The sequence below is a fragment of the Glycine max genome, chromosome 1 (assembly GCF_000004515.6).
Source record: "Glycine max cultivar Williams 82 chromosome 1, Glycine_max_v4.0, whole genome shotgun sequence".
In the NCBI taxonomy this organism is placed as follows: Eukaryota; Viridiplantae; Streptophyta; class Magnoliopsida; order Fabales; family Fabaceae; genus Glycine; species Glycine max.
This window is the reverse complement of record NC_016088.4, coordinates 16,617,788-16,678,735: the sequence shown is the minus strand read 5'-3', so window position 1 is coordinate 16,678,735 and position 60,948 is coordinate 16,617,788. Positions and strand designations below refer to the sequence as shown.

Sequence of the window (60,948 nt, the reverse complement as noted above, 5' to 3'; positions counted from 1 at the left end):
CATTTTCATTTAACTTAATCTAAATTTGGACAAAAAACGCTCATTGAATATGAAAATAAGCACTAGTTATTACTCAAATTCCAGTCCAAATATAGGTATTTTTCTAAACGTAAATTTGGGGACAAATACTTCAATAGCCCATCCAACTAACTGCCATTTTATTTCAATCATAGTTGAAGGTTGCTATTTTAAAATTGGTATTTCATTCTTTATCATTAAGGCTTCTCAATATTTCATTTCATAACGAGGTTTTTACTTCAATAGAAAAGTAAAGAAGTAATATTGGGAAATTTAATAGAAAAGTTGAAGGTAACCAGTAACCATTCTAAAACTAAAACAGTTTCATCCCGAATCATAGGGGAGAAAAAAAAAATACAAAAATAGCCTGTTCATTCAAATGAAAATCTTCTAGGTGTATCTCCCCATTTTGAAAATATCAAGACATCCAGATTCCTGAACCTGTCAGTTCACGATCTGAAGCAGAACCTGGGTTAGCTAGCTTCTGAATACGGGAAGAAAATTCTTCGGCCTGAAGTGGATTGATCAAAGTCAGAACTTGCACAAGAAAGCAATAATCCAATTGAATGAAGTATGCAATATGCAGACTTTTATAGGATGTCCCCATACACTTTGCAGACTTTAAATATTAAACCTACATACAACACTTTCACAACAACTAATTTCTTTTACCCCTCTTCCCCTCTGAACAGCTATTTCAGTTCACCTAAGTAATAAACGGGAAAACCAGGTCATTAAGTATGGAAGTGAATGAAGAAATTCTACAATTCATATCCCTGAATAATTAGTATTCTCGCCCCTCCCATCTCATGGGGAAAACCTCCAGCAGCAAGGAATAGGACTGTTCAATTCGAACCAAACTGTGTTGAACTGTTCCAAACTGCAAATGCAGTTTGCCTGAACCGAACTGTCAAGCAATTCAGGTAAACTGAACCAAATTGTTTTAAAGGTGCATTGAACTGGACTTAACTGGTTCGAACTGAACTTTTGGGAACTCTTCCGAAGTGCACCAAACTATTTTTAAGGGGCCTTTTTATTGTAGAAAAATATATTTTATTATTTATTTTTGTTTTAGTTTGGCTTCTCATTTTTACATTGATTTGTGTTTGAATAAATAAGTAATGATTTTTTAGATGCTTGTGATTTTTCAAATTGCTATGAACAAAATATTAAAGATAAGTTCGAGCAGTTTTAAATTTAAGATCAACATATTTGAAAATTGCTTATGGAGGCCACACGTTACATTATTTGCTTTTAAGTGTTGCATCTTATTTGGCCAACTAATTGTCATATTTAGGTTGATCTACACGAGCCTAATATATATAAAAAAGGATGAAGAAACAAATGTGTGGCACGATTTCATTCTCCTAATTGGTGTGATCCTTGCTTTTCTCCGTGTAATGGGAAGGTACTGGGGAATATTGTATGTTGGAGTGGAGCGGGAGTTACTAACATGAGTGGAGCGGGATTTATTTTTCCAACTCTGATGAGTATCAGTCTGGAAGTTCACTGAATTGTTTTTTTTTTAGCAGTTCAGTTTTTTAAAACTGAGGGCGAGCCCTGGTGCAGCGGTAAAGTTGTGCCTTGGTGACTTGTTGGTCATGGGTTTGAATCCAGAAACAGCCTCTTTGCATATGCAAGGGTAAGGCTGCGTACAATATCCCTCCCTCATACCTTCGCATAGCGAAGAGCCTCTGGGCAATGGGGTACGAAGTTTTTCAGTTTTTTAAAACTGAACTGAAAAGATGGTTCAGTTCAATTTTATTTAAACAGTTCAGTTTTTTTTTTCAGTTTATTTTTGGTTCAGTTAACTATAGTTCAGTGCTGTTCAGTTTGTTTTGCCCACCCCGAGCAAGGAACAACATTTCCAGAGAACCACAATAACTTTGAAACACAAACACCCTTTTTCAATACCTCAAAAGAGTGCAAATTCTACAAACCGAGACTAAGCTCTAATATACTTGAAGCAAGTTAATCTTGATCCAATTTCTATGTAACATTCAGAAAATAGCTAAAATATTCCAATATACAAAAAATAGCACAATGAAAAATACAAACCTACCTTTTCATCTATCCACATCAAAGAAGTTAGTTGATTATTTAGAATTCGAACAACTGCATCTAATGGAGTCATTCCATCAAGGGTATCATGCTCTCCACCCTGAACAAAAACACCATTGTAAGAAAAATTTCTTGTTCTTTTATTAGAATGAAAAGGCAACTAACAACCAGTACCTGGTTCGAATTAAGGGATTGGATAATTGATTTGATTTGTTCAGTCATCTGCTCAAGTTCCCTTTCAATCAATTCAGATTGTTCATACCTGCAAATTAAGGTATTAGGAAAAAAAATGACAGAAAGCATCAGCAATTAAAGTGGGAAAAGGAGTTGAAATATAAACTCTAAATCTGATGATTTTCATACACGTGTAAAGTGGAAAACTTGAATTCATACGTAAATTCTTTAATTTTAGTATACAAAATTTAGTGTGATACAAATCTCTCTCCATTTCAAGGTCAGGGTAAACCACCAACCTCACTGAAGATTTGCAATGAAATTACAGATTACAGATAATCTATGAATAAGAATTCCAACATGCATGTTGAAGATATGATTTGATTAGGGAATTATCATTAGCTGATAATTAGGGATTATTGTCATTAATAGTCTTTATTATGCTTCCCTAAATTGTACTGTTATTCAATTATAAATAAGAGTATACATGTGTGATACAACACACAATTACGGTAAACCCTTCCTATATGGCATCAATAGATTTCTAGGTTTTTCGATCCCTTTCTCTTTTTTTCTTCCCTTCAGCCGCAGCCCCCCTTTTTTTGTCCCTTTAACAGTAACTGCGACCGCTGCGAGCTCTGCTGTGCCACCACCAAGCTGCCATTTCGCTAGTGTGAACCATCGATTGGAAGTGTCACCCTCCAGCGAACCCAATGCTGCCAGACTCCGGCGCATGAAGCCCACGCACCACTTGTTTCAGCATGTGATGCGTTTTTCCAGCGACCCTCCTGCCGTTCTTCTCCACCTCCGACAACCCAGTTTGGGTGCCGTTTGGCTACTGTTTGGTTGTTTCCACTGCTGTTTGGCATTGTTCTCATGGCTACCAAATCAGCATTGAGTTCCGTTGTGACATTTACCGCTGTTCCACTGATCCCGTGTGAAAAAATCACTAGGATAGCCAACTACAGCACCTGGGCAGCAGCCGTTTAGTTATGGTTCCAAGGCCAAGGCCATGCCGATCACTTGACAACAAAAAGTGATGGATGCTCCAACTACCAACCAAGCTCACTCGAAGCAAATTAATTCCTCTTTATGCAGCATCCTTTGGTTCTCTCTTGCCCCTAACCTCCAACCACAGTATCAGGCACCTATTATGATGTGTGGACCAAAGCTAAGAAAGTTTATTCTAATGATGTGCATCGCTTCTACAATGCACTCACCAGCCTAATGAACATTATGCTAGAGAAGATGGACATGTAGACAAACCTTGGTAGGCTTGATCGTTTAATTGTTGAATATTCCACTCCTAAGCCCTTTACTACTAATGCAGAGAACTTTTACAAACAATGCGAGCAGTTCTTCATGGTGGTTGCTCTTGTTGGACTCACATCAGACCTTGAGGCAGTTCGTAACCAGATTTTATCGAGTCCCACAGTTCCTACCTATGACTTAGTTCAGGAACAGTTGTTGCATCTCTCCATTTCACATACCTTTGGACCCTCTTCCACTTCTACCAAAGATTCCTCTGCCCTTATCTCCCACTCCTCTCATCGTGGAGAACATGGTATTCATTACCACTACTGCAAGAATAGGGGTCATGTTGAAGCAGACCGTCGCATCAAAGCTAGGAAATTATCTCAGTCAGTAATGTAGCCCAAGTCACCACTTCTACCTCGGATATTACTATCTCCGCTGCTAAATATAATGAACTTCTCCAACTTCGAGCAACCATCGAACTTGCATCACTTGTTACCGTTGTGGCTTAGTCTGGTAATCCTATAGCCTTTGTTTTTCAGTCTTCCTTTCTTGGACCTTGAATTTTTTTATTTCGGTGCCTTTGATCTTATGATTGACAACCAATCTCTTTTCTCTACCTTGACTTTTTCGGACACCTTGCCTTCTGTTACTCTTGCAGATGGCTCTCAGTTTAAAGTCTGAGGCATCAGATAAACACACCCTCTTCATCAACTTTCACTAAATTGTCTTATTTGTTTCTAGATATCCTTTTAATTTAATCTCTATTAGAAAACTTACCTGCACTCTTGATTTTTCTGTTCTATTTGTAATAATTTTGTTCTTGTACAAGATCGACGCACTGGATGAACAATTGGAGCAGGACATGAGTCTGGAGGATTATATCAGCTTATGCCTCCAGTTAATCTTGTGTCTCATGTATCTCCAGCTCTCACACATCAACACCTTGGGAACTCGAGTCTGGAAAAATTGCGTCTATTAGTTCCCAGTCTTTCTAATGTTAAGTCCTTTCGGTGCAAGTCATGTCAACTAGGTAAACATACTCGTATCAGTTATGGTTCTCGTGTCAACAAGTGTGTTGCGTTTGTCTTAGTTCACTTCGATATTTGGGGTCCCAGTCGAGCTTGTTCCACATTAGGATATTTTTATTTTGTCACATTTATAGACAATTTCTCTCATGTACTTGGGTTTTTCTAATGAATAATCGGCCTGATGTTTTTTCCACATTTATAGACAATTTCCCATCACAATTGGTTTGCATCAAGGGTCAACCCTTAGCCCCTACCTTTTTACCTTAATTCTGGATGTCCTCACGGAGCAAATCCAAGAGATAGCGCCGAGATGCATGTTTTTTGCAGATGACATAGTCCTCCTTGGAGAGTCGAGGGAGGAGTTGAATGAGAGGTTGAAAACTTGGAGACGAGCTCTAGAAACACATAGCTTTCGCCTAAGCAGAAGCAAATCGGAGTATATGGAATGTAAGTTCAACAAAAGTAGGAGGGTATCTAACTCAGAGGTGAAAATAGGAGACCATATTATCCCTCAAGTCACACGGTTTAAATATCTTGGGTCTGTAATACAGGATGATGGAGAAATTGAAGGGGATGTGAATCATCGCATTCAAGCAGGATGGATGAAATGGAGAAAAGCATCGGGGGTGTTATGTGATGCAAAGGTACCGATCAAGCTAAAGGGAAAGTTTTATCGGACTGCGGTAAGATCGGCGATTTTGTACGGAACAGAATGTTGGGCAGTCAAGAGCCAACATGAGACTAAAGTAGGTGTAGCGGAGATGAGGATGTTGCGGTGGATGTGTAGTAAGACTCGACAGGATAAAATTAGAAACGGAGCTATTAGAGAGAGGGTTGGAGTAGCGCCTATTGTAGAGAAGATGGTGGAAAATAGACTTAGGTGGTTTGGGCATGTAGAGAGAAGACCGGTAGACTCTGTAGTGAGGAGAGTAGACCAGATGGAGAGAAGGCAAACAATTCGAGGCAGAGGAAGACCCAAAAAGACTATAAGAGAGGTTATCAAGAAGGATCTCGAACTTAATGATTTGGATAGAAGTATGGTACTTGATAGAACATTATGGCGGAAGTTGATCCATGTAGCCGACCCCACCTAGTGGGATAAGACGTTGTTGTTGTTGTTGATAATGCAAAAGAATTTTGTCGTCCCAATTTAGTCCTTTTTAAACTCGCCGGGGATTCTTCATCAAACATCGTGTGCCCACACACAACAAAATGGTGTTGCAGAACGCAAAAACCATCACTTGGTGGAAATAGCTTGCACCCTTCTTCTTCACTATAATGTCCCACTTTGTTTTTGGGGAGATGCTCTTTTTACTGCTTGTCATCTGATTAACCGGATGCCTTCATCGATTCTAAATAATCAGATTCCTTATTGCATCTTAAATTCTATACAGGACCCTCATTCTGTTCACCTCCGTGTCTTCGGAAGTACATGTTTTGTCCATGATCACACTCCAAATAGAAATAAACTCTTTTCCAAGTCTCTAAACTGTATTTTTCTAGGTTACTCCCGCCTCTAGAAGAGTTATCGATGCTTCTCTCAACTTCAACAATATCTGGTCTCTGCTGATGTTACATTCTTTGAGACTTCCTTTCTTTTCTTCCACCGTTAAAGATGTCTCCCTCGAGGTTCCACATGTTGTTCCAGCACCTCCACGACTTACATACCATTGATGGACACAGGCACTACCAACAACGCCACCTATTGATCCTCCAGCATCATCTCCTGCTCCAAACATTAGTCCACCATCGTCGCCTGCACCTCAATTTCCCATTATCCTACACAAAGGTGTTTGGTCCACTCGTAATCCCAATCATTTATATGATTTTACTCTGACCGTTTATCTCCCTCCTATTAGTCTTTTATCTCTGCTTTGGATTATGTGACTACTCCAAAGTCTACAGGTGAAGCCATGGCTGACCACAATTGGCAACAGGGGATGCTAGCAGAAATGGCTGTGCTGGATGCCAATAACACATGGGAGCTGGTTCCCTTGCCTCCCTACAAATCCATTGGCTGACCACCTTCTTGCATGGTCAGTTGCAAGAAGAGGTGTACATGGATCAGCCACCCAGTTTTACAGCCTCTGGTGACTCCCGCCTTGTCTATAAGCTTCGGGGCTCACTCTGTGGCTTAAAGTAATCTCCCCGTGCCTAGTTTGGTCATTTCAGCTCCGCTCTGCTTGAGTTTGGTATGACTCGCTGTGAAACTGATCACTTAGTATTTTTCCTTCATTCTAAGTCTGGACTGTGTCTCTATCACATTGTATATGTTGATGACATCGTCATCATTGGCGATGACACTGTGGGGATCCTCTACCTCAAGTCTCACCTTCATAGTCAGTTTCAAACTAAGGACTTAGGCCCCCTTAGGTACTCCCTTGGCATCAAAGTTGCTCAATCCTCATCTGGCATTGTCATTTTCCAGTAGAAGTATGCCTTAGACATTTTGATCGAGATTAGTATGATTGATTGTCGCCTAAGCGATACTCCCATGGATCCTAATATGAAGCTTCTTCTGGGTCAGCAGGAGCCATTGAAAGACCCTAGAAGATATTGTCATCTAGTAGGCAGGCTTAATTACCTCATTGTCACTAGACCAGATATCACATTTGTAGTCAATGTGGTTAGCCAATTCATGAAGGAACCATGTGATAGTCATTGGAATGCTATGATATGTATCCTTCAATACTTCAAAAATGCACCAGGTTGCAGATTAATATATGGAGATAAAGGTAATGACAAAATTGTCTGCTATTCTGATGCTGACTGGGCAGGATCACCATCAAATAGGAGGTCCATTTCTGGATATTGTGTTATCATTGGAGGAAACTTGATCTCTTGGAGGAGCAAGAAGCAGTTAACAGTTGCTAGATCCAGTGCTGGCCAAGTATGGTGCTATGGCAGCAACTGCATCCGAGATTATGTGGCTTAGGCAACTTCAACAGCTAAAATTTGGAGACACTCAAGATACTAGACTGCTATGTGACAATCAAGTTACTCTCCACAATGCATCAAATCCGGTGTTCCATGAGCAGAATAAACACAGAAATTGACTATCGCTTTAGGAGAGAGAAGGTGCTATCAGGAGAAATCATCATTGGCTTTGTCAGCTCCGGTGACTAACTTGCAGATATGATTTGAGGGGGGGAGTGTTGAAGATATGATTCGATTACTATAATTAGGGAATTATCATTAGCTGATAATTAGGGATTATTGTCATCAATAAATAAGAATATTCATGTGATACAACACATAATTACAGTAAACCCTTTCTATAATTCAATCACAAGTCACAATTCACACAATAGTCATGAGTGCAAGGTTGACTAAGTGAGCCAATCATAGCTGGCAAAAAAATAAAAGGTCCGGCGTGCAAAAAATGTTCTGAATTTAATTTTAATATTGTAAAGGTGACTAAACATCAAAATTATCCAAATATAACTTAAAAAATACAACTGTTTTTTGTTATTGTTAGTGTCCTATTGGGGAATGTGGATTGAATTCTGAAATTCCACCAGGGGCCATCCCTAAAAACATAGTTCCATGAACTATCATATCATTTAATCTGTGACAGTTGCATTGATTTAAACAACACCTTTACTATAAGGCTATAACTGTTCTAAATCCTTATCATGTAGTAATTTATATTTCAGTAGACACCAAGAAAGACAAATTTGTATTCAGTAAGTAATCAGTAGCACAAAAGCAGTCAAAAGCTAATGATATTAATTAATGCAACTTGAATCAATTGACAGTAAGACAACAAAATCTGCCAGGTTAGTGATTTTGACAATCTGACCATTAATTTAAACTTACTTTATCGTGTTGATGTTGTAAGTCAAAATTTATAAAACTTAAACCAACAACTAAGCACATATAATCGAGCAGTTATATTTTCATTCATTCAAAAATTATAGCACACAAGTGGAAGGGAGATTCAAGTGGTAAGTATTCAGTGGGGAGCGCATACAAGCTGCTTTTGGGAGATTCCATAGATGAGAATCAAGATGGAGTTTTTAATGAGCTGTGGAATCTAAAGATCCCAAGCAAAGCATCCTTTTTTGCTTGGAGATTAATCAGGGACAGACTGCCAACAAAATCAAATTTGTGCAGGAGAAATATCGAAATCAATGACTCTCTGTGCCCATTCTGCAGAAACAATGAAGAGGATGCCGCCCATTTATTTTTCAACTGCAGCAAAATCCTTCCGGTTAGGTGGGAATCAATGTCTTTGTTAAACATTTCTGGTGTTTTTCTGCAAACTCCAAGACATCATTCCCTCCAACATGGTTTTGGGAGGCCTTCTGGAGTCAGGGCTCACAGATGGAAGATCTGGTGGATAGCTTTAACCTGGAGTACATGGCAGCATGGGAATGGGATAATTTTCTCAAATGATAGCTTCAATGGCAGTAATTTGAAAATTTGGAAAAGGGTTTGAAAGACATTTTAATCACTGGTCCAGTAATTTGAGAGAGGGATTTTGGAATCAGAGGAGGGAAGCATACATAGGATTTGGGTAGATTATAGTCAACAATATGGTAAGATTTATGGTTTTCTAATTCTAGTATTAAAGCCTGTATTAGGAAACCATATTTCTGCTAATCTCGGACATCAATTGTACTCTTTCAGTACCCCTGGTACTGTTTTATATATTATATTTTATCTTTGCTGATAAAAAAAAACTCATAGCACACATGGACTTTAACATAGTTTGTTGCAGTAGCAAAAAATGTTGGGTCATTATCATACATACGTTGTAGCTTTACAGTCATAGTTGTTCATGCTTTTATGAAATTAGGCATACAAGATTAATATGATAACTACGTAAAAAATAACTCAACTGTCACATATGCCAAAATCAAACCAGATTGAACTGACGATTGGATTCAATATGGCTAAGTAGGGTAAAAACTTAAATATAGAATATATTAAACCAAACCATCAGTGGACCCATCCAGATAACTCACATTGCATCTCTTGTAGATGCAGCTTCATCATCAAGGAGTAATCCACGCTCATCCTTGTAAATACATTCTGCTTCTTCCTCCATACTTTGTAAAGCCTTATCAACCTAATACAGGGGGTGACAATAAAAAGCCTCTATCACAATACGAAACACATTTCAAAAATGTTTTGTGAACCGTTTAATGCACACATCATTATGAACATTTTGATGGTGTTGAACATAAATTTTATATTTGATAATGAAAACCCAATTTGATAGCCCATAAAACAAAGTAAAATGAAATGACTATAATCATGTGGCTTCATCTATAATCTACAAATTAGATATTAAATCAAACCATATTTGTCAAAATCATGATTGAGATTGTCTAAACTTTCTGATTTTGAGTGCTGCTTCTGCTTGTCGGCTGATGCGAAAAGGCCATCTAGCGTTCCTGTTGGTTCTAGTGCTTTAGTAATTCTAGACTTCAAGAGCACTAGCTAGTGCTAGTGCTCGTTATTTTAGACATACGTATGTTCTTAAGTATAATTTTAAGTACATAGCAGGCAGGATCTTCCATATGTCCAAATATGGTGGATGGAGGAGTATAGATGAAGCATCTCATGGAAATAATGAGTCTATATGGTGGAGGGACCTAAAGGTAGCTTTTTACAACACACAGCAGGGTCACGATTTCAAGAATAGTACGCTGTGGAAGGTTGGATGCCGAGATAGGATCAAGTTTTGGGAAGATCAATGGCTAGATGGAGATGTGTCACTAGTAGCGAAGTATCCAAGATTATACGTAATTTCCTGCCAGCAAAATCAGATTATTCAGCAGATGGGAGGATACAAGGATTCAGAGTGGGAGTGGAAATTTTCATGGAGGCGATCACTATTTGATAATGAGATACCTTCGGCGGTTAGCTTCTTAAAGGATATCGAAAGTAAGTCTATCCAGATGCACAGAAGAGATGACTGGGTGTGGTTAGCAGATCCTAGTGGACATTACTCGGCGCAAAGTGCCTACAAATTACTAAGGGGAGAAGCAATAATGGGAATTCAGGACCAGGCTTTTGAGCAACTGTGGAAGTTAAAGGTGCCGACCAAAGTTCTAGTCTTTGCATGGAGATTACTAAGAGACAGGTTGCCAACTAAGAGTAATTTACATAGAAGACAGGTGGAGATAACCGATAGGAGTTGCCCATTTTGTAGGAGCATGGAGGAGGATGTGGGGCATCTATTTTTCCATTGCAGCAAAATAATTCCCATTTGGTGGGAATCTTTGTCTTGGATGAGCATTGCAGTAGCCTTACCGCAAAATCCAAGGCAGCATTTCCTACAACATGGATCAATAGAGGTGGCTGGGGTTAGGTCAAATAGGTGGAAATGGTGGTGGTTGGTGGTGACCTGGACAATATGGCAACAGAGGAATAAGTTAGTCTTTTCCAGTGTTCCTTTTGACAGCAACAAACTCAAGGACGACGCAGCTTTCTTAATCTGGACTTGGCTGAGAAATTTAGAGAAGGATTTCTCCACTCATTTTAATCAGTGGTCTAGCAATCTTAGAGCAGGGTTTATGTACTAGTAGAAGATGCAATTGTGGTTTAAGCTACATACTAATAGTGTAATAGGGGCCTGGTTTCGGTTCCTTTCCAGATTTAATCTAATCTGTTTAGGAACCAAATCTCAGAAACCAAACAGCTGTATTAAAGTACCTCTGGTACTCTTTTCATATATATGAATATATTTATCTTTGCTGATAAAAAAAAATATGTTCTTAAATATAATATAATATAATATATAGTATAATTTTACATAACAGGCAGGATCTTCCATCCTAGTGTTATCACATCTTATGTCTCTTTCTCCCTTGTCTGATGATCCGAAGGTATAAGATCTAAAATTTTGACAACCTTGAATAGAACTAACTAAATTCCTGAATCTATAAATTTCAATTTTAGGTCATAACCCTTAAGATTTATTTGCATTTATAAATTATAAATTTATGATATTGTTTCACTAGCTAACTGCCCAGGTTTTATTTAATTAGTGAGCAATGGTGCAATTGAATTTAATAACAGCTGCCTGCCTGTTGAGTCTGTGGCTCTGTGCAAACCGGAATTTATTATTTGATTATGTTTAGTTGCTTAGTTTACCAATAGTGATCATACTGTTTTTAAAATGATGCTTATTCTAGACACATACCAACATAAAGGAACATGTGGTATGCATTTCATTTAGATTGAAGTTAGGGGAAGAACCATTTTTTCAAAAGCTCTCAATAAAATTTTGATTGAAAGTTGCTTACTGAACACAAATAAGCTAAGTAGGGAGCTTTCAGGAGGAAGAGGTTAGAAAGGCCGTGTGGGACTGTGGGAGTGACAAAAGTCCAGGTCCAGATGGCCTTAACTTTAAATTCATCAAGAGTTTTTGGCATACCATGAAGTCTGATATCCTCCGCTTCTTGGACGTGTTTTATGCCAATGGCCGCTTCCCTAAGGGATGTAATGCGTCTTTCATAGCATTAATTCCTAAGAAGGCTGACCCGCAAGCTCTAAATGATTACAGGCCTATATCACTAATAGGCTGTGTCTACAAGATTGTGAGTAAGATGCTGGCCAACAGATTGAAGAAGGTGATGCCATTCATTATAGATGAACGGCAATCTGCATTTATAAGGGGCAGGCATTTGCTACATAGTGTCATTATAGCAAACGAAGTGGAGGAGGAAGCTAAGAGAAGTCAAAAACCGTGCCTTGTGTTTAAAGTTGACTATGAGAAGGCCTATGATTCAGTTTCGTGGGAATTTCTGAAATATATGTTGGTACGGTTGGGATTCTATCCTAAGTGGATTCATTGGATGGAGGGCTGCTTATCATCTGCGTCCGTCTCGATTTTGGTGAATGGGAGTCCATCAGCTGAATTTACCCCTCAAAGAGGCCTCAGACAAGGTGACCCGTTAGCTCTTCAATATTGCTGCTGAGGGTCTAAACGGTCTCATGAGACAAGCTGTGGAGAAAAATATCTTCAAAGGGTATTCAGTGGGGAGCCAAAACGTGAGCATCAGCTTGTTACAATATGCGGATGATACCATATTTTTTGGGGAGGCGTCAATGGAAAACATTAAGGCGATTAAATCTATTTTGAGGACCTTTGAACTTGTATCAGGTCTCAAAATAAACTTTGCAAAAAGCAGTTTTGGATCCATTGGTATGTCGGAAGCGTGGAAGCGGAATGCAGCTAAGTTCTTGAATTGTAGTATGTTGTCTATCCCTTTTGTTTACCTAGGGATCCCCATTGGGGATAACCCGAGAAGATGTCAGTTGTGGGACCCTATCCTTAAAAAGTGTGAGAGGAGACTAGCAAAATGGAAGCAGAGACACATATCGTTCGGGGGGAGAGTCACACTTATACAATCTGTTCTAACATCTATTCCCATATATTTTCTTTCATTTTTCAGGATTCCTAGAAGGGTGGTGGAAAGACTGGAGGGCATTCAGCGTAGATTCCTATGGGGAGGAGGCCCCGATCAAAACAAAATCGCTTGGGTCAAGTGGGAGACTGTTTGTCTTCCAAAAGAAAAAGGTGGGCTGGGAATCAAGGACATCAATAGTTTCAACCTTGCATTGCTCGGCAAATGGAAGTGGAGCTTATTCCAAAACCATTCAGACTTATGGGCTAGAGTGTTGGAGTCATAGTATGGTGGCTGGAGGAGCTTAGATGAAGCATCACGAGACTCTAATGATTCTATATGGTGGAGAGATTTGAAATTGGCTATCCATCATCCGCAACAAGAGCTGGTTCTTCATAATGGAATGGTGTGGAAGGTGGGGTGTGGTGAGCGATTCAAGTTCTGGGAGGATAGGTGGATTGATGGGGAGACAGCTTTAATAGCCAAATACCCGAGGCTTTATCTCAACTCATGTCAACAGAATCATTTCATTCAGCAAATGGGAGTCCTCAAAGACATAGGTTGGGAATGGGACTTCAAGTGGAGGAGACTTTTGTTCGACAGCGAGATACCCATGGCTGACTCATTTCTAAAGGACGTGGGAGGCATCCGAATCCAACCTAGCAGTCGGGATGAGTGGGTTTGGAAGCAGGACCCTACTGGCCAATACACTGTAAAAAGCGCTTATCTTGCATTGAGGGGAAATGTAATAGAGGGGGACGATACTGCAGATTTTGAAGTATAATGGAAACTAAGAATCCCTTCTAAAGCTGCAGTTTTTGTTTGAAGGCTACTTCGGGACAGATTGCCAACTAAGCTAAACTTGCGTAGGAGGAATGTGGAGATTAATGACCTTCATTGCCCATTTTGTAGGAGATCGGAGGAGGACGCAGCTCATCTTTTTTTCCACTGCAGCAGAATTACACCGATATGGGGGGAAGCTCTGTCTTGGGTGAACATGCTTAGTGTGTTCCCTCAGCACCCAAGGCAAAATTTCTCCCAACATATGATTGATTGGGTGGATGAAATTCGGGGTAATAGATGGAGGGTATGGTGGGTGGCTTTTACTTGGAACGTGTGGCAGTTGAGGAACAAGATCATATTTTCAAATGGCACCTTTGATGGAAACAAACTGTTGGAGGATACTTTATTCTTACTGTGGTCATGGCTTCGAAGTTGAGAAAGATTTCACAATTCACTATAATCAATGGTCCTCTAACCTTAGAGATGCTTTTGTTCTTAGTTGAGGGTAGAATTTATAGTGTAGCAGTAGCTGTATTTATCTATCTTCCAGTTTGGTTCCCTCCGAGACTGTTATGTAGTCTGTCTTGGGAACCATCCCACTGGATTCTTCTGTAATCATGGTACCTCTGGTACTTGGTTTATATTCATTTATATATATTATCTTTGCCGATAAAAAAAAAAAGCATGATGTAAAGTTGACATAGAAGCAACTTTCTAACCCTAAGGGAATAGTATGTTACATTGTTACCATTAGAACAAAGCAGAGTTAGTAGTCAGATAACAAGACAGAATGCTAATAAGCATAATACAAGCACAATATTTTATTAACACCCTACAATAAAAAAAAGAAATTATTTCCTAAAAAATACATGAATAAGAAGCTTGAAAACTATTAAGAAATAAACTGGTTTTTCAAAATACCTCCTGTTGATGAGTCTCTATCAACTCCAACTGCCGCTCCAAATTTGACTGTGTCTCAACTACTTTTGCCACTTCAATCTAAATTTATAACAGTATAAATAAGCTATAGAGCTAGGATTGCAAAAATTTAAGTCATTTGCATGTGAAAAATAATTTAAAATGTTTATCAGTATATGTAGAGAAACCTCAAGTCTCAATAAAACATCACGATTGTTCAAAATCCTCCGATCCCATTCAGCTATTGCATTTGCTTGTTTTTTAAATTTTCCAGTTCGCTCTTGCAACTCAGCATTCCACTCCTTGATAATCTACAGAAGATTATATGATTAGGAACAGGATAGAGAGAAATAGAGGAATATCCAATTCCAACACCAATGTCTTATCCTCCATGCTAAACCCTATTATAAAAGTGAATTACACAGTGGAGGTAATGTTGTTAGGGGTGTGTGCCGTAGAGCATGTTTGATTTAGCTTATGTTTTAGAGGAAAAAAAAATGATTTTCTCCCTAAAGCTTTCTCGGTATAACATTTTGATCACAAAACAAGCTATGTCGAACACAAAATAAGATAATTCAAACACACTTAAGTTATGGATTTGAACATATAATTTTGTATAGAAAAAGTAAAGTAAAGCTGTTTAAAATAAGTCCATATCATTGCCCCCCCCCCCCCCCACCTATTCCCTAGTTTATTCTATATATTCCAGTATGTCATGCATTCATCACTAGGTTGTAGAAGCAATCATTTCCTTAGTATAATTCAATGAAAAGGCAGCTCAAGTCTTAACCAAGTAAACAAATTAAATTTTCTAAGCCAAATGAACTTATCAGTAATAGTCTTAATTAACTTACAGAGTCAGAATAAATAAAATAAGATGTAGGGAACATATAAAAGAATAGGGAACACATCAAGTACCTCCTCCACCGTTTTCCCTGTGATTTCAGATGGCAATTTTGGTGAAGCAGCAACTGAAGTGCTGACAGTTGAAGTAGTTCTATAGGACAAGCAGAAAAGAAAGTATCAAAAACACCTTCCTATGATTTAATGATGACTCTTAATGCATCCACATCTTAAAGCATAGGAATAAATAAATTACCGAAAACAATGTGATTTAACAAACATAAAGCAGGAAACTAGATGCAATGCAAAGTGAAACGAGTCTGATTAGTCCGACGAGTAGTGTTGAGCTGTAAATATTATGTATTAAATGTAAATAGTACAGCAAGTTTAAATCCCTTCAATTGAGAGATATTATTAATTAGGAGAAAATTGAGAAATACTAATGAGAAAATTGAGATATTTTCTGATTAGGAATGATTTGTTTCCTTTTTTGGAGGATTGTATCAGTCTTTAAATACCGTTGTAATTCCTCTTTGGAGAAGATATGGAAATCATCTTATTATCACATATTTCTAAATTTGTCTACAGCATCAGAAATCTAGATTATTCCTGGAGCTCTGGTCTCTGCTTCTTTTCCTACAGCTGTCATTGTTGTCTTTTTCTTCAATCTGTGCAGCGGCCTTCATTGCCATTTTTCTTCGCCAGTGTGCAACCTTCATGACTGCACATTTTTTCAATAGCATGTGCAACCTCCATTACTGCACATTTCAACAGCGTGTGCAGCATTTGTTATCAGCCTTCATTGCTGCTTTGTCTTTGCAGATCAGCCTTGGCTGCTGCCTTTCTCAATATTTTGCTCAAAATCTCAAGATACTGACCAAGACATAATGGAGAAATGTTGGAAGATGAGTGGCAAACCAGAAAGACCATCCTTCAGTGAGAGGATTCGATTGTGAAGAGATCAAAATATTGAAAGACCTATTTGTATAGGAGTATACTCCTATAATTTGTAACTCTTGAAAAACCTTTTGGATCTTTTTCTCTTGTTCTCTCAGGTACTCCTTGCATGAGGGTCTCGTATTGTGTCAACTCATGGATAATAGACTCAAGGCCCACAGACCATATGACACCATTATCACAACTCTTTCATTCATATAATCCATCCCCAAGCAATAGATAAATTATCGTTGCCAATGGTGCTTTAGCTACTGTTGTAGGTTTTAGAGATGTACAAATCTCCCCTACTCTCATCCTTAAAAATGTTCTCCATGTGCCAAAATTGTCAGCCAGCCTTATTTCCATTCAAAAACTAACCTATGACCTCAATTGCTCTGCCATTTTTCCCCCTCTTGCTGTGTTTTTCAGGAACAGGGCTCGGGGAAGAGGATTGGACTTGCTAAGGAAAGGAATGGGCTCTATTATATGGCCTCATGTCGAACCCAGAAAAATCAGATTATGTCTCTTTCGAGTACCTCAAAAGAGGATAATTTTTGGCTGTATCACTTCCTTTTGGGGCATCCATCATTTAATGTTTTGAAGATTATGTTTCCTCATCTATTTGAAGGGCTGAATATTTCTGAAACTCATTGCGAGGCTTGTGAATTAGCCAAACACACTCATGTATCTTTTCCAATCAACAATTAAAGAAGCTCCAGACCTTTCCAATTAATTCATAGTGATATATTATGGGATCCCTCCTCAGTACCCAATGTCTCTGGAGCTTGTTGGTTTATGTCTTTAATTGATGATTGCACTTGGGTCACTTGGCTTTATTTGCTGAAACAGAAATCTGATGTGAGCACTATCATTCCTATCTTTCACTCAATGATTCAAAATCAATTTGGGGTTACAATAAAAAGGTACAGGTCTGACAATGCAAGAGATTATCTCAACAAAACCTTATTCTCTTACTTAAGGCTTAATGGTCAATTTGGTCCCTACATTTTTAAAAGGTTCAATTTGGTCCTCAAATTTTTAAAAATGAATCAATTTGGTCCCCAAATTTTTAAAAGGTTCAATTTAGTCCTCATGTTTTTAAAAATGAATCAATTTGGTCTCTAAATTATTTTAAATGGTTCAATTTGGTCCTCATGTTCTTAAAAATTTGAGAACCAAATTATTTCATTTTTAAGAATTTGATGATCAAATTGATTCATTTTTAAGAACTTGAGGACCAAATTAAACCTTTTAAAAATTTGGGGACCAAATTGATTCATTTTTAAGAACTTGAGGACCAAACTAAACCTTTTTAAAATTTGGGGACCAAATTGATAATTAAGCCTTTACTTAACACAAGCCGAGCTCTTCTCTTTCAAGTTTCACGGGAAACTTCCAAAGTCTTATTGGGGAAACTTACGAAGTTTCAACCCAAACCAATAATTACATCTGAACCTGCCCCTAACTCAGAAATTGAACCAAATATGGACTCTCCCAAGGCAGCCATTGAAATACAAAAGAGGTACTTGATCCTACCCCACAAGGTGTTGCTCATGATTTCACAAGATTCAACAAGGTTTATTCAAGAAGAAACGCTGCTCCTGAACTGACACAAGTTCATGAATCTAACCCAAGTCCAGAACCTGAAAATGCAAACAGAACTGAACCGACAAATAAGGACCTTCTCAAGGAATATTATTCCCATGAACACATTTGATCGGAGAAATGAGTAGAGAGAGAAACACTGGGTGGGGGAGAGATAGGTATAGAGGAAAGAGAGTGAGCCCCGGGGAGGAAACCCGACAGGTCTTCGCTGGTAACAGAGGAAAAGCCCAGCAACACTATGCTGTGACAAATTGGAGGGATAGCAGGGATATCACATCCTTCTACTTCACTCGTTTTGGAGATGATATTACAGAAAAGGATTTATGGTACCACTTCAAGAAATGGGGGGACGTCAGGGAAATCTTCATACCAAATCGAAGGAATTACAATGGCAGAAGGTATGGATTTGTTAGATTCAAAGGAATACGAGACACACAACACACGGCAAGGCAGCTGGATAAGATTGTAATAGGTGGGCTGAAGCTATATGTCAATGTCCCTAAGTATGGAAGGGAGAAGCCAAGGAAGGAAGATACAGGAAGCAAATCGCTGAATCAAAAAGTAAAGCCTCAAATAGAGGGTAATCGCGCCAGACAAGAAGACCACACAGCACCAGTATCCTACCTGGATGCGTTAACACATACCAACTAGGTACCGAGGCATCGAACAGTCCCCAACAGTCTACCATATAGTCATGGACCCTCAACTTCCTCGATTCACATCAACATCAGGCCAGAAGACACAAATTGGCTGGAAGATGCGTGGATAGGGAAATTAAAAAATCCAGCCATTTTCGAGACACTAGAGGATGAGGTATGGTGGTGGATAGGGATGGACTTAAAGCCCAAATACATAGGAGACGACCAAGTCTTACTCTTCGGCCTTACTGACGAGGTCGCCGAGCAAATCATGAAGGACGGAACGGACGGAGACACACCGTTATTCTATTCCATGGAGAGATGGAGCCCGAAGGTAAAAGTAGGGAGTAGGCTGACCTGGGTTCATGTGTGGAGAATTCCATTGCAAGCTTGGAGCGTGAAACATATTCAGAAGATGATGGCAGTAATGGGGGATATGGTTGACTTGGACGACGATGTGGAGGATAAACGGCGCTTGGACAAAGCAAAGGTGCTCATCAAGACCCCATGGCGGCCGATGATACAACACACCATCAACGTAGTCATTCGTGGTGAAACTTTCAAGGTACATGTAGCTGAAGAGTTCGGGGGCGTATGCCGTGACCATAACGAGCACAAACGAATCATAGGAGGATCGTCGGAGGAGATCAACTCCGACGACATCCACCTGGACTGCAACACACTCGCCTCGCCGGAAAAGGGGTGTTTCGAGGAGCTTCAGCACCGTCAAAAGGGGGACTGGTCGGGGATGAAGGAAATCGAAAACCAGTGGACAACTGGTTTACCCACGGGTCGAAGCAATTGCACATACCCACTGGGTATGGACGAAAATTGGAGGACGTTAGGCGGAAACCAGCAACAATCCGAGGTGGGTCAGCAAGATACCCAAAGGGGGAAAGCAACGGTCACCGACAATGGTGACTCTGCAACCAAACACTAGTAACCACAGCGCGTGGATGACTCTAAAGCTGTGACAGGGATTCAGAATTTTCACCGAAATGGAAATGTGGAGAAGGGGGGAACTAACGGGACAGCTAACCCAATGCATGCAAGTGATGAGTCTATAGGTGATGATAGCTGGCAGCCATGTGACAAATTTAAAAACAAAGAAAGAGAGGTAGACAGAGTACAAATATTCACGGAGCAGGATAATGAGGGTATTAATGGGTCAGCTAAAGGGATGGGCCTCAGTCCAGAACAACAGGTTTTGCTATTTCACACCCCCAACGGAAAAGAACACAACATGGGCCTCAATTCTGGAAACAGCAAGGCAGAAGGGGAAAATGGATGGCAGGTTTACTCAAGAAGAAGGAGGGGCCAAAAGAAATCCCATTGGGGCCTTTATGATCCAACATCAGATATTGATATGCAGGGTGATATTCCACAGATTCAGTCCACACAATACATGGCACAACAAGGGATACATCATAGTGATGGCCAGGTTCACAGCAAAGAAACAGCTGACTACGATGGTGGTATAGCTACAAACTCAGAATCCGAAAGTCAACACAATCAAGAGGCAACTTATATATGGAGTAAGGCTAAACAATTGGGGGTTTCAGGAGGGGAGGACCACAAAATAATCTTTGAAAAAAATTAATCAGATGGAAGAAAGAGATAAGACAGAAGTGGAAAGGAGGGGAGACAATGTAAGGAGTTAATGAATATAGTCTCATACAATGTCAGGGGCTTGGGGAGGGGTGTAAAATGGGCAGCCATTAGAAGATTGAGAAAGATGGAGGCTGTAGATATGTTGTGTCTTCAAGAAACAAAAAAAGAAGTCATCGACAATGCTTTGTGCCAGGCGCTTTGGGGGGATGCAGAAGTGTCATGGGAGATGCAGCCTGCTACAAACACAGCAAGTGGTATATTATGCATGTGGTGTGAGAAATCCTTCAAGCTTCAGAGAAAAGTTACTGGAAATGGCTTTATACTATTGGTGGGAGAGTGGACCAGAGAAGAGCAGCAAGTCAATATAGTCACCATCTATTCACCTTGCGATATCCATAATAAAAGACTTTTATGGGGCTCTGTGAGGCAGCTAAAAGAAGCAGCACCTGGGGGGCTGTGGTGTATCCTGGGAGATTTCAACTCAATCAGGGACACGAATGAGAGATTCGGGTGTGGCCAAAGACCATCCACAAATAGCAGCATGACTGAATTCAACGAATGGATAGATGATATGGAGGTTTTAGAGATACCTTGCGTGGGCAAAAAGTTTACTTGGTACAGATCTAATGGTGCTTCAAGGAGCAGATTGGACAGGTTCCTAGTATTCCCGGAAAGGCTTGGAAGATGGCCTGCAAGCTTCCAGACTACTCTTGCTAGGAATTTCTCAAATCATTGTCCAATTCTCCTGCAATCCAAGGCTGTTGACTGGGGTTCTAAACCTTTTAGGGTTTTGGATTGTTGGTTATCAGACAATTCCTTCATGGAACTTGTTCATCAATGTTGGACATCTCATCAACAACCTGGCTGGGGCGGATATGTGCTCAAAGAAAAATTCAAGAGATTAAAACAAAGGATGAAGACTTGGAACAAGGAGAAGTATGGTGACACTTTTACAAAGTTCAAGAAAATAGAGTTGGAATTAAATAAATTGGAGGAAGATACAATCCACAAACAATTATCTTCACAGGAAGAGACAAAGAGGAAACAATTACAGGAAGCTCTATGGCAAGCGGCCCAAGCTCATGAATCTTTGTTGCGGCAGAAAGCAAGATCAAGATGGATCAAGGAGGGTGATTGCAATTCACGCTATTTCCACCTTCTGATGAGTGCTAACCGCATGAATAATTCTATCAAAGGGGTCATGCTTGATGGAACATGGATAGATGAACCACAAAAGGTGAAGGAGGAGGTCCGGGATTTCTTTTCACAAAGATTCCAGGAACCTAATTACAGTAGACCTAGGTTGGATGGTATTAATTTCCAGACCATCAGCCAACATCAGAACAATATCCTGGTGCTTTCTTTTCAGGAGGAGGAAGTGAGGCAAGCTATTTGGGATTGTGGGAGTGAGCGGTGCCCGGGGCCTAATGGCTTCAATTTTAAGTTCATAAAGAAGTTCTGGCACTTGTTCAAACCCGATATCCTTCGCTTTTTGGACGAATTTCATGCCAACGGTGTCTTCCCTAGGGGTTGTAATGCATCCTTCTTAGCATTAATCCCCAAGGTGCTTGATCCTCACACCTTGAATGATTACCGGCCTATCTCCCTTATAGGTTGCATGTACAAGATTGAGGCGAAATTGTTGGCTAAAAGATTGAAGGTGGTAATGCCATTTATTATTAATGAGACTCAATCTGTTTTCATTGAAGGGAGACATTTACTTCATAGTGCACTCATAGCAAACGAGGTGATAGATGAGGCCAAGAGGAGCAACAAATCATGCCTCGTTTTCAAAGTGGATTATGAAAAGGCATATGATTCGGTTTCATGGAATTTTCTGATGTATATGATGAGGAGAATGGATTTCAGTCCGAAATGGATAAAGAGGATTGAAGGGTGTGTCAAATCTTCATCTATTTTTGTTTTAGTGAATGGTAGCCCAATAGCTGAGTTCATACCGCAAAGGGGTCTTAGGCAAGGAAACCCATTGGCACCTTTTTTATTCAATATTGCGCCTGAAGGTTTGAATGGTTTGATGAGGAGAGCAGTGGAGGAAAATCTGTACAAGCCCTTCCTAGTTGGTGCAAATGGAGTGCCCATCAGCATCTTACAGTATGCTGATGACACGATCTTTTTTGGGGAAGCAGCCAAGGAGAATGTAGAAGCTATTAAGGTGATCCTTAGGTCATTTGAGTTGGTTTCTGGTTTAAGGATCAACTTCGCTAAGAGCTGTTTTGGTGCTTTTGGAGTGACAGATCAATGGAAGCAAGAGGCGGCCAATTATTTGCATTGTAGTTTGCTGGCTTTTCCGTTTGTATATCTGGGTATACCCATAGGGGCCAACCCGAGGCGATGTCACATGTGGGACTCGATTATCCATAAATGTGAGAGAAAGTTATCAAAATGGAAGCAAAGGCACATTTCATTTGGGGGGAGAGTGACATTAATAAAGTCAGTACTAACATCAATACCTATTTATTTCTTTTCTTTTTTCAGGGTGCCTCAATCAGTGGTGGATAAGCTAGTGAAAATACAGCTGTACATTCATATGGGGAGGAGGGTCTGACCAAAAAAAGATTTTGTGGATTAGATGGGAGAAGGTGTGCCTACCGAAAGAAAGGGGAGGGCTTGGTATCAAGGACATCAACACTTTCAACATGGCTCTACTAGGCAAATGGAAGTGGCATCTCTTACAAAACCAAGGAGAGCTTTGGGCTAAAGTATTGGAATCAAGATATGGCGGGTGGAGGGGTTTGGATGATGAAGCAAGGGCAGCCAACAAATCAACTTGGTGGAGGGATTTAAAAAAGACTACACAACAATCATATCAAGGGAGGGCTATCCAATCTGGATTTAGATGGAAGGTAGGAGCTGGAGACAGAATCAAATTTTGGGAGGATAGATGGCTATGTCAGGAGACATCTCTAGCAGAAAAATACCCTCGACTTTACAGCATATCATTACAGCAACAGCAGACTATCCGGCAAATGGGATCTCACACGGACAATAGGTGGGAGTGGCACTTTATATGGAGAAGACCTTTGTTCGACTGCGAAATTGAAGCAGCTGTCAACTTCCTAGGAGAGGTTCAAGACAGGAATATTCAGCAGCAGGGAGAGGATGCATGGGAGTGGATATGTCACCAATCAGGCGCATATTCTACCCATAGTGCCTATCAGCTATTATGGGAGGGGCAAGCAGCTGGTAGTAAGGAGGAGGGCTTTGTGGAGTTATGGAAGCTGAAGATCCCTAGTAGGATTGCTGTATTTGCCTGGAGATTATTTTCAGATAGACTACCTACAAAGAAAATTTTGCAGAGGAGACAAGTGCAGATCATGGACTCGTCATGCCCTTTTTGTGGCTGTTCGGAGGAAGAGGTATCCCATCTATTTTTTCATTGCTTGAAAATACAACCTATATGGTGGGAAACTATGGCTGGGGTGAACATTAAAAGTGCGCTCCCGGCAAATCTGATACATCATTTCCTCCAACACTCATATGTACAGGTGGATGGTATAAGGATTAAGAGGTGGCAAAGCTGGTGGATGGCTGTAGTTTGGTCAATTTGGCAGATGCGAAATAGTATTATATTCTCCAATGCATCCTTCAATGTCAACAAACTGTTAGAGGATGCTATATTCTTAATCTGGTCGTGGCTAAGAAACTTGGAGAAAGATTTCAATATTCAGTTTTATGAATGGTTGAGTCAAATCCGGCAAGGTTTTTTGTATCAGTAGTGGGTAGTTTCGATTGCATTTCTAGCAGATGTATTACTATGTAGCCATAATATGGTTCCTAAACAAACTATATTAGTTTCTCTATGGAACCATGTGTATGGTAACCTACCTACCTATGTACATAGTACCTCTGGTACTTCTTTCTCATTAATATATATACTATTATCTTTGCTGATAAAAAAAAAACGGACCTTCTCAGCACTACAAGTGATCTTGACCTTCCCATTGATATTAGAAAAGGCATTAGAAGCTGTACTAAAAAGCCTCTTTATCCTTTATCTAATTATGTGTCTCTTGATCGATTATCCACTAACCATAAAAGGTTCATTGTATGCTTGAATTCTATAGATGTCCTAACTAATTCATTGGGAAGCTTATATACCTTGCTCACACTCGACCAGACATTGTGTATCCAGTTAGTGTCATCAGTCAACTTAAGCATCTTCCAAGGGAATCTCACCTTCAAGCTGCATACAGAATTTTAAACTATTTGAAGGGAAGCCCTGGAAAGGGAATCCTATTTAGAAAGAGTGAAAAATTAAATCTCAAAGCCTATACAGATGCAAATTATGCAAGCTCTTTGATTGATAGGAGGTCAACATCCGGGTATTGTACTTTCCTCGGAGGAAACTTGGTCACATGGCTAGATCATCTGCAGAATCAGAATTCAGGTCAATTGTCCAAAGATTATGCGAACTTCTATGGCTAAAGTGTGTATTCTAAATGATTTGAGGGTTGAATTGGAAGGTCCCATGAAGCTTTATTGTTACAACAAGTCAGCAATTAACATTGCTCATAATCCTATACAGCAACAGCATGAAAGGACAAACATGAAATTGATAGACACTTTATCAAGGAATAATAGGAAGAAGGCATGGTTTGTACAACTTATGCTCCATCCGGACAGCAAGTAGCTTGATGTGTTGACTAAGGGACTGAGTAGGCTCCAAATTTCATGATCTAGTCAATAAGCTGGGAATGGAAGACATCTATTCCTCAGATTAAGGAGGGAGTTGTTGGGCTGTAAATATTATGTATCAAATGTAAATAGTATAGCAAGTTCAAATCCCTTAAATTGAGGAAAACTAATTAGGAGAAAATTGAAATGATTTCTGATTATGAATGATTTGTTTCCTTTTTCGGAGAATTGTATCAGTATTTAAATACCTGTGTAACTCCTCTTAGGAGAACATATGGAAATCATCTTATTACCACATATTTCTAAATTTCTCTACAAGTAGCAAACTAACAATCGGTTATAAGGTGCAACTTGGAAACACCAAAGTACATGTGACAATGTATCCTACAACTGAAAACTGTGAGGGGAAAACAAAATAAAGGAACATTCAAAATGCAAATAAGTTTTTTATTTTTTTTATGAAAGGTATAATGTGCATGTTTTTAATGAAATTAGCAATGATACAATATCAATAAAACATATTATACATGCATAAACTTAAAATAAAATTGAGAGCGAGATAAAAAGGGGTGAACAATACAGAATAAAGAAATATTTTAACTACATTTACTAAACAGAAATACTTGAACTATGACCATTAAAATGTATACATACCCACTAGTGGAAGCCACAACAAGAGCGGATGATGTCTGAGTTGCACTAGTGCTGGAACTCAAAATTGCTGGAGCAGTAGAAGTTGAAGTGCTAACCCCTGCAGAATCAGTTATCCAGTGAAGGGCAATTAATGCAACAATCAACAGAAATTCTACCACAAAAGAAAAATCAACTTCCAAGAAAAGAGAAGACAACTGTAAAACATTTGAAACTTGATTTAGGAGCAAAATCATCTGCCTTAGCAGTTTTTTTCAATGTTAAAAAGAAAACCTCCTACATTTCATCCATACATCAAAATGATTGGAAAGCAAATATCTTCATAGATAAAATCATCACAGAATCTCCATTATAACAATAAAACAGGCCAGACACCTCAAAAACATAGCAGCGAAAATGATTTACATAGATATTTCTATTCAAACAGCATAACTCACCAAATGCAGAAGCAGTAACACTAGAAACTGCCGGCGTTGACGACTTATTCGCAAAGGAAAACCCAGTCCCAAAAGAAGCAGCGGACGCCGTGCTTCCAACACCAAATCCTGCAAAAGATGATCCTCCGCTGGCAGAAGCAGCAGCACCAGTAGAAGCAGCAGGAGTCGCAGAAGCACTCGCGGCGACAGAAGATGGGGCAGTAGCACCAAATGCAGGCAGAGAAGGCGACAAGGTAGTGCTACCAGTAACCACGGTGGAAGCCATGGTGGTCGTCACCGTCGAGAACAGCGGTGCCGAAGACGTGGTGAACGAAAAAGCAGAACCCGAAGAGGGCTTCGAAGCCGGTGTACCAGAAACTGTGGAAGCAGCAGAAGAAGCCAAAGCCGAAGCCGAAGCTGCATTGGGGAACCCAAAAGAGGGATGAGAAGCGAGGGAGAATCCCGAAGAGCTAGACGGCGTCGTTGTAGCGGCTGGAGTAGACGGCTTTGCAAACCCTGAAAACGACGTCGTTGAGGCCGAGGACGAAGAAGCTCCAGTGGTAGCAAATGCACCCGAGAACAAAGGAGAGGTAGTTGCAGCTGAAGAAGGAGAAGCACTCAACGATGCTCCAAAGGCAGAAGTTGAGGCAGAGGCAGTACTACTACCTCCAAACGGCGTCGTTGCGGCTGAGGATGCTCCTCCAAACAACGGTGCGGCAGAAGAAGATGCTCCAAAGGCTGAAGTTGAGGCAGAGGCAGTACTACTATTTCCAAACGGCGTCGTTGTTGCAGAAGCTGTTCCGCCAAATCCGAATAGTGTCGATGAAGAGGACGTTCCACCAAACGGCGTCGTTGAAGCTGAGGACGCCACTCCAAACGGCGTCGTTGAAGTTGAGGACGCTGCACCAAACGGCGTCGCTGAAGCAGAAGACGCTCCTCCGAACAGAGTCGTGGATGTTGTTGTGGCCGTTGAGGAAGCTGCGCCAAACGGCGTCGTAGGAGCAGAGGGCGTTCCACCAAATGGAGTGGTGGTTGAGGCTGAGGACCCTGCTCCAAACGGCGTCGTTGAAGCTGAGGAAGTTCCACCAAATAGAGTGGTGGAAGCAGAGGACCCTGCTCCAAACAGATTCGTAGAAACCGGGGACGCTGCTGCTCCAAATGGCGTCGTCGAGACAGAGGGCGTTCCACCAAAAGGCGACGCGGCGGAGGACACTGCTGCCCCAAACGGCGCCGTTACGGCACCGAAAATTGAAGAACCGGTGGCGCCGGATGCGGGTGCGGGAGAGGAAGAGGAGGCCAAGGAGAAGGAGGGTGCAGAAGAAGAAGAAGCAAAGGAGAAAGAAAGAGGGGATGGAGAAGAGGACGCGGCGGATGTAGGGTTTGTGCTGAAGAGAGAGGAGGATCCGAATGAGAAAGCGGGGGTGGAGCCAAGTGAGAACGGGGAAGACGAAGAAGAAGCGGAACCGGAAGAAGAAGGGTTTGTGAAGGAGAATGCAGAAGATTGGGATGAAGAGGATCCGAAGGAGAAACCCGACATTGTTGCGCGTGATTGGAGTGAGTGAGGAGCGTCTTTCGTTTTCAAAAAAGAGGGGTAGGGGTTTTCAGTGGATTGTTTTGCTTTACCCCGCTGTCTCACTAATTTCAAAGGATTTGGATGCTTCTGTTAAAATATCTTAACTGTTCATTATTACCTAATCCACGGGTGAAAACACTGCGTTAACTAAATTAACTCTAGGCAATGAACAGAACCACAGCGGCGAACTCTTGAGACGGCGGGCAGGCACGCGTGAAGGCAAAGAAGGAAAAGGGGTTAATGATAGTTTTGGGGAGGTTTTATTTTGGCCGTAGATTAAGGTTAAGATCTTTTAACAGGACCTCTCCAGTTGAAAGTAAAAAGGAGCGGATCCAAGTCCAATTTTAAATCACCATTTCTTTTCTTTTGTCAAATTGAAGGCTAACATTTTATAATATATAATTTCTATATATTATAATATATAAATTAATTTGTTTCATTTTTTAAAATATCTAGAGCTTGCAATGAAATTTGGACCAAATTAAACTCATTTTAAAAGATAAAAAATATAATTAAACCTTTGAAAAAAAGTAATTTATCCTAAATTATAATTTAATAATAAGTCTTTAATTAATATATTAAAAATATTTTTCACTAAACATTATATGTATTTAAATAAACATTACATAATGATACATATATATCTAAGAAATACAATACTTTTAGATATTTCATATGTATTCGATTCTTATTGAACCTTAAGTCACATTGATGCCTATAAGTTGGGAATAACTATTCTCACTACTTAAATTGTTGTTAGCACTACTAGTCATAACAATTTTATCATTTTAGTCTCCTCCTTTATTCCTACAACTCCAACTCTTCTCCCTTTTTCTTTCATAACACACCCAACTACTTCTCAAACTCTTCTCTTTTTTTCTCATCTCCCTCATACCACCCAACGTGGTAATTTTTTTAACACAACAGAATCATGTTTCCGCTATGTTTTTTTTACACAGCAGAGACATGATTTCATTTTTTTTATTTTCTAGAACACAACGAAATCGATACACAACGGAATCATGTTTCCATTGAATATCAAATGTCTGACACAACGTTGTGTGCTACTTTTTTTTTTTTTGAATTCTGATTTTTTCTAAATGGTTCTTTGTAGTGAATACATGGATTGGGATACATTTTTTTCTAATGGAGTTACAATTCCTTAGGATTTTGGAAACATGTATGATGATAGCCAAAATGATTTTTACGTCTCAATCTATCAAATAAAATGCTAGCAAATCAATCAGATAAAAATGCCTGAAGAAAAATATTGCCCCACCCTACCCCCCCCCCCCCAACTGACTTAACTATTCCAATTATTTCACGACTGATGAGGTATGTTGATTAGTTGGCGATTGATTTTATATTTGTGTATGTGTATATTGCTTAAGTGAAGAAAAATATTTTTTTATGTTTTTGAAAATCGAGACGATTTGTTGTGCCAAGTTTGAGATTTAGGGAAGAGTCTTAGATTTGTTCTTATCATTCATAGGTCAGAAAAATGGGAGGAAAATCTATGTTGTAGTTGGTTGTGAAAATGGAAGAACGTATAAGCAATACAAGGATAAGTTAATCTGTAAAAGCATTGGAACTAGAAAATGTGGTTGTTCATTTAAATTAAAGAGGAAGTATGTCAAATAGGTTGGAAACTTTTTGTTATTTGTGGTGTTCATAACCACAAAGTTAGTGAAACATAAGTCGAACATGCGTATGCTAATCGTTTAAGCAGTGAAGAAAAAACTACGCTTAGTCAAATGACCAAAAACATGGTGAAGGCTGGTCAAATTTTGTTGACAATCAAATATCAAGATCAGAAAAATGTCATCACCATCAAGACGGTATAAAATGAATGACAAAGATATTGACGCAAACAAAGGGATCCAAGCATGGAGGTACAAGGATGAACAATATGTATATTGGTTCAAAAGAGTGGACACTTAAGATGTTGTCAAAGACATCATGTGGTCTCATTTAGATTCCATCAAGCTATTAAATGCATTCCCAACAATGTTGATTTGTGATACTACTTACAGGATGAACATATATCGTCTTCCATTGTTGGAGATTGTTGGTGTGACTTCAATAGAAATAACTTTTCTGTTGCATTTGCTGATTTACAATCAGAGAGGACGAACAATTTTTAATGGGCTTTAAATAAGGTTAAAGGATTGTTTGTGAAGGATGATGTGTTGCCTCGGGTGATTGTCGCTGATAGAGTTCTTGCTCTAATGAATGCATTAGAGGTTGTCTTCCCTTCTGCAACCAACTTGTTATGTGAATTTCACATTTCTAAGAATGTAAGAACAAAATGCAAGATACTCATGACTAAGGCAAAAGACTGGGAGGTGGTGCTAGAAGCTTGGGCAAGCTTGGTGAATTCTACTAATGAACAAATATATGAGCAACGATTGAAAATCTTTACACACATTTGCCCACGTTATCCGACTTTTCAGAAGTATGTTTATTATACATGGTTATTGCATCATTAGGAGAGATTTGCACAAGCATGGACTGATCGTGTTATGCATCTCAGAAACACAATAACTAATAGGTAGATTTTTTGCAATTACTTACTTGTTTCACATTCTTTTTATTATGCATCTTCTATTGACATTACATCAAACTGCTTTACAGGATCGAAGGCATACATGCAAGACTGAAGAGGTTGTTTCATGATAGCACAGGAGATTTGTGTACTTGTTGGGATGCAATGAATAACATGCTTATGCTACAACATATTGAACTTACAACATTGTTTCAGAAAAGCATCAATGTGGTTGACCACAAGTTCAATACACCATTTTACAAGAGACTACGAGGCTTTGTTTCAACGCAAGCATAAAGTTAAATCTTTGATGAGTTGAAGCGCTCTGCTTCTGTAGGTGTTGACAGTTCTGCTTGTGGTTACACACTCATAACTACTCATGGCCTACTGTGTGCTTGTGAACTTGCTCGTTATAGCCAAATTAGTGGCTTAATACCTTTTTCATCCATTCATGTGGATTGGAAGATGTTATCTATTAGTGGTACAAATGATGCAAGTGATTCTTGGGGGACTTAACTCTCACAAATGAGATCAATGCATTGTTAAAGAGATTTTCACAGCTTGATGTGGGCGAGAAGATGACATTGAAGAAATAAGGTCCATGAACTTGCATTTCCATATATCACTTCAATATGTCCCCCTCCAGAGAAAGTAAAAACAAAGAGTGCATCGAAGTCTATGAAATCTACTAAATGTGCATTGTGACACCCTAAAATCTATTACAAATAAACATGCACTTATCCTTTGAAGTAAACTCCTTTTTAATGTAACCATGTTCATTAATCCACTTGCGAAAATATTTTACCTTAAGAAACGTCAGTAATTTTTTTTCTTTTTAAGTCCTCTATGCATACAAGTTGTGACAGAAATATAAATCGCTCGATGCATACAAATGCATTTCGAATGTAAACCATACATTTTTTTAATGAAGAGAGAGAAAATTGTTATAAACTTAAGCTATTTAAATATACAATAAAGAGTGATTTGTTACAATAAGTACTAAGTTTAAAACTAAGGATACATTAGAGTGTGGGTAAGTCCCAAAATACATATGATAAAAAGCTTATGATCGCAAGTACATACAAAATATTTGGAACCTAGTCTACCTATACATATGCAAAAGAAAGGAAGACACCCAATCCCAGAGAAATCACCACTAACCCAATCCTAAGGGAGAAATTGTACGCAAAATGGGTGAGTCAAGAGTCAATAGTTGAGAGGTCCCTAATAGCGGGACTCCCTAGAGGAACATCCCACCTATCCTCATCGAGGTCCACCTCAAGATCCTCTTCACTATTTTCCTCCACAAGCCATCCTACTCCTCCTTAGGGAAGCTCCCCACGGACTACCACTGTGCCATCCTCCATGATAAGATCAAGAGGCTCCTCTATCACCTTCGGCGAGTCCTCCTTTAACATCTCTAGGTCCTCCCCAACGGGTGCTAGGGCAAGCGAGGCTGACACAATATGCTCAGAATCTCCACCGACATAAGGTGACCTTAGCACGTAGTTTGGCACATTCGAAGAAGATGATGAAGAGGAGATCTTTATGATCTCCACAGGAACGCCATGACGATAGTAGGGCGGTGTAGGCTGCACCCACCATATAAAATACTCCCCGAACTCTGGTGCTTCCTCAAAGTAAAAAAGGGGCATTGCAGTGAACCTCATGTAGCTGATAAAGTGGGCAACACCCCGTGCCATGTTTGAGAACCATCTCCCAATCCCAAAGTCAAGCTTGAGGAGAAGCTTCGACTCCATTTGACCCTATAAATAAAAATGTGAGTTTCTGCTTTGCCAAACAAAACACATAAGACTAGTAACCATTGTAATGTGGTTATCTACTAGATCTCACATGCATTTCTAAGGTGTCACTTTTTCACTAACTCAACATATATGTTTATATATCACACTGGCTAGCTGCCACTGGAACTCCCATAACTCAATGGTCTTACGACACTTTCGTTCATATGACTGTCGAGAGGACACCTTATGCCATGGTACGATGGCAAGGCTTTCACTGAATGGTTATGCCTTGCATTTGTCAAGATTGCCAACTTGGTATTGTGGAAAATGTGACCATAAACTCAGTCCCATATCCCCTAGGAATAACAAGTCAGTGAGCATACCCCAAGTACCACTCTTTAAGGCCATCCTAACTCTGAGGACTTACTCCTCAACTATTCATAACTGAGGCTTTACTTAATCATCATTGTGGGGCCAGGCTAGACAAGCGCATAACATTGTCGAAAGGCAAACCAAGTCCGAGAATCATCCAGACTTAGCATCACAACACTAGGGATCCCATCTACACCTCATGGTGGAAACCACTAATTGATCATCATCTAGCGAGCTCTTATAACTTCCAATATGTCCCCCCTTGCGACTCTCTTGAGTTCTCCGCACTCCACCACAAGTCTACGTCCACTTGCACGTCTCTCAAGTGCATTACTCTCTTGGAGAAAACATCTTAGTCACATGGGTACTCATGTCCAAGCCCCTATCAACTAACACAATATTGCATGTCTTTCGAGGCACATAATGTCCACTGGAATAGGGTTCTAGTCCACATTGAGACTTGTGCCCGAGTCCCTGCATCATACACACAAAGGCACACATCTTTTGAGACACATTATGCACACTAGAATGAGGTTCTAGTTGACATCGAGACTCATGCCTGAGTCCCTTAACTAACATACACAAGTTTTAACACATAGATCATTATCGTCCTTGGTTGCAAGCCAACCAGGTCACAGACCAAACATCACATGCAATAATGCCCGAAGTCACACCTTTCAGTCTCCAATTAAAAACATTGTATTCCATAGTTATAGGTGTCATGGATTACACTTCTGGGTCTTTCAAACGCAGCCAAATAGATTATACTTACAGGGAAAATCACCAAATCATTCATACTTAGTCAAAATTAAACAATGAGTAACATGCATTAAAAAAACCCTAGGTTTTAGAAATAGTCAGATTCAAGCCTCTGTAAAAACTTTGCAAATAATTTTATTATTGAAATTTTTTTATACATACTTGAAAAATGGTTTAGATTGTGTAATTAACTTACACGTTGTAACCCTGCACTATGAAAATAATTTTCTCGCACCAAAAATTGTTTTTTTTTGTCAACTTTAATAACTAAACTAATAAAATTAATTCTTAAGAAATTTCTTTATTTAAGTAAAAGAGGGAATTCCCAAGATCCAATTATTTACTTTTTCTAAAAAAATATTTCCTTAACTGCAAATTATCATAAGCAAAAATAATTTGTAGGTAAGCATTGACAGGTAAGCAATCATAGAGAAACCAATTAATTAAGGACTAATTACTTCACAAATAAGAACTTAGCAATGTGATTTTTAATTAAATCACAGTCCACAGTTAAAAACAAACACAAACAATAACTCAAAAAGGACAAATCACACACATAAGTTGAGTTGAAATTTTTCAGGGTGTTACACGCACATTCAATGTGGGAGCGAGTTGATGAAATGAACACAATGTTGGTAGTTTGGGAACTCCAAGTGTGGTGCACAAAGATGTTAGTAACAAAAAAAATCCCTTATATGGATGAATTTCTCGATCTGTTACAATAGTTCATCGTAAAAGTTGTTGATGTGAGACTCGATGGAAACTATGGTTACAAAGGCAATTATAGCCTTACTAGGTCAGGGTGAGGAATCATGGGCTCTAGTTCAACAAGACTTGATTCGAGAACTTCAAACATGGAATTTTCAATATGTTGAGTTGTTTGACACACAAGATAGACTGGTTAAATTTTAGACTCGTTGTATGTTCAGCCTGACCCAATAGCATCCGTTGACAAGTGGATGACCATTCATAACGGGTTATGTCATTGCTAGTCAATATAATGTTGTCTTGGTCTCCTTATATATGCTCAAAAGTTGGACCTTCTTTCCGCTTAGGAGTTCAACACCATTTGTGACACAACAACACCTTATTAAAATTGTATTTAATGGGAATCACTTTGTGCAGGTATACAACATCTACTTTGTTGATATAATCCAACAAGGGTCCAATCAAATATCTTTTGCAATGGATGAAAGGCCCAATGACCAAAGCTAGACTGAAAAGAACTAAGAAGCTTTTCCAAAGCTTAGTCATACAAGTGCCCAAACCAAGAATTGTCTCATTTGTACAACTTGAAGATAAATTCAGCAAACTTAAAGACAATAATTTGAAGAGCTCAATGAGCCCAAGAGTTTATACTCAAGATGCAACTATGGGTTGGAGTTTATTTGGATGGATTACATAGCATTTGGTCTAAAGAACTAATTAAGGCCTATTTTCTATTTTTCCTTTAATTTTCATATTTTATTTTCATGTAATAAGTTCATATGACTATTGACATCTTTGAGGTCAATTTTTATGTTTTTAGGCTTCCCAAGTTATTTTCATGTAATAAGTTCATATGACTATTGACATCTTTGAGGTAAATTTTTATGTTTTTAGGCTTCCCAAGTTATTATAGTGGTTAGTGGGAATTTAATTCTAAGTGGGAATTAATTCCTAGTGGGATGTTTAGAAGGAAGTCTAGCCTATAAATAGTAAGAACTTTGTAGCTTTGAGGCAGATTGGAGTCTGAATGAAAGCTTGGGTTTTCTCCCTTTTGTGAGAGCTTCCCTTGGTTTTGGATAAAGAACCAAATCTGATCTTATCAAGGCAACTTGTGGCAATAAAATCTATGACTTATCACTCACCTTTTCACCTATTTCTTGAGTGTGGTGTCAATATCCTTCTCTAAAAGAAAGCTAAGTCAATTTCTAAGTCTAAAAACTTCAAGGCAATCCATCTCGTTTCCCTATTCATATCATTTGGAATCAGAGCCAAGTTCCTTAAAGTTCAAGTTTGAGTTTTTTTTCCTATGTTCAAATCCTTTTTATTTTTTTATTTTTCTAGTTCTTGTTCTTGAGTTTGTGTTCATCTTGTTTTCTTCTCTATTCTATCATGTTCTATTTTCTTTCTGTCATGTTTCATTTTCCTTTGGAAATCTATCCAAGTGAAGAGAGGGTGGATGCAACTCTTCTTGTGAAATGAGCGGATCACTAGTGGAAGTATCACTAGTGATGTGATGGATCCCATAACTTCTGAAAGATAGTTGGGTTTGCACACATTGTCATTGTCTTCAACTTCTTGACCATGTTGGGTGCAAGCACATGTTTCTTTCTAGTAGGATGTGCCTTAATTACCTTGTCCTTTTTGGGAGCAAGAGGAGTTGGAGGTTGAGCAGTTACCTTCCTTTCCTTTAGAGTGGAGCAACCTCTTTTTCCTCTGGTTCACTTAGTCTTTGAGTCTTATACTTTGATTCACCTCCTCAACTTGCTTCTTGGGGACTCCTTTTTGATTGAGTAGCCCTTGGATGCTTGCATAAGAGGACTTGGAGGTTGAGCAGTTACCTTTCTTTCCTTTAGAGTGGAGCAACCTCTTCTTCCTCTGGTTCACTAAGGTCTTTGAGTCTTATACTTTGATTCACCTCCTTAGCTTGCTTCTAGGGACTCTTTTTTGATTGAGTAGCCCTTGGATGCTTGCTGGAGGGACTGAACGTTGGTGCTAACTCCTGTTTTTTCTTAGTTCTTTTCTCTTTTATGATAATCTCCTCCTCGTCCTTAGTTTTGTTGGCCTGATTTTTGTTTTTCTTCTAATTTTCTTGCTTTGAAATGATCTTGTTGGTTTTGTTGGCAATGTGAAAATAAGACATTGCATCATCAACAATAGTCAGTACTACCCTAATGCATTCCTTCCTCTTTTTGTTGATTTCTTTTATGTTTAATTTAGTAATTTCTTGTTGCATTATCTTCATTTACAGTCTCATAGACTTGGTGTTTAAAGCCCTAAAGTTCTATTGCTTTGCTAACATAGACACCTTAATGATTATTTTTTCTTTACTAGAATCGTCTACTGCGTTGAAGGCAAGATAAGCACCTTGCCCCCATAGAATTTTATTGAGTAGGGCAACATAGTAGATGTCATCATTACCTCCTAACGTCTTTGTAATGAACAAGATGTTGAGGTAGATGGTGTAAGGAAAATCAAAAGGAATGCACTCCATTAGGTGGAAAAGCATGAACTGGTGTAAGAAGTTGTTGTTAACTACATTTTGCCACATGTTGGCTTGATCACACAACAGATTGTAGATGACTTTCTATCCTTGGGCCTTTTGGGCATTGTCATTGCAAATAGTCCATGTTGAGAGTCGCTAGCTTTCCTAGCATAGTGGAGACAATAACATGTGTTTTGTTGAACTTAGCTTTCCTCCAATACATTCTAATCAACTCTCGATATATTGTCTATCTGTCATTGTAGTAGCCATGAATACCATAACAAAACAAGGTTTCGTTTAGGTTTAGACCCATGCTCTCTAGAGAAGGGATGTCGAAGAAATTCTCTTTCTGAATAGTTAGTTCATCCTCAGTGTGAATAGTAATGGTGTCAACCTTGGGGATTGAGTTTTGGTACTCAGAGGCATCACCAGCGTAAGAAATTATCGTAAAGGTTGAAGCTTTTTGGTTCATAAACATGGAGAGAGGGTGTTTTGATTTTTTGAAAATGGAAGGTTTAATGAGAGAGAGAACGGTTTAGTGGTTTTAAGTTGAAGGGTTAGTGGGCTTTTTGAAAAGCAACCATAAGGCCGCCAATCAAGAAGTGAATCAGCATGAAGACCAACCATCTCTTACCCAAAACCTTGCATTCCAACTCAAGTAATACAATGCTTATGAATTGAGTACATCCATACATTGGATGCACATATGGCACAAAATGAACAATTTAGTAGCTTAGAGTCATTGGACAATGGATCCTTTGGACAGTAAGTCAGATTGGACAACATATAAAGATTTAATCATTCTTTTATAAAGTCAATTCCGAGTTGGTTCCTTAGAAGAATCAACTTCTCCTCAGTAAGGGGTTTTGTAAAAATATCAGTAAGTTGATCATCATTGGTACAAACTGTAGATCCATTATCCCTTTCTGAACATGATCTCGTATAAAATGATGCCTAATTTCGATATGTTTTGCCCTTGAATGCAATGTGGATTTTTTTTAAAGACTTATGGAAACTTTATTATGACAAAAGATGGGAATGCTACTCTCGTAGATGTTGTATAGAGTGAATGACAATCATAAACGAAACTTGAAGTATAAGAATTTATTACCATAATGCTTCCATATGATGTGTGCTTGCACTCTTACATGTAAATCATTAGTAACCATAAATTTATATTATTTTTATTCATCAAAACCAAAGGAAATGAATGTATCATCCAGTTCTAACAACTGAACAACATGTTGAATCTGGTGCTGAGTCGTCAAAAGCATCCACATAAGGAGAGTGCTCCAAGGACATGGAAATGGCTTGCTTAGAAACCTCCATCTCACCAACTCCAAACTTAGTTACCTCTATTACAACAAAGTTTCCCTCAGCCTCTAGCTCCTCTACAGGTTCCTCCTAAAGGTCTTCCTCATGCTTCTCCTTTGGCTCATCCTCTGGAAAGAAGTACTCCCAATCAACGGGAAAGGACATGCAAGTCTCAAATTGTAGTATTACCTCTTCGACTCAAAATGACAAGTCTAATGCCCTTTCAGGCTGAATTCCACTCCTATATCCACTATCACTGGGCCCATCTATAAAAATAAAGAAACAATTGGGTGAGTTTGTATTCTCTCAATGTCACTCCATGGGAAGAGTAGAGAACTTTTCTCATCCCAACACACAAGTAAACAACATATACACCAGGTTAGCAAGGAGGCCCTAGAATGTTTTGAGTCTACTATTGTCATCATCATTATCGTCATCATATCACTCTCTTCATGAAAACATCGTATGGATCCATACACCTAGTTGATTGACCATCACCAGAAATCATCCTTGGGAAGCGATGGATAGTAAGTATACCCTTGATCCTCATCAGCATGGTACTTCCTAATGCAATTCTGGTTTGTCAGTCATAAAATCCATATATATATATATCATCCTTACGTGTAATCAACTAGGGAAATCCCTTTAAGAGATATACCCTCCACTTCATCACAAATGTTGGGCATTTTTCGGGATGTGCATGCTGGCACCACTTATCCCAATACATGAGTAGCAGCCCAACCTTGGGATTCCACCTACTCACGCCATCACCCCTTAGGCCTGCACGAGGTCACACCCTAAGAAATCTTCGGTGTACCAAACTATAGCTTTTCACACTACATCCAAAACCTTCCCATTAACTTGGCTAATCAAAGTATTTTTAGGCTCTAAGGTTCGTACTCGCAAATTAACCGTCGAGCCATAAACACAAGGATCATTCTCACCCTTAACATATATAATATATATTACGGACATGGAACGAGAAACATAATAATAAGGAACACTTATCTCTTCATATTCATCTCTTAAAAAATAATCATGAGATCAACATAATTAGAATTATAATAACTTTCTTATAAAAATAATTTTATAAGAATGACATATATATATATATATATATACATATATACATATATACATAATTACACCTAACATGTATATGTTTGTAGAAATAACAATACAATTTCTAACTTTCTCTTAAGCTTTGATAAAAAAAAAAGAATTCCCTTATAATATAAATGTCCAAGTAAATAAATATAGCGTCTCTTATAACAATTTATCATAAAATGAGTATAATAATAACTTGCCAACTTATATAGTTCCAAAATTTATTTTGCAATTAAAGTTTTCAATAAAAAATAGGGTTAAATATATTTTTCATACCTGAAAAATAGATTGTTTTGAGATTGCTATCTCAAATTCACTTTTGGTCAACTACGTACCTGAAATTTTTGTGTGTTTGAAGGTAGTACTTGCCGTTAGTCTCATTCTGTTAAGTGATGACGTGACAGACGAAGTATCATGTCATCAAGCCTAATCACTTAACACGTAGCCAAATTAAAGCCATGTCATTATTTATTATTTTTTTAAAAATCAAATTAAAAAAAGTTGACTTCTATTTTCGAACCCTCCATGTCTTTGGTAGTCGTTGCCGATTTCGAACCCTTAAGGAGGCTCTTGGGAGGCATTTAGGAATTTCAAATCCTAAGGGTGTTTTGGTTGATGGGTGAAAGGATGAATGGAAAGGGTGGGTCGTCATCATTGTCCTCATCTCTTAGTATGGTGAAGTGCAAAAGTGAAGTACCCACTGTTATGTTCATGTTGCGTAGTGTGAACCATTCGGGGAGAAGGTTTTGGAGATCCCTGTGCTGGAACGTAAGCAAATGTCGATTCTGTTTTGTTTTGGGTTTTATTTTATTATGTTTCTTGTTTAGTTGGTATTGTGATGTAGGAATCAAGTTCTTGTAGATTTTTTCAATGGATTGGTGATACAGGCTGGCAATAACGTGTTTGCAGAAGGTAGTGAGTTGGTTTGGTATGTTCAGGAAAATGAAGAGCTGAAGTTGAAAGTTGCTTCATTAATGGAGGAAGCTAAAGAAAATGCAAAAGAAATAACAAATTTGAGGAAAAAAAATGTTGCACAAGAGGAAGAATGTTGTGCATGCTCAGTTCAAGTTGTGCAATTGAAGAGTAAAATTGGAAGGAAAAAGAATAATCTTGCTGTTGAAAGGAATATAGTGAAGCTATTAGGTTTGGTAGTTGTAGTTCTTTAGGTGTTCATTTCTTTACAAAGAATTGTAATTGCAATGAATGTTGGTGGTCATAGAAGGAACTGATTTTCCTTTTGTGTATTTATTGATGGTAGGTTTTTGGTAGTTGTCTTCTTAAATTTGGTAGGTTGAGATGCAAATTTTGGAAAGTAACTATGTTGTATTTGATGTAGTTGAATGCTTCCAATGATATGAGTTTATAATGTGTTAAAGTTGTATTGTACTGATGCTTAATTTTAATTTTAGACCTGTTATTGATTTGTGATCTTTGGTACTGGCTTACTGCTAATTAATAAACCCAACAATGTTAGGTACTTTGTTGGAACAAAAATGAATTTGAGGTAGTATAATGAAAATGGTTTATTTTGTAGGTACTTCGATGCCAAAAAAATAAACTTTAGGTAGTAAAATGAAAATTGTTTATTTTGCAGGTATGGAAAAGTTATTTAAATCAAATTGCTTGAGCTTTTTTTGGTCCTATTGTTTTGATTCATTGAACACTTCAATGTTTTACTGTTTACTTCAACATTTATGGCAGTTTCTATTTAGCAAAAGAGAGTTGAATTTATTAATGATAAGTCACAATTGTTTAATATAAGTGACATGGTCCCAAAAGACCTAAATTAGTACTTAAGATGCCTATTGTCTAGAACAAATACACAAAAGGTGCAACAAATTGTGCACATGGTTACAATAAAGTAAACAATAAATCAATATTCTCACACGCCAAAATAAAATTCCCGCACCCCACTACAAAAGTATTTCACACAGTCCTATTTTTGTCTATTTGTATCTTCAATTGGTCCTTTAGATAGCTAAAATTCACTAATCATAATTAGTGAAATTTTGACTCCAAAATTTGGTTCCACAAATTCAATTTCAAATTCAAGTGAAATTTGAATAGAAATTCAAATTTTCCTCCAATTTTGTGTGACACTCTAGCTATAAATAGAGGTCATGTGTGTGCATTTTTTCAACTTTGATCATTTGAGAATTACACTTCAAAGTTTAGACCTCTTTTGAGGCACAAACTTTCGTGCTCCTTCTCTCCCTCTCCCTCCTCTCATCTTCTCCTACCTTCAAGCTCTTATCTATGGCTTCCTATGGTGGTGAGCTTCTTCTTAACTCATCTTCTCCTTGAAGTGGCGTCTCCCATCATCATTCTTCCATCTCCATTCCGCTGCCATTAATCTTCAAGAAGCAAAAGACTCCATTGATGAAGAGGATCCAAGGCCTATAAGCTCCACATGGAGCTACATCATTTCAGCAGCATTTCGCATTGGTATCCAAGTACACCAAATGAAAGCGGTCACATAAATTGACCACAATCAAGTATGCACCCAAAGAACAAAGCAATACACAATAAACCGAAATTTCATCAAATATAACATAACATACTCACTTAACCTATAACTATGAATGAAGTAAAAAAAGAGAGTTCCCAAACTGTCCGAACGGACAATTCAAGATTCCATACCACGACTAATCCAAACTATCCGTATTAATCATGGTATGGAATCTCAAACGGGAAACTAAGGTTCACTCAGAATGCACATATTTTTAATGGTAAATAATAGTAATATATGAACAACAAACCAAATATCCAAATAAATGTCAGATTAAGTTACATACCTAGATAGATGGTTTCAACAATAAAGATGACTGCGGTAATGACAACTTCAAATAGTATGACTTTATCTTTGGTCAACCAACAAAGTGAATTGTCCAAAGTATCTTTAGTCTTCAGCTACACAACTGGTACAAAATTGACACCCTAAATTTAACCAATGTATCATTACCATAAACATAACATATATGTATATTATAGTGGGTAAACAATATTGACTAAAATTCTTAGCTTGTTCTACAATTAAATTGTAGGTAGGGCCAGTAGAAGGAATTGAGTGCTGTGAAGCACAACAATTGCTACACAAACATGAGCACGTCCTGAAAATATAAATAAAATCTAACATTGCTGACTCAATGTTTGTTAGTTGGCCAAATCCTTATTACAAAATTCAACCACCAAGTTTTATGGTTTTACTACATCAGTCTAGATTAAGTCAACCCTTTACTTTGTAGTGTTAACGTGGTTTGGAAATAAACCACCTAACATGCATACTTGAACAATTCACACAATAGTGCAGAACCTGTATGTTGTACTGCTATAAAACACTGACTCAATTCTATATTTTCATCAACACAATTCTATAATAAATGTGTGAACAACAATTTGTTTACATAAAGGACATCAGTTTTACAATTACATACATACCTCAAAATTTTCTAGTAACAAATACTTTGGGTGCAGTAAGGCCGGTAAAAAAAATGATTGTATGGTCAGTCCAACAACAACAACTTCGGGAGCGTTAACTATTAATTACACAATTAAATAGTAGTACCTACAAGCAATACAAATTCTTTAAGCAAAAAATAGGAAAACAATTGTCAAAGAAATTTAATTCTAACACAATAACGATATATGTATTTATCATGTCAACATTTTTTCAGGGCTGGACTGTGTCACATTTTTTGTGAAATTCCTCCCAAATCACATTTTGAGGGCTGGACTATTCAATTATGTATTCAAACTGGGTTAGCACATTCACAGGTTTAATATATTCCTATCCTAATTATTCATGAAAATATTGTCCTTGTTTTTTACTATACACATTTTATAATTGTTAGATTGGTGTTAATTGTCTAAGAAACCTTTGTTGGTGTTCCATTCGTCCAGCAGCAACAACTTCAGAAATCATTGGAACATGTACGTATTCTTTATGCATGGTTAGATGTTGTTGTTACCCATTTGTTGGCCAGATATAATTCTTAGTCAAGTGTTCTTTGTTATGGATTTTTTTTAAGTTGAAAGATGACTCTTAGCTTGGCTATGAAAGTGATGCATTGTGACTTCCTTAGTATTGGGTATGTATCAATGTGTACCCAACAAATACTCATACTGGATCTGTATCCATTACAGATGTGACAACCATTTGAGTACATAGCAGTATACTCACTTTTTGGGCACTGTAGTAAGTGTAGTATGAAAAAAGTTAGGTGTTAATGTGTTATTGATCTAGGTATAATGTGTTCCCAAGTTGCTACATTGCCTTTATGTAAACTGGTAATTGTTTTATGATACTACATGATACTCATGAGGGCCTAGGGAGGGGCATGATCACACAACCCTTCTAGAAATCAGCAAGATCGTTGGTTGCCATATTCTAATGCATATGTACTATGCATTCAAAAGACGTTTAAAATAGTTAATCTAGTCATATGTGCTTTCGCTTTCTTCTTAGCAGCATTTTTGAGAAATGACTTGGGAGAAAATGAAAAGCTTCCAGAACCACAATAGCCCATTGTTGTCTAGCTTTCCCATTTTATGTTCATTGATCTCAGAGTGATTTGAACTATTAATTATGAATAGTGATGTAAGCTCCATTGGAGCTTGTAGGCCTAGGATCTTCTTCATCAATGGATTCCTTTGCTTCTTAGAAGATGAATGACAACAGAATGGAGAAGGAAGAGAGATAGAAGATGCCACTTCAAGGAGAAGATGAGTCTAGAAGAAGCTCACCACCATAGGAGACCATGGATAAGAGCTTGGAGGAAGGAGATGAATGAAGGGAGAGGAAGAGAAGAGCACGAAATTTTGTGCTCTAAAAGAGCTCGGAAATATGAAGTTTAATATTTAAATGATCAAAGTTGAAAAAAATGCACACACATGGTCTCTATTTATAGCTTACGTGTCACACAAAATTGGAGGGAAATTTGAATTTCTATTCAAATTTCACTTGAATTTGAAATTGAATTTGTGGAGCCAAATTTTGGAGCCAAAATTTCACTAATTATGATTAGTGAATTTTAGCTATGGTTCAGCCCACTAATCCAAGATCAAGTCCAAGATTCTCCACTAAGTGTGCTTAGGTGTCATGAGGCATGTAAAGCATGAAAGACATGCACAAAATGTGACTATATGATGTGGCAATGGGGTGTAGCAAGCAAATGCTCACCTCCCCCTCTAAAATTTAATTGTATTGGGCTTCTCCCAATTCAATTAAATTAATTTCCAACCACACAATCAAATATTCACTTAATGCATGTAAAATTACAAAACTACCCCTAATACAAAAACTAGTCTAGGTGCCCTAAAATACAAGGACTGAAAAATACTACATTTCTAGGGTACCTTACCTATATTATGGAGCCCTAAATACATGGCCGAAAATTATGAAACCTTAATCTAGTATGTAGAAAGATAAGCGGACTCATACTTATCCCATGGACCCGAAATCTACCCTAAGACTCATGAGAACCCTAAGGCCTTCTCTTGCATCTCTAGCCCAATCTTCTTGGAGTCTTCTATCCAATGCCCTTGCGGGGTAGGATTGCATCATTCCCTCCCCCTTGAAAAGGATTTGACCTCAAATCCCGAGGTTTTTGAAACTCTAGGCTTTTTTCCTCAACACTTGTAAAAAGAACAAAAACATATGTATTAGTGGTGTTTTGTATGTTGAAGTAAGGTAAGGTCTGAAAACCCATTTCCTGGGCATCTTCCCATGAAGGAAAATGGTTCCTCACCAACTCAATGAGTTGTGCTACAAGTATAGAAAAATATGGGACAAACCTTTTGTAAAAGTTTGTTAAGTCATGGAAGCCCCAAATTTTTCTTATACTTAGTGGAGTGGGCCACTCAGGAATGACCTTTATTCTCTTAGGGTTCATGGGAACCCCTTGATCACTATTTAAAAAATTAAGAAAAGTAATGCAATAAAACATACCTTTTTCTGTATTTTCATGTTGATTATTCCTACCAAAAAGTATGAAAAACCTAAGGTATCCCATATAAGTACCTTAGTTTGTATTGAAACTAAAAATAAGAACAAACTTACCTAACGAGTCCCTATGTACCCAAATCATGAAGATGTTGGGTGCTCGAGTGATTTTACAAAAGAGGGTTGCACCACTCAAAACATTCATCGTACCACCTATTTTAGGGATTTGATGCGTAATAATACCTATTTTGGGCACCAACAAAGCACAAGGATTTTAAGCTCTTGCGAACCAAACCCTCATCCAACAACTCCTTTACTTGAGGAATAAACTGAAGCCTAAGAGGTGTGGCAATGCTAACAAGTGTCTTTTTACAAAGGAGAAAATGTGGAGGTTGTCTAAGAGGGTAATTTTCTTAAATATTTGTCTTTATTTCAAAATGACTTTCCTTCTTAGCTAACCTCTTGGAGGAGACACTTACCTCTTTACACTCCTCCTTAACCATTAAAGGTTATCCTTCTTCTTGGGGGTAGATTTCTTCACTAGATTCTTCCCCTTTTGCTTCTTCACTTTCACTAGAAGAAGGTGAAGTAGTAACCTCATCTTGACTACTATAAATGTCTTGGCCCCTTATAATCATGGTTTTCTTGGTGGGGCATTGAGAAGTAATGTGTTATCTTCCAAGACATTCAAAGCACTTCATTGAGCTAGTCTTCTCTTGCATACTAGCCTTAAGGAGTTTCTTTTCTATTGTCTTCCCCTTATCATCTTTGGGCTTAGAAGGTGTCACCCCTAAGATGCCTTGACTTTGGTCTTTCTTTGGATAAGAGTGAGAGCCATAAAATTTTGAAGTAGACTTCCTTTTAAGTTGTTGCTCTACCCTTATTTCCCAATCTAAGTTAGCCTCTACATTGTTCTTCCCATGTAAGTATGGGAGGTTAATGTTAGCCTCTTGAGGTTTTCTTTCCTTTTCTCTCCCATGGGAGTGAGGTCTAAGATGTGACCTATGCCTTCCTTCATAATAGCCACGAAGTTCTTCACTTAGGCTTTTGCAAGAGTTATGACTACTAGAGGAGACATGTTTTTCTTTTCTTAACTCTTTTAGTATTTTCCTTCTTTCTTCTTCCCTTATTTTCTCTTTTTCATCTTGACTTATTTCTTCCACTCTTTTTTTTTCCTTTTTCTTTTCTCTCTTGTTTTTCTTTCCACAACTTAAGGGATCTCAACTCATCTAATATCTTATACAAGGGGTCCTTAGGAGTAGAACCCTCACCATTAACACTAGATGAAGAATGAAGACTCATGTTGGTTCCTAAGTTGTGGTTCTTTCTTGTTGGGGGTTTGAAAACAAAAGGTAAAAGAAACTATGGTTGAAACTAGCCAAAATAAACACTAAAAGAGGTGTGAAAGATAAGGTAAAAACTAATTGGTAAAAGGCAAGCTATCTAGGCGGTTTGACAATGGAGGGTAAAGGAAATAAGCTATGAAAGTAAGCAAGAAATTAAAGTGCAAGAAATGTAAACTAGGCAGATCCTAAGAGTGTTTGGATGACCACATTTAAGGTTCCCAACAAAACACTCACTATCCTAAGGGAAAATTGCCTAAAATTATTACACACAAATGGAAGTAGGGTGACCTATAGGAGGCTCCCAACTTACTTCCAATGAAAGGCCTTTTTGTTACAAAATTTGAAAGCAAAGCAAATTGCCAATTACAAAATTACAAAAAAAAGTCATCAATTATGGTGACTATTCTCTCTTTGGTGTTTCACTCAATTTGGAGTGCTTCATAGTTCAATAGCTCTTAAGGTGGTTGGCCCCTTGCTTCTTGACTCAAATTCTTCAAGGTATGGCACCAATCCTCCTTTCCAATTCCCTATATGGCAACTCACAAGCAAGGAAACAAAGAGACAAACAATAACCAAAGACAAAAAAAAAAAAGAAATGAAAGCTAAACCAATAGATTTTTAACTAGACACATTTTTAGGGATTTTTCAACAATTAAAGCAATGAAAAACACATAAAAGCAAGCTAGGACTCAAAGAGAAACTTAGAATGGCTCTAGAGTAGAGTAAAAAAACCAAAATAAAAAGACTCAAGAAACCTCTAGTTTTGGAACTTTTATTTTTCACACTAATTTTCAATTAAAATTTCAGAACTAGGATTGGTATAAAATAGACACTAATTACAGAACAAATTTTGAGCCAAAACAGCAAGCACACTTCCCTTTCGTTTTTTTTTACTGGACACTGATTTTTCTGCCAACTTGTGTGGTTTTTCTTATTTTTTCCTTTAATCCAAATAGCTTGGTTCTTTTTTCATTATTTTGTTCAAGATGTCTAGAAAATTCAGTAAAAATTTCAGCTCAAAAAACGTAGTGACCAATTCCCAGTAATTTATACAGGTTCGTATGTTCAAGCTGCCAGCACCAGCGATTTCAACCTAGAAATCAAGAGTAGTGTTTATGTTGCTTAAGGCTTGGATAGTTACAATTTGTGTTTGCCTATGCTCAATTATCTTGAATAACACAATTCAAGAGAGCTTAAGACTTATTTTGATTCACAAATCCAGCCACAACTCAGTACCACAACTCAACTTCATCATAGGCATCATGTAGGAAACTTAGAAAACAAAAAAAAAGAGTTCAACAACAAGACTACTTCTAGGAATTGATTTAGAACATGTTATGAACTAAATAACATGCATGAATTACACTCAAAATTCAAAAGATAGGCTAAGAATGACAAGAATACATGAACAAATGTATCTAGAATTCAATCAACAAAATAAAAATTCAACACAAACTAAGAACATAATGTGACAATTACTATGACTAAACATGAATCTAAGACAACATAGATTAAGTGATTTACACTTAGATTTTTGTGTTTTTTTTCTCTAATCAATATTTTGGAAGAAAATTTAGATCTAAAGCTTTAGCACAAGAATATTATGAATGAAAAATGATAAAACCTAAAATCAACACAAAAACATGATTCAAGAGTAGATCTACAAAATTTGAACCACAGAAATGCAAGAACAAGTGTAGATCTAAGATTTAATCAGTTTATTTTTTTTGAATCTACTCTAAACATCAACAAACCACAAGACAATGGAGAATATACATGGAGAATAAGATCAAGAACAAGGAATTAAAGAGAATTCACCGAACAAAAAGATAGAGGAAGCAAAAGAACATCACCTAGATGAAGATGCTCTTGATACCACATGATGTAAGCTCCATCGGAGCTTGTAGGCCTAGGATCTTCTTCATCAATGGATTCCTTTGCTTCTTGGAAGATGAATGGCAGCGGAATGGAGAAGGAAGAGAGAGAGGAGATGCCACTTCAAGGAGAAGATGAGTCTAGAAGAAGCTCACCACCATAGGAGGCCATTGATAAGAGCTTGGAGGAAGAAGGAGATGAATGAAGGGAGAGGAAGAGAAGAGCACAAAATTTTGTGCTCTAAAAGAGTTCTGAAATCTGAAGTTTAATATTCAAATGATCAAAGTTGAAAAAAATGCACACACATGACCTCTATTTATAGCCTAATTGTCACATAAAATTGGAGGGAAATTTGAATTTCTATTCAAATTTCACTTGAATTTGTGGAGCCAAATTTTGGAGCCAAAATTTCACTAATGATGATTAGTGAATTTTAGCTATGGTTCAGCCCACTAATCCAAGATCAAGTCCAAGATTCTCCACTAAGTGTGCTTAGGTGTCATGAGATATGTAAAACATGAAAGACATGCACCAAATGTGACTATATGATGTGGTAATGAGGTGTAGCAAGCAAATGCTCACCTCCCCCTCTAAAATTTAATTGGATTGAGCTTCTCTCAATTCAATTAAATTTATTTCCAACCACACACATCAAATATTCACTTAATGCATGTGAAATTACAAAACTACCCCTAATACAAAAACTAATCTAGGTGCCCTAAATTACAAGGTCTGAAAAATCCTACATTTTTAGGGTACCTTACCTATATTATGGAGCCCTAAATACAAGGCCCAAAAATAATGAAACCTTAATCTAATATGTACAAAGATAAGCGGGCTCATACTTAGCCCATGGACTCAAAATCTACCCTAAGGCTCATGAGAACCCTAAGGCCTTCTCTTGCATCTCTAGCCCAATCTTCTTGAAGTCTTCTATCCAATGCCCTTGCGGGGTAGGATTGCATCAAATAGAAAGTGTGAGAAAATATAGGATTGTAGAGAGAGAGAGAGAGCAGAAATAAAAATAGGAAGAATTGAATACTGAAAATGATTTTTGATGTTATTAAATGTCAATGGTAATACAGAGGTGATTAGTCTTTATACAAAACAAAATCCTAGTGCTCATAGTATAACTAATTGACTGCTCTCAATAACAGGATGACATCTAGATGACAATAAGTCTGGCTTAGAAGCTGCTGTATATACTAACAGTTATGCATAAATGAGTTGTACTAGCTTCAGTCTTTATCCATGATAGATACTCTACAACTCTTTAACCCTTGTGATTGACTTACAAATGCTTACTAAATTTGTTCTCTTATTTTGTTTAACTAACACAATTGGATATGTTCAGGGGATAAATGATCTTGTTATGCCATTTTTGGTTGTTTTCTTATTAGAACATTTTGAAGGGGATATATAATTGGTCAATGTCTGATTTATGTTCAGGTATAAGCTCAAATATAGAGGCTGACGGCTACTGCTATACTTAAGAGTTTCGCTTCACTTAAATGCTACTTGTGTGATTTTTTTACCTTAATGTCATTTTTTATTGTTTATTATTGAAATTTCTTACAAAGTTATTAAGGCTTATATTCTACAAATTACCTTCCTTCACTGGAATTTCGCTGTTCTGACAAGACAGAATGGTTCACGAGTGTGTGTGAGTAAATGCTAGAATAATGTTAAGTGTAGGTTTTTATGCGGCGAGGCTAAAGGTTGGTCACTGTTTTAACTTAAAATAAAATGTAGTTTTAAGCATGATCATAAACACAAGACAATTACATGAGAGGAAGGACCAACTTAGTGAATGATGTAGCAAACTTCAGAAGCACATGGAACTTTTTAAGTTTACATCTGCCGGCAACTGAGAATAGATGACAGTAAACTAAGTATGAGGAGAGAAAATTGCTTTACCTTTTAATTTGTTACTGCATCTAATTATTTATCACAGGTCGCCTCTCCCACAATATCTGGAGACACCTCATATTGCAGGATATCCTATTATGTCTGAGCCTTATATGTTTATGGTTCCATTTCAAACTCCTGGGAGTAACTATTCAACAAAGCACCCCCAAGGCAACTATCTATCATATGCACCCCCAAAGGTAACGTTTACTTTAACACGTCTTTGAATCTAGACATCAGCATTGGGTTGACTTACAGTTTTATGGAAGCATAAACTTTCAATATAACTAATTTTCTAGTTGTGCCACTATCACATGACAATGAGTGCAAAATCAATCTTACCTGATATAGAGGCGAGTGGTTTATACTGCTGGTTTGTTGTCTGCATGAATGTGATAATTTAAATTGTAAATTCATTCATGCCCCTATTGCATTAGCTAAATATTTTTGCTTATATTTTTTTTCAAAGAAATAAAATTCCTGTTGTAAGATTGTACTCTGATATTGAACCAGTTAAATTGCCAATCTTCATTGGATCATCTTAGTATTTTGGAGGCTGCAGCTATTATTTGGCAAATATCAGGCTGATGAGTAAGCATGGATTGATACAATCAAGTCTGATGGAAAGAAGGAAACAGTTAGATCAGTACTATGGACTGGCTAGGTCAGTCAGAATTTATGGACCAAACAATTTACTGGTCATCCTTATCCTCTGCAACATCACAGGTAACTTGAAGTTCTGGCTTTCTGTAATTTGCTCTTTGTTTTTACTCCTCCCTGAATTTTTTACCTTTTGGAAAGGCATCCTAAATATAATAGAAGACAACATCATTATTCATGAAATTTTACAATGTTGTTTGGTGCCATTTTGAGTGGCATGTGCCATACTCTATTCTTGTGAGTATGTTTGGTGCCATTTTGAGTGGCATGTGCCATACATATATTTGTATATTTTTATATTAGTTTTTATTTTTATGCTATACTGCAGGGCTCGAAGATCTAAAATTTTATATTCAGAAACTGCCATGAGAAAATTCAATGGCTTTGTTAATGAAGGGGATGTTTATGTTATGAACTTCTTTTGAGTGATTGAAAATGCTGGATCATATAGGACCACCAGACATACATACAAGCTTTTGTTCCATAGGAGAACTACTATCATTCCATCCAAAGATGATAGTATACCAAGGAATGGTTTCACCATGATGGATGCAGAGGAAATCAAGAATACCAATGGTGATTGTCATTTTCTAATTTGTATATTATATTTTTTGTTTTTATTTACTCTTTTTACTATGTTATTTTTTTTAGTTTTATTGTTAACAATTATTTTTGAGATAAGAAGGAAAGAAAATCAGGCTTATTCAATTGGAAGTTGCTGAAGAGAAGTACTTCACACTTAGTTCATAATTTAATTTTTGTTGTTAAAAAGGAATTGGACCAATCTGTGTGCATATGTATCTATCTATATAGCATTTTTAATGTTATATGTAATGAGGTATTCTTTTAATTCAGGGGTACTATCCAATGTGCACTGTTCGGGAAGTACATTGATTTTTTGAATGAACTATTGGACGTTGGAGGCAATGAACTCCCCATGTTGGTCATCCAGTTTGCAAAAATCAAGAGTTTTAAATGTGATTGTGTTTACTTAAAATATACTCATATTTTCTACTATTACTTGTGCTTATTGTATCTGCGTTTTGTCATGTGTTTCTTGATTTCTTGACGGCGAAACTGTGGTTCAAAATGTCATGGATGTAGCATATTTTGGAATTCACAAACATCTGAAGCCTTGCAACTTAAGTCTAGGTAACTACAAATTTATTTTTGTAGTTATTTATTTTTAAATGCATAATATAGTTATTTTCTGTATTAACTTTTTTTTATATTTCATTGTGTACTTAGTTGTACATTGTTTATGTAATACAATTTTTGTGTTAACTCATTAGGGTTGATCGCCAATGGCCTCGTCGTTAATATTCTATTGGGTTTCATCGAGGACAAAAATAGATATGTTCCTCTGACAGATGACTTTATTAAATTGTAACCTATGAAGACTATTTTCCAACTTCACTTGCTAGAGGAGGTGGAGTATAACTTTTTTCTTATTATTATTGCAATATTTAATTTACACTGAGAAATTATCTGTTTGATTACTTTGTATTACACATTTGTAGGATGGATTCTTCATTGTGTTGGGCACTGTTGCTTCGATTCTGAACGAAGATAAGTGATGGTACCGGGCATGCAAGTGCCACAGATTAGATACTACTACCCATGAAAATGGATCGTACTGATAGGTTGCATCACAAACCCAAGGAATATGCACCTTGAAGATCCAGGGAATCTTCCAAGTTCCATTCTAAATAAAATCACTTACTTTGGCAGTAAGCAACTAGTAAAAGGAATATTAGGCATGTCTGAAATAGAGGTTGAGAGCCATCGATGATTCTAAAAAGAAATTGACTCCTTATTGCCAATCTCCCAATACACATTATGTTGAACAGTGGCTAAACAATTAGAAATACTAGGCCAGACCGAAGACTTTGCATAGGTGGAAGCTATCCTATATTCATGAATAAAACAAGCTCACAACAAAGATGCCCAGGCACCTTGGGAGGATAGCAAAAGCCAGCCTAGCCTCAACATGGTTGCCTTATTAAGGGACTCAAGAGATCTAAGCCCAAGACCTCCAGAATTAAAAAGAGCACAAACTTGATGCCAAGCCACGGTGACTATCTTCTTCTTCTGATCGAATAACTCCAGACCAAAGGAAATTTTGAATACCAGAATCCAACAACTTGAGCAGAGAGCGAGGCCAAGAGTAAATAAAAAAAAAAAACTATACACAACCATTCCTTCTAAAGTTGGTTTCACCAATTAAGCCCATCCCATATAAGAGAGAAGTTTACCCTTCCAAGCCGTTAATTTTGAAAGGAGCATTAGGCTTTAAATGAATTCTTTTAGGCTTACCTTTAAATATAGGAAACCCTGGGTAATTAAATGGCAGAGAACCTTCATTAAACCAAGGATTTGGTGAATACATCTCAATCTAGCCTGAGGGAGCCCATCATGAAAGAACCGACATTTAGCCACACTAACAATTTGACCCGATGCTTTTATAAGATGCAAAGAGACCCATCAAATTTTGAAGAGTTTTCTTCTGACCAAGGCAAAAAAAAAAAAAAAAACATGATGTCATATGCAAAATATACATGGCTAGGGAGAAGTAGGCCTTTTGGTCCAAACATTGGAACCAATAAATAATTACTCACTAAAGAATTTAGAGCTCGACTCAAAACCTCCTCAGTTAAGCAGAAAAGAAGAGGCGAAAGAGGATTGCCTTGCCAAACTCCCCTCCCCCCTCTTGTAGGTAAAATAACTAGCCATTCTCCCATTTAATGAAAAAGAGAGGGAAGCCGAATGAAGAATAACATCAATCCACTTTCGAAAGACTACATTAAAACCAAAAGCCTCTAATACATTTAATAGAAACTTCCAATCCAAGGTGTCAAAAGTCTTATGAATGTCAAATTTAATTGCTATATCGCCCCCAAAGGACCTATAGTTTAGCAAATTAATTAATTCCAAGGTGATTGCAATACATTCATGAATCTGCCGCCCTCTAACAAAGCCAAATTGTTGCTGAGAAATTAGCTTAGGAGCTATCAATGCTAAGCAATCTGCTAGAATCTTGGATATTGTTATGAACGAAGAGGACAAGGCCCAGGTTGAAGACGAAGGCATGGCACAGGGACAATCGAGGCGACTAAAGAAGATGCCCAAGCATTGGGACGACTATCAACTGGGCTGAGCAGGCTCAAGCAGGGACTTGTTCATAAAAAGCTTTAGGTGGGAAAGGTGGTTATTGAAATTGTAAGCATTGGTAGTAGTTAGTTAGGGCATAACAGCTAACTAACCACTTACGGTTAAGCTTGGTCCCATGTGCATATAAATAGCTTGTAAGCTTCGAATAATGAAAAAAAGAAAATCCAGAAGCTTCTTCTTCCTCCTGAACTCTCTTTCTTCTCTTCTCTATACTCTCCTTCTTCCTTCCCTTCGAATACCCACTGCTTCCTTAGGTTTCACATCGTCAGCGAGGAGGTTTCCTAGCCCTCGAAAGCTCGGTATCAGATATAAGCTTGAATTTGAAATTAGCCAATGCTAATTATCTGAAATTATCAATAGAATCCGCACCTTGGACTTTCAGGATTAGAACCACAAGATTAGAATTCATGTTTGGTAAAGTCCAACTTTATTCAACAAATTGAAGCACAGATTTGTAGGCATCCATGCCTATAATATCCCAATATCTCTAGAAGAAACATGCATTGAATCCATCCGGGCTTGGAGCCCCCTCACCATTGGAGGCAAGAACTGCATCACAAACCTCCTTAAAAGAGGGTTTATCAGTCACCAAGTCGGGATACACTACTAGAAAAACAAGCAATTGCGACTGCAACACGACATCGGTCGTTTGTGGACCACTGTAGAATACACGCGGTGGCATTTTTGTAAATGTCGCAAAACTAACGACGTCGTTTTTCACAAAAAACATAATAGTATTTGACACACCTCATTAAACGACTACGTTGCAGTAAAAAACGTCGTAGTATGAAGTTGCACGCATTCAATACAACGACGTTTGTTAGTACAACACCGTCGTTGTAACAATGTTTTAAAATATTTTTCATCTCCGAAAAAATCGTGCCGCCATTACCTATAGCTAGCAAAGTGCCCTTCATCCCTAGCCGCGCGCGTAAGCCCCTTCATCCGAGAAACCTCCCCTCCACCGTGCGGCCGTCGTGGACTCCATCGTCGGCTTCCGTACTTCGTGGGTCGTGACCTTCAACTAATAGGCATATAATACGAGGTACTCTTATACCTGCCATACTCACCTCCATGATTTAGGGTTCTAAACCCATTTTAACTCTTGAAACACTGTTGACATCAGTAGTGCATGTTATTTCTCCTACATTAATGGTACGGCCTTCAAAGAGAAGAAGCTTATTCATGTTCCCTTGGTTTCTTAACTATGACAGTAACCAGAGGAATTGTTTGAGACGATTTCCCAAGCACTGCTATCATCTGTAGACCGTGATTGTTTAAGTGGCTGGGGTGGACATGTTTATGTTGTGTAAGCTTCTGATTTCTCTGCATCTCATTGTAGTCGACCATATGTTTTTGGCATACTGCCGTTACCACTTTGGGAGTTAGGCATTGAGCATTCATATATTTATATTTACATATCTGTGTAGTTGATGATACTCTTGCCATATTATTCTAGATAAAAGAATTTTGACATAATGAAAACAAATCCTGACCTGTCTCCAAAGGTGCAGTTTTTGGTACATGTTGTTCTTTAAATTTCTATGGGCCACAATTAATTTTCCTAGTGTTGGTAAATGAGGGTCAGAAGAGTTGAAAGCTGTGTATTGCATGGATGCACCTTATGGATGACATGACAAATTAACAATTCCGACAATTTACAGCATAAAGTGATAAATAAAGCAGCTGGGGGGAGGGGTGCTATTTCATTCGTATACTGTGATTACTGAATCTGACTGCTGTTATCACTTTGAAAGAAAAACTTGTAATTTGACTGTTTTTCACCATTATTGTTTAGTTTTCTTTCTTATTCTATTTTTGAAAGAAATATTTTCTTCTCTTAAACTTTTGCATTTGCATTTGTATCGCACTATGATGTTTAAGCTTATTCCAAGTTCTATTTTTTTAAACTTCCCAATTGCTTCAACATAAGCCTCATGGATGCTCCTGTCCACACTTAACTTTGTAGACAAGTCACTAACTGAGACATGGTCAATTGACCTGTATACTTGAACTTTCCAATTCCTCTCCATAAGAGTGCTTGAGCTTGTCCTAGGCATAAGATTTGCCAAGGTGCTAGAAGGGACTAGAAAAGAAGGATCACATTGCTTTGTCCATCTTTGCTCAAAATTTGTTAACACATCCCAAGCTGCCTCACCAGTAACACAAGCATGAGCATCATGCCAAGGCTCTCTTGGTCCTCCTTTGTTGAGGCCCGATTATCAAACTTGTGAGGCAGAATTAAATGGCAAAGCTCGGGTATAAATGCCACTGTACAAAAAAAAAAAAAGCAGTGGTATAAATGTATCGTATATAGCAGTTTATATCAAATTTGTGAGGCTACATAATATAATTTCAAATGGGCAGGTGGTGTCTTATTATCAGTTTATAAATCATTTTTAGCAGTTTATATTTTTAAGGTGACTTTTTATCCTTGTGATTGATTCTATATGATGATCTGCACGAGAGTTTTCGATGTTTTTTTAATGTACTACTCTCCAAGTTACAGAATATACATCTAGTTTTGGTTTTTACCGTAAATGATGTAACTGTTTGTTTAAATTTATTTGGAAAATGTATTTATTTTTAATTTTATATTATAAATAATTACAAAAAATATCACTTTAGTTTTAATTTTGATTTTATTATTTTTTGTCTCTAAAATATTTCTGATTTATACTTTTAATCCTTAATCTAAATTTTGAAATGTCATTTTTTCTATTGTTTTCGTTATTTCTTGTTTCTATTGTGAAGCCAAGTAACAATGACATCACCATCAAGGTAGTCTTATGGGATGATTAAGTGTATTTTTCTTTTGTTAAATCATAATTTTAATCCCTCCTCAACTTTGAAAGTTCAATAATTTATTGTGTTATTATTGATAATTGTAAATTGATCTTTCCATAATAATTCTATTTAAGTTGGATAGGTTATTATAGAGAATAAAACTTTTTATCCAAATATATATTTATGATATCTGTGTATCCCGAACTCAAAACTTAAGAAAACAATTTAAACTGGGATAATTTACATATCTTTGTAGTTTATACTATACCCCTTTAAAAAGTTATTTTAAAACAAACGATCGATTACACATTGTAGTTTAAATTTTAGTTAATATTTATTATTAATTTATGACTCTCTGACAAACTTCTGCATCTCTCTGACTATATTACCTCAATATTGCCTTCGGGTAATTCTTTTTCTTTCCCCTATAATAGTATCATACATGTTTCATGTTTGAAAACTCTCTTTAAAAAAACATCAAATTTTATACCAAATAATTCCTTAAGAATTTGACAAATAAAAGACTAAATATTTGTTATAAAAATAAATTGAAACAAACATGTTATAAGTATGTTAAAATCTAGGATAAGCTATACCATTAAAAGTGGCGCCTAAGGGAACCACACTAGGAGCCAAGATGGGAAAAAGGGAACTAGGAAATGGATGTTTAAGAAATTTCCTAATCAAGTAGTGCGCTAAAAGTTGATAGTTCTACAGCCTCTATCACATAAGGAGGTGCTTGAAAGCTCATCTTGTATTGCTCCTCTAAAAGAGAGAAAAAAATATTAGACACAAAGCATGTTTAATTTATATATCTATAACTATATAATTTTCATGTTCCTTTGCAATAATTTTCATGTTTAATTTATATATGTCAAATTTAATTACAATAATTTTAATTTTTGCTTAATTGGTTATTTTTGTTTGACTTAAAATTACTATTAATTTGATGTTGTCAACGATTATATGTAACTTGAACGATGTGAATTTTGTGCTTTGTGTAGGACTCATTGGAAGAACAAATGACACAAAGTTTGTTTGTCCCCCAAGGTCGTGACGACATACTTAACACAGCAATAGGGAGACCAGATCATGGAGGTCGTGTTCGTGCATCTGGGTCTGTGGTGAAAATTACTCAATACTATGGGAGGAGATCACGTGCCTCCACTACGTCATCCATATCCATCTCCCAAGAACAGATGGCTGAGATAATAAGAAGCATTAGGGAACAAGTCAAGAATGAGATTGAAGAAGAAAAAAGGCGAAGTATATGTAGAAGCAAGCTTCATGATGATGAATCAAGTTGATTCAAGTAGTTTTGATGATGACAAAAGGCCCAAAGTGTGACATCCTGTAATTTCTACCCGAAATTTTGTAAGGATTACATTTAAATAATTATATAAAAATATATTATTCAGTGTGTGTGTGTGTGTATATATATATATATATATATATATATATATATATATATATATATATATATATATATATATTCTTGGTAGAAGTATGTACATTGGGGGAGAAATACGCGGGTTAGACTAATTAACGAAGAGTAACCCATAACTGGACGAATATAGATTAATTCGCAATTAATTAGTCTAAAAATTATCGTTTTGTGTGCAACTTATAATTAAACAAAACCCACCTCTGAACCATGCTCAGGGTCTCATTTTGAGCGTTTTGATATATATATTGCCTACCTTTGAAAACGGGTCCCGATGGGTGCAGAGAAACGCGAAGAACTGGAACCAGAGAGGTGGCACGCAAACCGAGGCATGATTTTAGCATCCAAAAAGGTCCAGTTTTTTCTTCTTTATGACTGAGTATGAGGTCAAATCAAAGGAAAAGGTGGGCCCTTTTATCTCCAATTAAAAGAGGACAAGTGGAATTGCTTTTGAAAAGAAAATGAAAAAGAAAAGAAAAATCATTTTTTATAAAAAGCCAAATCTTCTCTCTCTTTCTCCAGAAAATTCCAGCAGCTCTCTTTTCTTCTCCACGTTTCTTTTTCTTCCTCTTCTTCTCCACCATTGTTGTCTCTCTTGAAGCTCCAAATTCCCTTTCATTTTCACACCAAATTGTAAGATAAAGCTATTTTTGGAGCCTAGGAGCCTACCTCTACCTCGTGGGACCTTCAATTTCAGGTAAGGGTGGACTTCTTCTCACTTGAAATCTGTGGGTGTTGGGTTCTTGGGAGCTATAATGGGTAGTTCTACTAGGTTATTGCTTTAGGGTAGTTGTTTGTGAAGGAAATTGTTGTAATTATGCTAAACTTGACATGTTTGATGTAAGCAAAACTACCCATGTTGATTTAGGGTTTAATAATGATGCTTTGAGATATATGTATGCTTAAAATGTAGATAGAAAACTGGTAGAGATGATGGGGAGAGTTAACTTAGAGTTAAATGTGAGAATGGTAGTGTTGTAGGTGGAAAAGTGTGAGATTTTGAGGGTTAGAAAGCCAAATTTGGAGTTAGTGGAAATTTGAGTCTAAAGTGAGTTGATTCTAGTTTAGAATGTCAATTAGGACTTGTAGGAAAGCTTGGTTGGAGCAAATGAGGAAAATGAGTGGCAAATGTGAAAGAAAAGAGCCATTTATAGTGTAAAATGAGTGTTGAGAGGTCAAATTTTGAATAGGTGGAGATTTTACCTTAAAATCAGTTTGAGCAAGTCTAATTCAATGTTATAGACTTGATGAAGATGAGAGTTTACCCCAAAATCACCCAATTTTCATTTTCACCTTTCAAACCTTGAAAATTCACTAAATTTGGTGGGTTTTGGATACTTATATTTTGCTTTACCTTGGTTTGAAGTTTGTTTTTGGTTTGAACATGATTCATACATGGTTTAGGACTTGTAGGATCCAATTTTAGTGGAATTGGATGCATGTAAGCTAGATTTCGAAAATCTGCAAAATTATGCAGAAAAAGTTGTCCAATTGTGCACCAAATCTGCCAATTATGCAGAAAAAAATGGTTGTGGAGTGTTGATTTCTACTGTCACGGGAAAGGTAGTATATCTCGCGTTCTAGACATTCTTTAGCAGATCCCAACGGTAAAAACTTAGATTTTTGTATTAGGAACCCTCAGTTAAATTTTCAAGGCGATCCAATGGTTAACGAATTGGAACGAAGAGGATGTTACTGAGGTATGTGGGTAGGAAAACTCTGTGGAATTTGAATGAATCTTGTGTAAAGATTTCTGCCTCCACTCTGTTTTTTTAGGTAGTTTCATGACAAATGGAATTGAATTGTTTGGATATTGTGAAAGCTTGGAGAGGTTGATGGGGACCCGGTGATGAGAGGAACGAGGAGAAGGCTACGTACGTGTACGTGAGCTAAATTTAAAGGTGGGCAACTGGGGATGGTGTGCTTATGCCTGGGCTTGCGGAAATGAGATGTTTGTTTTGTGCCATCGCCCGATCGCCACCTAGTACCACATATGACGGGTGCCCCATAACCCAATAAGCTCGGTGTGAGAAAGCGTGGAAGAGTCAGTCTTCCAACTTTATTAGTTGACCACAGAGTGGTACCTAGGGATATGTCGCGGGGGTCAGGAGACCTTGGGGACGCCAGGTGGGGTGCTATTGCCCAAAACCAAGCTTGGCCAATCCTGACCCAACCCGGGCATAGTCAGTCAGTGAGAACCTGTGACGTACCTAAGCAGGCGAGCTCCTGGCAGTCAACCAATAAAAGAACAAAAGTCCACGAAGCAAGGAGGTTTGTGTGGCGGCTGGCCAGCTATCTATCTTGGGTTGTATATGAAAAATTCCCTCTGGTAATCGATTACCCTTCGTGTGTAATCGATTACAGGGTTTAAAAATTGAAACAGGACGTTCAGTAGCCTCTGGTAATCGATTACCAATTGTGTGTAATCGATTACACAGTGTTATCTGCTACTGGTAATCGATTACCAGTTGTGTGTAATCGATTACATAGTGCTATCTGCTACTGGTAATCGATTACCATTTATGTGTAATTGATTACATAGTGTAACTTTTAGGTTCCAATGTGCAAAGGCTATGGAAATTCGTTTTTGGGCACTGGTAATCGATTACTTACTTTGGTAATCGATTACCAGAGAGGAAAGCTTTTGAAAAAGACATTTTGACTGTGCGTAGCCGTTATGGGACGCATTGTATTGTTACCTGTGTAGTTAGATTTCTTGTGAAAGAGTCTACCCTCTTTCTTTCATCTCTTGTAGATCGCGATGGCAGCGCAGTTGATCCATGATCGTGTTGTGATGGAGTGCCTAGAGGGTGTTTGGGAGACCCTCGAAGGCGATGAGAGGTGCCGATTCCGTGGCATAATTCGACTCACTGCTACTTCACTAGTACATCCGGAGCAACCTGCACGCACACTTCAACAGCCTGTGGAGTGGATACTACCTACACCTACTCCATATCGACTAGTTGAGCCTGTTTAAGTGATAGAGGTGTCATCCTCTGAAGAGGATCTTGAAGAGGACCCAGAGGAGTTACCTCCTGAACCTGTTATGGATGTCCCTGACTTACCAGAGGATGATGAGGACCCACTCCCTGATGTTGATTCTCCAGAGGATTTTATGTCAGCATCTGAGGCAGACTCTACAGAGGAGAGCGACCCTAGAGGGATAGCGAATAGTGACGACTCTTCATCATAGCAGACGACTCCTTTGATTAGACGTATATACTTTTTGTGGGTGGGTGTATCTAGTTCAGAC

At 37.8% G+C, this 60,948-nt stretch overlaps 1 protein-coding gene across 1 annotated transcript; it reads right to left on the bottom strand.

The window, feature by feature from the left end:
• Positions 1–273: 273 nt before the first annotated feature.
• On the bottom strand, positions 274–27,694 carry LOC100803385 (nuclear pore complex protein NUP62). Its single transcript, XM_006573153.4, has 9 exons — positions 25,980–27,694; positions 25,546–25,642; positions 15,521–15,599; positions 14,791–14,913; positions 14,606–14,683; positions 9,509–9,612; positions 2,254–2,341; positions 2,081–2,179; positions 274–529 (listed from the first exon to the last, which is right to left on the bottom strand). Exons 1-9 carry the CDS (start codon positions 27,493–27,495, stop codon positions 437–439), a joined length of 2,277 nt encoding a protein of 758 aa, XP_006573216.1. The 5' UTR covers positions 27,496–27,694; the 3' UTR covers positions 274–436.
• Positions 27,695–60,948: the final 33,254 nt, after the last annotated feature.

Bases quoted from the DNA above. Each gene is read 5' to 3' on its own strand.
- LOC100803385 (XM_006573153.4), bottom strand. From the start codon at position 27,495: ATGTCGGGTTTCTCCTTCGGATCCTCTTCATCCCAATCTTCTGCATTC. The intron at 14,914-15,520 runs GTACTTGATGTG...AATCTTCTGTAG, and splicing joins CAGGGAAAACGGTGGAGGAG to ATTATCAAGGAGTGGAATGC. The intron at 2,342-9,508 runs GTGAGTTATCTG...CTTAATTTGCAG, and splicing joins GCATCTACAAGAGATGCAAT to GTATGAACAATCTGAATTGA.